The sequence below is a fragment of the Ictidomys tridecemlineatus genome, chromosome 11 (genome assembly GCF_052094955.1).
Source record: "Ictidomys tridecemlineatus isolate mIctTri1 chromosome 11, mIctTri1.hap1, whole genome shotgun sequence".
NCBI lineage: Eukaryota > Metazoa > Chordata > Mammalia > Rodentia > Sciuridae > Ictidomys > Ictidomys tridecemlineatus.
Genome location: NC_135487.1, coordinates 2,724,052 through 2,794,014, shown reverse-complemented (window position 1 = coordinate 2,794,014; position 69,963 = coordinate 2,724,052). Strand labels below are relative to the sequence as shown.

Below are 69,963 nucleotides of genomic sequence, written 5' to 3'. Positions count from 1 at the left end.
TGGTGGAAGGACGCTGTCCCTGGTGGAAGGACGCGGTCCCTTGTGGAAGGACGCTGTCTCTGGTGGAAGGACGCTGTCCCTGGTGGAAGGACACGGTCCCTGGTGGAAGGACGCTGTCCCTGGTGGAAGGACACGGTCCCTGGTGGAAGGACGCTGTCCCTGGTGGAAGGACGCTGTCCCTGGTGGAAGGACGCTGTCCCTGGTGGAAGGACACGGTCCCTGGTGGAAGGACACGGTCCCTGGTGGAAGGACACGGTCCCTGGTGGAAGGATGCTGTCCCTGGTGGAAGGATGCTGTCCCTGGTGGAAGGACGTGGTCTCTGGTGGCTGTGACTGGTTCCTGGGGCCCATATTCTGCCACTTACCTCTGATGGGGCAGGGCGGTCAGCGGCCCCTTGACCCAGCTCTCCCTGTAAAGGCTCCGTGCCGCTGCCGGCTCCCCCTGGCTCTGCCCACAGCCCTCAGTGGTGGTCGGGACACGAGGTTTCCCGCAGCGCTGGAGGCCTGAGTTCAACTCTAGACGTCAGCCTCCTCTGAGGCTCAAGTGGCGGTTGGCATCCGGACTGCTCCGTGGGGTGGCTGCATGGCCCATCTCTGCGTCGTCCCCACATGGCCTCCTCCCTGGGGTGTCTGTGTCTCTCCTGTAAGGACGCCAGACGTGCTGATCACAGGCCCTGACACACGCCTGCATCTGTCTCCGCCCCTTATCGGTGGCTGTAGCAGAGCCACACGCTGGGTGGTCCCTAGGCAACGCAGGCCACTCAGTCCTGGCTCTGGGGGCGGAAGTCCAGCAGTGAGGTGCTGGGCCTAGGGCCCTCTTGCCGGCCATCATGGGGGGTCGCGCACCACAGGGGGAGGACCAAGCATCCGGCTTAGGCCTCTCTTCCTCGTCTATGGAGCCACCAATGTCATCGGGGGGCCTCGCCCTCAGGTCCCATCTAACCCTGGTGGCCTCCCAAGGCCCCCTCCACACACCATCAGCCTAGGAATCTGGAGCCCGAGTTTCCAACCCGTGGACGTTGGGGACAAGCTCCAGCCACAGCGTCGTCTTGGCGAATGACATCTCCGATGGCCTCTTCCAGGCAGAGTCACAGTGCGAGGTTCCAGGGACACTGTGGAAGGTGAGTGGACGCTGCTCAGCCCAGAGCACACACTCCTCTCTGTGGTCCACAGGCCCCGAGAGCCCCGAGGGGCGGCCATGTCTGCCGCAGTCTGGCTGGGCACAATTCAGGAGCCACTTGTCAAGCAGAACGAACTTTATTTTGGAACACACATGCTGCCCCTCACAAGCTCTTCAGGAACTCCCTCAGAGCCCAACTGCCACCACCCGCTTCCCACCAGCCTCTCAACCCCCACTCCTCCCGCTCTTGAGGCCGATTGGCTGGGTCGCGTGGGCGGAGCCAAAGAGTCCCCCAATGAGCAGCTCCGTGGTCTGAAGGGCGGGGAAACAGCCCAATGAGCATCACAGCAGAGGAGCCAATCAGCTGGCAGCTGGAAGTTTGCTGGGGCCGCTGTGAACCAATCAGCTGGAAGTTTGCCGGGGGGGGGGGGGGGGGGGGGGGGGGGGGGGGGCCACTTCGGCTGTGGCTCTCAACACATGTCCGTCACTGTCACCCAGCTGCACAGACGGCGAGTGTTAATGGAAAGGGTCTATCTGGGCTCGTGGCTCTGGATGTTCATGCCCAGGGGCTGCGGCTGGGGGGCCTTCATGCTGGCAGCATCCTGAGGCTGCTGAGGGCGTCACGTGGGCAGGGACGTGGATGTGTGTGTGACACGCACACAATGTCCCCCACCAGCTCTTTGCACCAACAATGAGTGTGTCTGTGCCTGGTCTCTCCTCCTTCTAAAGCCACCAGCATTCAGCCAGGGCTGCTCGCCGTGACCCCCCTCTGAGCACATAGTGTGACTGTTCCCACCCTCTGTAGCATACAGCGGGGTGGCATTATGGCACAGGGACCCTTGGGGACATACTTGGGAACACTTGCACACTATTGCACACCTAACTTCCAAGTCCACCTGCTGGCACACCAGGACACCCCAGGGCCTGGTCCAGCCTGTCTTTGGTGGGGCACGAGGACCCCAGGAAGCGGGGTCTGTGGGGAGCTCTTCAGAGCCCCAGCCAGCCAGCCCGCAGGGAGGGGCGGTCTCATTCGACTCGTCCTGTGGGTTCTTGTTTTCTTATTTTAGTTACGTACACACACACCCAGAGTGTTCTCCACCAGCTCGTGGCACCAACAAATGAGCCTCCTCCTTTTTCTGTGCCTCGCCCCGAGGATGGACGTTTCTGCCTTTGTCCGGATGCAGCTCAATGAGGCTTGTTTCTGCCCCCACTTTGTTGTCTCATCTGCATCACTATCGTCCCGGTAATCGTCACAATATCACATCAGGCCGGGGTCCTGTGATTTATTTAACCCTGGGGCCGGCCGTGCTCGGCGGCTGTTTCACTATTTAAATAGCATGATTATGAACATCTATGGAATCTGGCTGTTTGATTCTTATTTAATTCTTTGAAGGATTACATTTGAAATTAAATATTGTGTTTCCACTTTCTTTAAACAAACGGCCTCTCCAACAGCCTGACATTTTCCTAAGAATTTAGAGCTGAAGATCGGCCCTGAGGTAGGACCTCTGTGTTTGCCTGCCCAACTTTCCCCGGCCTTTTCCTGTGACAATAAAATCCCTGTCCTGGGGCTGGCCTCCCTGCAGGACACATGGAGCCCTTGGGCTGAGTCGATCTCAGTTCAGTTCTGGGGCTGACATGTGACCGACCCTAACCAATTCGCTTGCCCTATTCCCTTGGCCACATGACGAGTGGCCCCAGCTGTGTCCCCCGAGGCTGGGCACAGGTTCCTGCAGGAATGACTTGCACAAAGTAACTTCTCTTTCTGGAGAGTGGAAGCCCGGGGTTGCTGGCAGCCATTCTAGCACTAGGAGTCAGGTGTTCCTGAAGCCAGGACAGGGCCGGGAGAAGGAAGAGGAGAGAGAGGGGAGACCCTGGGCACAGGCTGTGAGCAGTTCCTCATGCAAGCCACCCACACTCCCTGCTGAAGCCGGTTCGAGTTGGTGACTTTCCTTGTGGCCCATGCAGGGCAGTCGGGTAGACCACATGGGCACCTGCACGTCCGCTTAGCTCAGAAGGAGGCAGGTGCGTTGGTGAAGCCCTCGGAGGGGTCCAAGGCGTGCCGGGACTGCTAGGCCCTGGTGAGTGGGCTCCAGAAGACCCAGCGCTCTGCCTGCTGCTCCCCTCGCACACAGTGGGAGGGCTGGAAGGACGGCACCAGGCACTAGCAAGGTGCTGGGCTTTTGTCTCTTAGTTCCCAGCAAGATTTGAGCCGGGGGTGAAGGAGCACCGAGTGGGCTGAGAAACCAGTGGGCAGTGGCTGAGCCGGGTGGTCTCCCCGGCTCCTGGGCTCTGAAGCTCGTGGCCCGGGGCTGTTGGCCCCCTCCCAGCCCTGCCTGGGTACCTCACTGCATGGTGGGTGGGCAGGAGCGTCAGGTGACGTGGAGGCAGCTGGTGGAGGGCTTCCCCATGGTGCAGTGGCCTCCTGAGCTGGGCATGGTGTGCCAGCTTCCCAGACGGTGCCAGGCTGGAGTCCGGGAGTGCCCCAGCTGTGCACCTGCTCCCCTCCCACTCCGGCACCTTGACAGTCCCTGCTTGTGGCTCTTCCATCTGGGGAGCTGTGGCGTCGGGGACAACGTTCGATCACGCTGGCCTGGAGGGCTTTCCTTTTAAAACCTAGTCACTGCGCTGAGGTCACCCAGCACGGGCCTGCGCTTTCCCACGCGGGGCACGGCCCTGGAGAATTTTCTGGTCCTTGACGATGAGGAACACTTTGAAGGTCATGTTGAAGACACAAAGAACTGTGTTTGGCGGTCCTCAGAGTTGGCCCAAGCGACTGTGGCCTGGTTTGGTGCGGGTGCCCTTGATGTGCAGCTAATGAGTCCCAGGGAGACCTTGGCTGGCTGCAGTCCCGCTGGGGAGAGCGCCTTATCTTTCTCCGAGTGGCTTTACATTAATTTCCTCACCGCCTTCTCCCAACAACTCTGGGAATTAAGTAGAGGGCAGGTGGCGCGATCCCTATTTCACGGAGGAGGGAGTGAAATGGGAGACAGGTGACAAGACTCCCCCAAGGTCACCTGGCCCCTGAAGGGCACTGTGAACCTGGCCAGGGAAGGGCTCTTGGCTTCTGACCTTTGCTCCTTTCATTCAAGCTGCTCAGTTTGGGCTGAGCAGCTTAGAGAAATCCGAAGCACAGGGTTTTACCCAGAGGTCCTTTCGTTCAACATTAAGAACCAGAGAATTTGCTGCTTGATTTACCGACTAAAAGCAGAATAGTTAATTAAGCACAAAGACAGCAAGCTTTGGTAGGAAAGAAAAGAATCCTGGGCCTATTGTTCTTTTGCTGAATGATGGGGAAACGCTGAGCCATCTGTCCGCCAGAGTAACCTCAAGTGAAAATTTATTGTGCTTTGGTTATTGTTTCCAAAGCACAAAACCTGGCGGGTTCTGGCTACAGGTGTAGCAGGAATACATAATGAGAGACAAACGGACGGAGATGTGTATACGAGTTAATTTCCTTGGTCCTTGGGAAAAACAAAACCACACAGAACTCAGAGAATGTTCCCCATGAATACCAAAATGAGATTAAATCCAACATCTAAAGACTTTCAATGAGGAAGCGCCAGCGGATAGAGGCACTGGGGAACAGCTGACCAAGAGCATTAGGAAGCTGTAAACCAGAATGAGATCCAGGAGCCAGGGACAGCCACCCAGGGGAGCGGGGCTGGAAGAGCTTTGATGGCAGCAGGTTCTTCCTGTTTTCAAGGGAACAAGACCAAGTGGTTACCTCCCGCTGAGATCACGTGGCCACTCATGACCTCACTCCACACAGGAGAACCTGAGGCCCAGAGCGGGCATGCGAGTCTCCTGGGCCGCGCGGCGAGTCAGAGCTGGACTTGGGATCCAGACAGGCCTTGTGGGCCCTGAAGCCCTACTCCCTCTGCTACCTGCTGCCAGGGTGGAGCAGCTCTGTGTGGAAGGAGGTGCCCCTGGTCCTTCAAGGGAGGCCAGCAGAGTGCGTTGGACCTCGGGGCATCTCCTGCCTGCCCCTGTTTGTGGTGTAAGTTGGGTTTGCGGTCTGCCTGGCTTTCTGCCAAACCCCTACCCCTCACCTGCCCACCAGGGAGAGGGAGGGGCCCGGGAAGCTCAGCAGGGCCCTCGCTTCCCCACACACTAGGAACACCCCTGACCTGACCTGCTGACCCTGTGGAGGCCATTGGCCTCTCCCTCTCCCCTGGGCAGTGGACTCCCAGACACGTGCCTGCCTGTACTGAAGGAGCTGGCCTGGAGCAGTTACGTGCCAGAGGACATGACCGGGGCAGCTCCTGGGAGAGAGCAGTGGGAAGGGGGCCTGGCCACCCACCTTGGCCTCTGCCGGGGGGGACCATCCACTTCCCGTTCCTGTGAGCTGCCCTGGGCTCCCGCACCCCCTGGCCCTGCTGCCTTCATGCTGGACACACCTCCAGCTGGGTGGGGTGGGCAGTTCCATGTTGCCCAGGAAGCTTCTGCTAGGAATGCAGCAAGGACAGGAAGAGACCAGGGCTGCCCTTGCCCACTGGCCATCCCTGGGGCACAAGGGGTGTGCTCCTCCTCCTGAGCTCGGAAGCGTCCCAGCAGCACCCACACCACCCACACCACCCCGACTTGGGTGTCCGTCCCTCTGTCTGCTCCCTGCTTCCTTTTTGGGGTCTCCTCCCAAACGAAACACGTGCACCAAGGCCCACTCTGAGGCTCAGCTTTTGGGGTGAACCCAAGCTGTAAGACCCCCTCAGCCAAAAGGTTCTCCTGGCCCCCCCCCCCGGGATCTGGGTGCCAGCCCTACAGCTTGACTCCTCAGGCCCCTGGGTGGGGTGCCTGGCCCCGTGGAGCGGAATCTGCAGCTGAGATCGGGAGGGGAGCTGCAGGGTGGGCTCGGAGGCCTGCGTGTGAGGCTCGCCCGGGCACGGAGCGCGGGGGGCCTCGGTGCTCCTGACACAGCACCTGCACCGGCGGCTCTCACTTGTCAATACTGGATTGGTGAACAGACATCATGAGTGGCTCCCAGAGGCCAGACTCAGAGGAGCAGGAGGCCGGCTTTGGATGCAGGTCTCAGGGCTTCAGAGAGGTGGAAGCTGACCTCAGGGGACACCGGCTCTTGAAGAATCTTCCCTAAGGGGCGAGTCCCTAAGCAGTGGGTTGCACAGTGTCCCTGGACAGCGAGAGAGGGACTGACCAAAGTGTCTTGCGGGGAGGCAGGACGGTGTGGGTAGTGCCCCATGGCCTTCGCACACAGCTTGATTCTCGATTAGGTTTCACATGAGAACCCTCTGAAGTAGGAGGGCTGTGGGTCCCTCCAGCCCCCAAGGACAGGGGTTGGGAGAGGGGCTGCTGGAGCCCTGATCTTGGCCTTCCAGAAGAGCTTGTGGCTTGCACCACCCTGAGCTGCCATGTACCGTGGCTCCAGGGACTGACAAAGATGCTGGGACCCAGGGAGATAACACACTACCTGGGCCACAGCTGGTCTGTGGGGAGAGGAACCACAGCCAAGGACACGTGAGCGTGGGTGGGGCGTGTGAGCGGAGCTGCCGACTCCATTCAAATGGGGAGTCCAGTCCAGAGTCCCGGCTGACCTGGGCAGAGCCCTCGAAAACAGCAGAGCAGTTACCAGGAGGTGCAAACCGAAAGCAAACTGCAGCAGAGAGGATGGGGAAAAGCGTCCACAAGACAAACCCGATTAGTCATCAGCAGGAGAGAGCAGAGCCCATTAATACCAAACGGCGATTCCCCTTGACAGCCCAAACCACCAGCGACCAAGCAGATTTTCCATTTTGGAACAATCTGGAAAGTTCTCCTTTCCTCTCCCTCCCTCCGTCAACCTCCTTTCTTTTCCTGATTCCTTGGCTTATGACTCGCTCTCGGCGGGGCATCTCTCTGACTCTGGCTCTTGGGTTTGGAGGGACGTTTCTGTTATTTGTTCACATACATTTGTCTTCCTCTTTGTTGAAGAAGAGAACTTGCACCCAACTCCAAAAATCATAAGGAACGAGTGAGAGTTTTCTGTGGAGAAAAAGTAGCCATAAAACAGCTCTTGCTGTCACCGTTCCTGAACCCGAGATTTTAACTCAAGTCCTGAAGTGACGGCATGCGCCAGGGCTTGGGAGAAGGTCAGTGTGCAGGGGATCCCAGGGGTTCTGGAGTTTTCTTACAGCATTTGGGGCTCTGGATAAGGCCGGCAGAGGTCTCTGAGAGGGCCAGAGGGGGCTGTGGAGGGGTCCTTTCTTGGGGTCAGCTGTTGGTGTCCTGAGGATGGTGCCCCTGACTCTCCCTGGGCCTTATTAACAGGCCCCTTTAAGAACCCAGGGCTCCTCTGCAGCTCATCCCTCTGAGATAAAGTCTGCTTCTTACAGGGATTTTGTAAAGCAGAACATGTGTTGGTTCTCCTTCCCCAAGAGCTCACGGGGCACAAACGAGCCCTCTCATGCACCACTGAGCCCAGACGTGGAGACCGTCTCCTAACGGACCAGAGGAAATTACGGCGAAGCAGAGTTTCCTCAGGCTCCCGTCTCCTCGAATTCTCTCCACCAGAAAGCTCACCGAGATCCTGACATGGGACGTGTCAGAGAAGGAGCACACAGTCCACCCTCGTCCGCTCCCTGGACGTGACCAGAGAGAAGTGGTGTGGCTCCCATATCCCCCACCCCGGGGGCGCCTATCTCACTCCTGACCCTCTGCTAATAATCACCCCAATAGGAGAGGGTAAACGCATTATTTTGCATGAAATTATGTTTCTTAATGAATTAATAATAGGGTTGCGTTTCTCAACAAGCAGAGAAATACAGAGAATAAAACAAGGGCAAGAGACTGCATTCTAATTAGCCGGTCCTCGTGGCTCGGCCTGGAAGCCCGTTATCTCTGATTGCGGGAAGGAAGGGCAAACCAGCGGCCAGAGGCTCCCGTCTGTGGGAGGAGAGAGGCTCCGAGTCACGGTGCCAAACAAAGACCTCGGGACCCACACCTCTTTGTCTTCCTGTCACCACCCCTCAGTTGCCCTCAGGCCCTGGAATCTGCGTGGCCACCTTGGTCCTAAGTGGAGAGACTTGCCCCACGGGCTCATGACCCTGAGCCGGGGGCTTCTCACACCACCCCACACCGGGGTCCGCTTTCCCATCTCTGCACCCTGTGCCAGAAAGGGCTGGCCTTCCCAGAGCGAGTCTTGTCTTAGCCTGTGATTCTGGGAGGTGACGTGCGTCACTCCTGAGAGGACGCTGGCCACATGGGATCCTAGGGTGGAAGCCAGCCATACCAGAAAGACCAACCATGTGCTTTAGGGGACGATGCTTCATGGCAGGAGCTGACCTAGAGAGGTCCGTCAGCCCAGTGGTCACCCGCTCATTCACCCAAGTCCACATAAGGAAGCCCCAGTGGAAACCCTGGACAGGGACGCTCACGGGCACCGCACCTCCACGCCCAGGAGCAGCGCGGCTGACTCCAGGGGCCAGGACGGCAGGAGCTTCGCCCTGGGAAGCCCCCAGACCGCGGGGCTCCTCTTCCTCTGGCTGATTTAAATGGCACCCTCTCCTGGAACGGGCTCCACTGCTTCCCACGTGATGGGCGTCCTGGGTCGTCTTGGGGAAGAGGAAGAGGAGGAGGGGCAGGGGGCAGGAAAGCAGAAGGGAAGAGAATCATTGGCAAGAACGTCTCCCGGGCAGCCACAGCCGGGCGTCTGAAGGGGTCGGCGCTGCTCCCCTGCTGGATGGGATTTGGATAGATTCTCACGGTCGTCATGGCCCCAGGGCACACAGACACCTCATGGGATCCTGCCACCCCACCCTGGGCTCAGAGAAGCCCTGCTGGGGGGGATTCTCCCAACCACACTACGGCATCCACACTAGGGCCTGCCTGAGTGAGGCTGAGCCCACTCACGTGATGAAGCCCCCGTCGGTAGGTGTGTGTTTCTGGGTCTTCCTGTGGAAGGCGCCTGTCCAGGGACTCCCGGGCCCCCGCAGATTCAGTAGTGGCAGAGACGGCGGAGGCCAGAGGCTCCTTCCAGCGCCGATGGACTGAGTCGAACCCTGTGCTGGCCCCTTGGCTGCTCTTCCTGGGCTCGTGCCCTCGGCTCCCTGGGCCTCAGGTGTGGGTCTGTTTATCTCACATGGGGGTGACTCACCTGGTGATGACCTAGATGTGAGCCGTCCCCCCAAATCCGTGTGTGAGGCGGTGAGCACCCGTCCCCTGATAGGGATTAGCTGGTGGTCACAGGAGGGGTGTGACTGGGGGAGGGGGTCCCTGGGGGAGGGCCTTTGGGTTTTCATTCTGTCCCTGATGAGTGAAGGCCTCTCTGCTTCCTGTTGCCCTGTCCTGAGCTGCTTCTCCTGGTCCACGCGTCCTCCATGATGTCCCACCTCCCCCTGGGCCGGAGCTGTGGATTCGGCCGACCGTGGATTGAAGCTCTGAAACCTTGAGCTGAAATCCACGGTTCCTCTGCCACAACCGCTCTCGTCTTCTGGTCACAGCCCCAAACCCACCTGCCTCTCGCATGAAGCCACCTGCTACAGGAGAAGGCTGAGCTGCCCCCGCTCAGGATGGTTTCTAGCTGGAAACCAAAGCCGAGACCCCACCCCTAGAGGCCAGGCACCCCCAGGACCCGGAAGGCTGACACCACCAGGCGTCAGAACCGGTGCAGATGGGTGGAAAGCACCAGCTGGTGAACCGGCTCCTCCGGGCGGGCACAGGAGCTCTGCTTCCTTGGTGTGGACTGGTGGTCATCTTGCCTTTTATTTGCTATTAACCTAAGCAGAAGAATTCAAATAAAGTTGCTGTCAGGAGCATATTTCTTTCCAAATCCAGGGTGTAATAAAAACCAATGAGTGATCTGGGTGTCAAAGGAGTAATCGAAAATCCTACTTGCAGCAAATACAAATAGCACTTGCTGTTAAAAGGACAATATATTCCAGAAGGAAAATCGCCTGCTGACCAGCCCATAACTTGCGGTTGACTTTCGGTTGGGTTTTGCGACTTGAGTGAGAGAGAAATTCAACCCTGATGCTTTCCTCCCAGAAATGTTTCCAAAAAAGATCCTCTTTCAAGAAGATAAAAGCAATTTAGTCACTTGATACAAAAACAGTTTTGGTTTCCAAGGATTGGATTATGCATTGCTCTATGGTGGTCAGACTCGCTGCAAGAGATGAACGGCCAACTCGGGCTGACTTAGGCTGGCCGGCGGCTTCAGATGCCACAGTGGACAAGCTTCAGGGGACTCAGGCTGCAGAGAAGCAGCCAGTGCGTGACTGCGCCCCTCACCCTCAGCCCCACCCGCCTTTGCCTGGTCAGATTCCCCGGCAGCTCTCTGCACGCAGTAGGGGAGCAGGTAGTCAAGACGAGGCCTGTGCAGCCTGGTGGCAGGTCCTCATTAAGATGCTCCATAGCTCACGGCGGGTGAGGGGACGAGGACAAACATCTTCAGATTGAGCTTCCAGAAATGGCAGATGTCCATGGAAACCCCAGCCCAGCTCTGGGCCTCTGGTGTCTTAGGCCCCTTGCTCCCGCTCCTAACCCTGCGGAGGAGGAGGAGGGTGCGCTCCCGCGTCTCAGCCCTGCTGAGGTCCTGCTGAGGTCCTGCTGAGGTCCTGCGGCTGCTCTTTGACCAACCTCTGTAGCCAGGGAGGGAAGTATTGTCATTGGCCAGCTTAGATCACGGGCCTTGCCTGGGGCAGAGGCAGGTGACCGACTCTGTGACTGACACAGGGAGCAGGGAGGAGTCTCAGGGGAACAAAAGCAGGTGGTGGGAAATTACTGGGAGGAAAGGACACCATCGTCACCCGCTGCTCCCTCCAGGACTGGGTTCCTGGCCCAGAGACTGTGGAGCGTGTGGCGGGAGCGTGGGCAGGGCTGAGCCGCCACGGGGAGGAGGTGGCCCTGTGACTAGGGCAGCGGACTGGGGAGTCTGTTCTGGCACCTTTGCTGGAACTTCTGAAACAAACAAACAAAAAACCAAAAATGAAAATAAACGAGCCCTCTTTAGGCCGATCCCCCCCACCCCCCCACCCCCCTGGGACCTGAGGACTAAGCCACGAGTGCCCTTGACCCTGGACTGCTTGGCAGGATCCTATCCTGAATCTAAGGCTTTGAAACATCCTGGAAACCGTGGGCAGTTTGGAAGCCAGGGAGACCTGCGTCCACTGGTGTGTCCCAGAGCCTCCCGTGACAGCCCCCATTCAATGCCACTGTTCAGAAAGATGAATGTGAAATCAGGCATTGTCCACAAGCTGCCTCCCTATCTTCCAGGACGCAGTCTGATTTGGGGATTGATGAATCGACTCGCCAAGCCACGGACACCCTCTCCAAGTGCAGCATCTGGTGCAAGGCAGAAGACACCCTTCCTCCTGGTGGATGAGCAGACAGTAGAAGGATCTTCACATTTCATATGCAGAGTCTGTTCCCCATCTTCCTTCTGATAAATTGGTGTAACATCTTGCACGGCTAAATCATGGAGGGGGCCTGAGCTCCAGAGGCCAGTTATAAATGCACAAAAATAATATAGAACTAGGTGCATAAAATACAAGCCAATTTCTCCATCTCTGCTAATGGGTTTTAAACAGGAAAAATAACTGAGAATAAGCACCAGGCACATTAGAAATTAAAATTAGGTTGCAAAGCTCCTCAATCCCTACAAGAAGGTCGGTGCACAATCAATGATTCAAGGGAACAGTTCTGAGGAATGAAATCTCACATGCGTTTGCATTAACCGACGGGCGCCCGTCTTCCGGGGACACCCCAGTGTTGTCTGCTGCCCCACCCCCACCTCCCTGCATGGACTTGAACTTCGAGTTCATTTTCAAGCCCTAAGGCACTGGACATTCTCACTCCGGCACTACTGTTCCCGACGATTTCTGAAGGGTCTCTTTCATGGCCGTAGATGACTCATTTTATCAACTATCTGCCATGAATTGTTCCCCATCTGTACTTAAATAACATTTCTCCTCTGATTATAAAAAAGCCATGACAGTCATGGTTCAAAATAAAATACCACAGGCACAAAGAACAAAATGAAATGTCCTACAGTCAACCCCTCAGGGTTAAGTCCACCTGTTTCTTTTCATTCTGTGCTCCATGTTCTTATATCTGCATCACAAATCTGAACGATACTGAACTAAAATCCTGTATCCCTGTGGCTTTTTCTTCCCCAACATTGCACTGTGAGGACTTTTGCCCTGTCTTTAGCTATTCTTTTGAACATCATTTTAAGAGCTGCGTAATATTCCACCACAGGGATTGCTGACTCCAGCCTGAGCCATCGCCCTTCCGCCAGATCCCCCCCGGGCCATGGCTGTCCTCACAGAGCAGTGGCCCTGGGAAGAGCATCTTCCTGTTGGTTTGAACTGCTCTTTGGCTGGTTTGTGACGTGTGTGTGGCCCCCGTGGTCTTCCCCTGGGATTGAGGCTGACCCAGTCCACCCCACCACGGACGGCACCCACTTGCCTGCTGTGCACCAGGGCAGCAGAACTTGATTTCAGTTTGGACAGAGCGGTGGTGGGGTGACAGCGTGTGGGGCTCCAAATGAAAGCCAGACTTGAAGGTGTGCAGAAGGCACGTTGAGACACGCAGCACCATCCAGGGCCTCAGCTGAAGCTTTTCTGTGGGCCCTTCCCTCTGAGAGCGTGAATTTACTAGGTTTCCCCAGGTTCCTCCGTGCTCCTAGGGCCGGGGCAGAGGGCCAAGTCTGGAGCTCCCCAGCCCGCGAGCCCCCATCTCTGTCTTCCCCCCCCCCAGGGCCCCTCGAGGCTCTTCCCAGTGGCCCGCCAGTCCCTGCACTCTGTGCCAGGGGGTGTGCGTTCCTGGTCCCTGCTCGCCACCCAGCCCTGCTCCTCTTCCCCCGACCTCTGCTGGGTGGTGGCTCCTGCCGCTGTCCCTGTATTAACACCCAAGTGTCTCCCACCTTGAAAAACTGTCCTTCCTCACAACCTTGAGATGACCGTTGCTCACCCTCGTCCACTCAAACATCTGAAAAGAACGTGGCCTCCACTGCTCCCCCTTCCTGGCCCCCACCTCCTGGTGCTCCACCCTGCTCCTGGGCAGGGGGCAGGGGGCTTCCTGAGCCACCCATGGGGTCCTGGGGGCTCTTCCCTCTCCTCGTTCCTGGAATCCTCTCCCGGTCACCAGATCCCCTGCCCCTCTTTTGTTGGTAGGCCCTCGGGCCCATCATCTCTGAGTTTCCCGCCTGCTGCTCACACCTGGGGCTCAGTCCTTGACTGGCCACACCCTCCTCAGTCGGCGTCTCCCTGGGGGATGCTCGCCCCCACCTGGACCACGGGCCTCCAAGTGCTGATGGCTCTGGGTGGGCAGCCTGCGGGGCTCTGGTCTGAGTATCAGATCTCAAGTTCTCATAACCGCCCGATGAAGAGCTTCCTTCCCCGGTGTCCTTGTCCCCCGCAGACACCAACCTCCCTGGGTAACAGGAGAAGCCCAAGGTCATCCAATCGAGAACTCTCTTCTCACACAGGGGTTTGGTGTCATGAATCTCCCCTTGACCACCACTGTAACAAACTCTCACAAAATCTGATGAGTTCCTTTGATTCAAACCTTTTCCAACCGCCCTCTACTTCTTCTCCACGCAGGGTGTTATGTGGAACGTGCTCTTCAGTTTGCACACACGGGGCGGGGGGGGGGGCGGGTTCCAGGGATATTTCTGTTGTGTGTTTATAATTTAACTCTACCTTCATCCGAGAACGTCACATCTCCTTGGCCTTTTGAAGGTACCCCGTCTTATTTGATGGCCGGAGCATTGTTTATCTGGACACATGCCCCTTGTATACCCGCAAAGCTCAAGGTCAACTAAGTTGCTTGATTGCTGTGCAAATCCAGATCCCTACTGTTTCCTGGATTCTATTTCTATCAATCATGGACAGAAGGGATAGATAGTTCTGATTATAAATCTAGATTTGTGTTTTTCTCCCTGGGGTTCTGTCAGTTTCTGCTTCTTGTGTTTAGAAGCTGTTATTGGGTGCATAAGCGTTTAGACCGTGTCCCTTGATGAGTTCACCCCCTATCACTTGAATGGCCGTCTTAATGTTGGGGAACATGTTTACTCTGAAGTCAGCTTTGCCTGATGTTTAGGGGCCACTCTGCCTTTAAGCCCTAGTGAGAGCCTGGAGCTCACATGTGCGTGGGTTTCTGTCCTCAGCCTCTGTGTGAAAGTCCACTGCTCAAAGGCAGCGAGGAGTGAGGCCAGCTCCCTAACCCACTCGGACAGCTGCACCTTTCCTGCAGTCGCCTGGTTAGGTTTAGGCTGTCCCTGTGCCTCTTTGCCCTCTGTTCCTATTCCACCTTATCTGCCTTTTCATGAATAAATAAAATCTTTCTTTCGGTTCCTTTCCATCTGCTTCTTGGACTTCCTGGCTCTAACTTTTGGTTTTGCTGTTGTGACGGTTGCTTTGGTGTTCACGGTGCCAACCTGCAGCCTGTCGCCACCTGCCTACAAGCCCCACGGTGGCTCTGGGTCTGTGACCCTGCAGTGCAGTCCTGTGTGGCATGATGGCCTTGGGACAGCTCTCCGTGTTCCTGCTGCACCACGTCATCCGCCTCGTCCCCTCCTGACTTTATGCTACTGTCTCACACGTGCCAGAAAGCACGTGATAAACCGCCATGCTGACTTAAAATATGTTACATTGCGAAATAAATCGTAAGAAGCACTGACCCACATGGTTACCTTTTCAGCACCTCTGATTCCTGTGTGGAGCTCTACATTTCCACCCATCACCACCCTTTCTTTTCCCTGAAGGACGTCCTTGAACATTTCTTACAGTGAAGGTCTGCCAAGGATGGATCCTTTCAGCTTTTCTTTTATGTCTGTGAATAGTTTTATTTTGCTTTTGTTTACAAAAAAAATGTTTTTCCATGCGTAGGATTCTAGGTTGACAGTATTTTTGTTTCCGTTCTTTAAAGAGGGCTGCTCCATTATCTATTCACCTGCATTGTTTCCAAAGAAAGTCTGTAGTCATCCGTGTCTTTTTTGCTGTGCATAAAATATTCTTTTTTTTTCTTGCTGCTTTTAAGATTTTTCTGTTTGTTGCTAATTTTGAGCAATTCAGTTATAATTTGCTTTGCTGTAGTTCTGTTTTGTGTACTTTGGGTCTGATGAGTTTCTTGCATTTCAGTGTTTCCAGTTTGCATTAAAACTAGAAAACTGGAAAGTCGCTAGTCATTATTTTTTTTTCAACTCTTTTTTCTTTGTTCCCCCTTCCCAAATACAGTTATAGTAACTTAAAATATCTGTGTCTACCACTTTGGACATCTGTGTCAGCTCTGGTATGGTTTTGATTGAGTCCCTCATTATGGTTGAATTTTCCTCATCTGCTTTGATTGGACACCAGACACTGTGAGCCTTAACCTTGTTGATGATTTGATATTTTTGTATTTCTGCACATAGTTATTGAGCTTTGTTCTGGGAAACAGTTGATTTCCTTGGAAACAGTTTGCTCATGTAAAGTAAGATCTTTCTGCTAAGATTTGTTTGATGGAAATAGAACAGTGCCCAGAGCTAAGTTGTCCCCCACTGTGAGGACAAGGCATTCCTTCTCAGTGCCCCGTGACCTTTGCAGCCATCCTGGCTACCTGGAGCAGGCACTCACTATTCAGGGCCCCTGTGAGCAGTGGCACGACTAGATCCAACTCTTCAGGGTTGTTTTACACCTAGCCTCGGGCATGCTCCTCATATGTGCAGGTAGCTCCCTCATACCTGGGTGCTGGTTGATACCCAGATGGATGCTCAGGGGCCTCTTCAGACTGTGGGTCCTCTGCTGCTCTTGCCTCCCTGATGCCCTGGGTTTCTAATGGAGTCCTTCATGGTCTCCCTGGACTTGAGCCCCTTCTCTTTACCTGGTGAGTCCACTGAGCTCTGTGCTGCCTAGAGCTGGGGTGAGTGGAGGGCTCACCTGTTCGCCTCTCTTCTCTGGGGATCAGCACCCTTCATGGCTCAATGTCCTCATGTGGAAGACCCCTGATCTTTTGCCCACCTTGTGGTTCTTGCAACAGGAAGCTCAGTCTTGTTTCTTTTTTACCTTCCAGGATGATTCTCATCCTAACGGTGTTACTAGGACACGTGTGGCTTGAAGATGGGGTCCTTGTCTTGTTCATCAGAATATGGTCGGCAGTGACCCAAGTCCTCATTTTGAATCTGCCACTCACCAATGATGACTTGGGACAAGTTACTTAATTTTCATGACCCTCCGTTTCTTTACCAATAAAATAAGAATAGTAATAGTACCTCTGTTTGGAGTAACTTTGATGATTGAAAGATGCATGCAAAAAAGATACATGACTGAAAGAACAGTGGGGGCCTAGTTTTTGAGTAAAAGCAACTATTGATCTAATAACAATGCTCATTGTTAGTTGAATTTTGTACTCCGTTCCTCACAGGCAGTGAGCAATAGATTTAACCAAGAAATATTAGGATAAGTGAATGAGGCTTGGTGCTTATCAGCTGTTAGCTGTCAAGATAGCCACACGCACCGTTCCTAAGTGGGATCCTTCGTCTCTGTGCCAGGTGTTTCCTACCATACCCAGAGTTGCAGTCCACCCTCCACCCAGGGAGTTGGAAAAGTGCAGATCCTGTCCACTTCACACACTGTTTGGGCAGCAGAAATTCAACTGTCGCTTGATTCCAAAGGCATAAAGTTGTCTGCGGGCAGTGTGGATCCAGCCATGGCCTGGAGGGAGCTCTAAGTGGACAACGTAATGTGTCCACTGTGTCTTGACTGAGGTGGTGGCTTAAGATTGGCCTCCGACCACTGAGTCTTGGGTGATTCTTCCATGCTCCTCCAAGGGCTGCAGCAGCAGGCAGATCCCAATGAGTAGGAGATGCCGGGGCTCAGGAATGGTGTGTTCCGAGGGAGACTTACTTGACAGGTTGTGTTGACAACGCCACCTGCATCACAGACTGCAGTGCCTTAGCCCAGTGAGAGCTCTGCTCTTTCAAAATCCCCGTCAGCTCCCATTCAGAGCTGGTGCCGATTGGTACTGCCCTGAAAGGACCGAATGCAAACAGTCTTCTTTCTGGTACGTCTCATCACACAATTTTTGATCCTCAAGCACAAGTTTCTACGTGACCGGTTTCCATTTAAGAATCCGTTTGGTTTCCCGTACCGGTGGATGATCTCCTCTTCAGTCGTATTAGATTTTCTCTTTGGTGAGGGTTGAACGAGTCCCCAGGCCATTAGGAGAGGAGCTCACGTAGCCTGAGTTAATGTGAATGTGGAAAATGCATCCAACAGGGCTTCTGGCTCCCGGATCCACAGGTCATTTGTTGGAGGAGAGGAAAAGTGGCAGCCCCCACCAGGGTGGGCGTTGGATTGATATCCCCATCCGGATGAGCATCCGAGATCTTTCTTTCAGACCATTGGGCCATGACTTCTATGGGTTTTTAAAGTGAGGCAGAGACGGGAGAACATGAACGGCACCGACTCTGCATCGGCACGTTTGCCGAGACCGACTGGGGGCACCCACAGCCCACCACGCACATAAAATGGGTCATTGAGCGAGAGAATGGGCACTTCTTGCATCTTAAGTACAAATTGTAAGTAATTAGCTTAATGCTCAAAAATGCTTCCATGTCGAGTTGATGCCTCTGCTCACATGATCTTACGTCTGGAAGTAAAGAAACCAAAGAGAAATCGCCTGCCACAGTAGGCACAGTGGTGACCTTGGTCCCAGTTCCAGAGTCAAATGCATTCTCAGGTGGAGTATGGAATGCTTTTTATTTATTTATTTATTTTGTACTCCTAAACCTTGTGTAGTGCACAGAATTCATAGCGGATGACATTGTCATTACATTTTTGTTATTTACATATTTGATATTTTGCCTTCAAAGAGCTCTGGGATGGGTACAAGTGCTAATATGCCCTGAGTGTTGTTGCTCCACAAACAGCTTAGAAAGTGAGGTTGTTAAACTGGGTGCAGTGGCGCACACCCGTGATCCTCGCGGCTCGGGAGGCTGAGGCAGGAGGATTACAAATTCAAAGCCAGCCTCAGCAACTTAGTGAGGTGCTAAGCAACTCAGCAAGATGCTGTGTCTAAATAAAATACAAAATAGGGCTGGGGGTGGGGCTCAGTGGTTGGTGCCCCTGAGTTTAATCCCTAAAACCTTCCCCCCCACACCAAAAAAAGAAAGAAAGTTAGATTGTCGCCACTGTGTCAACTTCTGTAGTTTTCTTTAGCTTATACCAAGTGACGACTCTTTCCCTGGGTGGTGGCCCAGGTTCTCGTAGAGGACAGTGGGTCAGTGAAAGGCTGGCTGATGCTCCAGGTGGCAGCACATCAGGAAGGGCCTTCAGAGGCGGACGGTGACCCAGGCACTGCTCTCTCGGACGGTGCACTCCTTGGCCAGGGAGGTGGTCTCCCCTTCTCCACCCCAGTGCCCCGTGGGGACTCCAGAGCCAGAGCTGCTTTGTGAACCAACAGATCAATCTGTGTGGACATTGTCCTTCTATTTGCTCATGTGAAAACGGGTGTGTCTAAGGGTCACCTCTGAGGAGCTGGTGCGGGGGAGAAAGCCCCTGCCTCTGACCGCCGTCTGTCCAGCTCCCTGCGGTGGCTTTCCCTCGACCCCTCTGACACAGCGCCCTCTGCTCTTTGGCTCCCTGGCGTGTGGCTGCTGGAACTTGCTCCTTTCTCGGCAGCCGCTCTGCCTGGGCGGGTGCTGGGGTCGGCCAGGGCAGGGCTCTCTCTCCTAGACGGGGGCAAAGAGCACGGCACAGGCCAGTCCTCGGCCATCTCAGGGGGTTCCCTTTCGATGTCTCCCGTCTCCTGGTCTTTGACTCTCTCTCTCGTCTCCCATGTCTTCTTATGTACTCTGGGAAGGTTCTGGAATTCCCACACTTTTAAAGTATCCCATCTCCCACGGGGATTGGGACTGCATCCGAACCAGAAGGGAGTTTCTGGTCAAGATGCGTTCAGCAAGAGTTCCCTGAGCACTCGCGGGCGGCAGGCCGTGTTTCAGGAACAGGGGACAGAGCCGGGAACAGGGAGAGGCTCCCTGTGCCCTGGATCCTACATTCTGGCTGGGGAGACCCACAGCGCCCAAGGCTCCCCAGCAGAAAAAGGAAAGTACCAGACGCCTGGTTAGCAGGGGCCGCAGTGTTTGCCTGGCTTGTGCAGATACGATGGTGGTGGGACAGGTGGACTTGCAAGGGACCTGTACGCGGTCAGTCCAACTTTGTTAGTGGGGTCTTCACAGAGTCCTACCACCCCTGGAGTCCGCACGGTCTCACATCCAAACCTCAGTATGAAAACGCGTTCTGTAGGTTAAATTCCTACTTAATCCTTTGAACTCTGGGCCCTGACCTGCTGTCTTTGAGGGCTTGGCTGGAGCTCCCTGGTCAACAGGTGCTCACGCAGCCCTTCAAGAGCTCACCATGTTGAAGGCAGATGGGGCGGAGGCAGCCATCTGTCGATGGGAACTGGGAACCGACACCGGCCCTGGGTCTGTTGAGACGGTGGCCCAGCGTGTCGAGGCTCCAGGGTCTCTGCTGGAGATGGCGTCCTCTTACCTTCTGTGCAGCACCTAGCAGAGCATCAGTGAGCCAGCGAGGGGAGGGACCCTGCAGCGTGGGACGCAGAGGCCACGTCTCGTTCCCAGACCTGTGAGCAGACTCCTCATGTGGCCAAGGGGACTCCACAGGTGTGAGCCAGCTAAGGAACCCCACACTGTCCCACAGAGGCCCCCTGTGATGGTGGTGTGTTTGCTGGAGTGGTTTCCGAGTCCAGGGATGTGGCAGCTGGAGAAGCTACAGAAGGAAGGGCGGTGGGTGGTGTCCCAGGGTGCAGGAGGGAGCAGAGCCCACCACACCTTGACTCCACAGCAGGGGGACCACTCTGGACAGCTGACTTCAGGAACGGGAAGACAGCAGAGGTGTGTCACTGTGTCACCAAGAGTCACAGCAGCTGCAGGAGGCTCCCACAAGAGCCCGCGGGCTGACCCAGCTTGGGCTGGTCCTGCGCTGTCCGCCCACTGGGAAGGCTCTTCTGGAAGAAGAGGAGCAAAGAAAGAGCAGCTCACTGGGCTCCGCGGAAGCGCGGCACTTCGCTGGACCGGCAACGCCCTGCTCACCCCAGGCACCTGCACTTTTAAAAAGGGCTCGATTCCCATGATGTCCCCATAAGAGGTGACGGAATCAGAGGTAAAGAGCTCGGGTGTGGCAGGCCAAGGGGCCCACTGGAGAAGGTGACATATGTAGACGGCCACAGACAGGGTCTCCTCTCTCACTTCCCTCCAGCAGGTCAGGGTGGGCTTCCGCCACGACATCAGATAGGACTGGAGATGATCCCTCCACCTGTGACTGGCCAGTCCCAGGGCAGCGGCCACCCCAGGCACCTGTGGAGGTCAGTCAGCCTGCTGGTGGGGACCCCTGACCTCCGGGTCACTGTCCCTGGGAGGAGAGAGGACGGCCAGCAGCCTGGGGCACACGAGCCCTCGCCCTCCAAGCCACAGCTCCCTGCCCCCTGGGGCTCCGGAGCCGCGCCCGGTCTGCCCAGGAGCTGCGGGGTGCTGCCGATGCTCCTTGGGTGCAGAATGATTGGAGGCACTTACTTCCCACTTCAACATGGAAGTACTTAGAGAGCTGGACGAGGCTTTTGCCCAGGGCAAGGAGGGCGGTGGTGCTCACGGGTGGCCACCTGCCCCTGCAGCTGTGTGCCCGGTTTCTCCATCCCCAGAGTGAGGCTGACGGTAGCCCTCTCTGTTCTCTATGAGGCTCGGTGGAGTCAGGGAGGGGAGGTGCGGGGCCGCGCGGGCGCACAGCAGTATGCCGGAGGGCTGGTCCTGGCGCGGCACTGACACAGGTGGACGTCTTTGCCTGGACATTGTGTGTCCTGTTGGTTCCCGCACACCTGCCCTTGCACCGGGAAAGGACGGGGGTGCGTCAAGAGCCCAGTGTCCTGGGTGTCCTTGGAGGACACTGCTCCAGGCCGGGGGGAGAGCTGGTTTCTATGGTGATTCTTTGTGGACAGGAATGAGGGAGGGTTGAGTCAGCAGGAGCAGCAGGTGCCAAGGCGTGGAGGGGACCAGGGAGCCTGGCCCTGGAGGATCTAAACCACCCTCCTGAGCCCAGAGAGGGCCTGCGGGAGGGCGCGGGGTGGACATGGGGGCCGAGTGGGAACAGGAACGCTGGCTTCCTCTTGATTCCTGAGAAGGAGGGTAGGGGTCGAGGAGGGGCTGCAGAGAAACTTTCACAGAAGAAGGGCGGTCGGCAGGATGCCGGTGTGGGGAGGCTCCCTGGGGTCCCGCAGATGGCCGTCCATGCCTAATGAGGTCAGAAAGGCAACAGCCACAAAGCCCCTAAGTGGCCGTCCTGCTGAGAGCAGCCCACCCGACCTGCTGGAGGGAAGCGACAGAGGAGGCCCTGTCTTGGTCGCCAGGCGGGTGGGCCGCAGCGGGCACCCTCCTGTCTGTCCCTCCGCCTTGGCCCCCTCTGCATGCCCACCCCAGTCCCCTGCAGAGGCTCCTCCTTGGTGGCCTCTCCCCAGGTCCCCTGGGCTCTGGGCTCACGTGGGATGGTAATTCCACTCCTCCAGCGCTGCCCCTCTTGCCGCCTGCTCTTCCTGCCCCCTGGATGGTGCAGAGGTCAGCTGGTCCTGGCTAGTTAACCAGAGCAGCAGCGAGCAGCGGCCGGGCTGGGAGGCCGCTCAGCAGGCGGCTGCCGCGGGAATCTCACTGGCCTCAGCACCTTCCTCCCCAGCGGCTGCGTGCACCTGGATTCCTCTGTGAAGGGCTTTGAGGTGGGCTGTGTTTAATGAGCAGATGCCTGAGTCCTGGCCAGTCTGCTGCCCGGCTCCGCTGACAACACCAACCGCACTGCTCAGAGGACTCCGCGTCGCTCCCTGTCCTTGGTCCCAGCTGGGATGGTGGCCTCTGCAGCCTTGTCCCCACAGCTTGCACGAGCGTGGGCCGCCACGTTCACCTCCTGGCCCCTGCCCCAGGAGCCTCTGGACCTCTCGAGGTGTCCCTCCCGGCTGGGGACTACCAGGTCCTCCCCGCTCTCAAGACCCAGCACCCGGGAAGCGATGATGGTTTCAGATCATCCCTTCACGCCAGGTCATGGTCACTTCTCACAGGTCAGAGGTTGCGACCCAGGTCACCTGGACACCCATGAAGGCTGTGGGGGTTGACTGTGTCCCCAAGGTTCCAGCTGGAGCCAGTCCCCAGGGCAGCAGTGCTGAGGGGCGGGGCCTCCAAGAAGGGCTTGGTCTCGGGGCAGCTGGCCGTCCTGGGGCAGCTGGTTATCCCTGGAGTAGGTTAGTTACTGTGGGAGTGGGTCAGTTACCCTGAGAGAGGGCTGGTTACTGTGGGAGTGGGTTAGTTATCCTGAGAGTGGGCTGGTTACTGTGGGAGTGGGTTAGTTATCCTGAGAGTGGGCTGGTTACTGTGGGAGTGGGTTAGTTATCCTGAGAGAGGGCTGGCTACAATGGGAGTGGGCTAGTTATCCTGAGAGAGGGCTGGTTACTATGGGAGTGGGTTAGTTATCCCGAGAGAGGATTGGTGATTGTGGGAGTGGGTTAGTGATCATGAGAGAGGGCTGGTTACTGTGGGAGTGGGTTAGTTATCCTGAGAGTGGGCTGGTTACTGTAGGAGTGGGTGAGTTATCATGAGAGTGGGCTGGTTACTGTAGGAGTGGGTGAGTTATCCTGAGAGTGGGCTGGTTACTGTAGGAGTGGGTGAGTTATCATGAGAGAGAGCTGGTGATTGTGGGAGTGGGTGAGTTATCATGAGAGAGGGCTGGTTACTGTGGGAGTGGGTCAGTTATCCTGAGAGTGGGCTGGTTACTGTGGGAGTGGGTTAGTGATCCTGAGAGAGGGCTGGTTACTGTGGGAGTGGGTTAGTGATCCTGAGAGAGGGCTGGTTACTGTGGGAGTGGGTCAGTTACCCTGAGAGAGGGCTGGTTACTGTGGGAGTGGGTCAGTTACCCTGAGAGTGGGCTGGTTATCGTGGGAGTGGGTTAGTTATCCTGAGAGTGGGCTGGTTATTGTGGGAGTGGGTTAATTATCCTGAGAGAGGGCTGGTGATTGTAGTAGTGGGTCAGTTATCCTGAGAGTGGGCTGGTGATTATGGGAGTGGGTTAGTTATCCTGAGAGAGGGCTGGTTATTGTGGGAGTGTGTTAGTTATCCCGAGAGAGAGCTGGTGATTGTGGGAGTGAGTTAGTTATCCTGAGAGTGGGCTGGTTATTGTCAGAGTGGGTTAGTTATCCTGAGAGAGGGCTGGTGATTGTGGGAGTGGGTTAGTGATCATGAGAGAGGGCTGGTTACTGTGGGAGTGGGTTAGTTATCCTGAGAGAGGGCTGGTGATTGTGGGAGTGGGTCAGTTATCCTGAGAGTGGGCTGGTTATTGTGGGAGTGGGTCAGTTACCCTGAGAGAGGGCTGGTTACTGTGGGAGTGGGTCAGTTACCCTGAGAGAGGGCTGATTACTGTGGGAGTGGGTTAGTTATCCTGAGAGTGGGCTGGTTACTGTGGGAGTGGGATAGTTATCCTGAGAGTGGGCTGGTTACTGTGGGAGTGGGTTAGTTATCCTGAGAGAGGGCTGGCTACAATGGGAGTGGGCTAGTTATCCTGAGAGAGGGCTGGTTACTATGGGAGTGGGTTAGTTATCCCGAGAGAGGGCTGGTGATTGTGGGAGTGGGTTAGTGATCATGAGAGTGGGCTGGTTATTGTCAGAGTGGGTTAGTAATCCTGAGAGAGGGCTGGTTATTGTGGGAGTGAGTTAGTTATCCTGAGAGAGAGAGCTGGTGATTGTGGGAGTGGGTGAATTATCCTGAGAAAGGGCTGGTGATTGTGGGAGTGGGTTAGTGATCATGAGAGAGGGCTGGTTACTGTGGGAGTGGGTTAGTTATCCTGAGAGAGGGCTGGTGATTGTGGGAGTGGGTCAGTTACCCTGAGAGAGGGCTGGTTATTGTGGGAGTGGGTCAGTTACCCTGAGAGAGGGCTGGTTACTGTGGGAGTGGGTTAGTGATCCTGAGAGAGGGCTGGTTACTGTGGGAGTGGGTCAGTTACCCTGAGAGAGGGCTGGTTACTGTGGGAGTGGGTTAGTTATCCTGAGAGTGGGCTGGTTATTGTGGGAGTGGGTTAGTTATCCTGAGAGAGGGATGGTTACTGTGGGAGTGGGTTAGTTATCCTGAGAGTGGGCTGGTTATCATGGGAGTGGGTTAGTTATTGGGGAATGGGATGGTTATATGGCGTGGGTTCCTGATGAGCTGAGCTCTGCTTCCTTTCCTCTGTCCCTCTGTCCCTGTGTCTCTCCGTCCCTCCCCTTTGCCCTTGCACCTTTTGTCTGTGGATAGTGCAGCCCCAGGAGCCTAGTCAGGTGCCAGCACCTTGATCCTGGACCTCCCAGCCTCTGAAACTGAGCCTAGGACATTTCTGTTGATCATAAGCCAGAGGATTGTGTTTTCCCAACAGGAAATGGCTCAGCTGGATGGCCACAGGCCAGCTCCCTCCAGGAAGCCACTGCAGGGTTGGAGGACATGGCAGCCCTGTGGCTGCTGCCCTTCCCCTGGGGCCAGGGGTGAGGAGTTTTCCATGCCGGGGCTGTGAGTGGGGTGGGCACACGACATCTCCTGTCCACCCTGAAGACCTCCTACGGGGCAAAGGTAGACGATATATGGAGTTCAGTCATTAACCAGCACCTGTGTGCAGTGTGGGCTGCAGCCAGGGCCAAGCCACAGCTCGGAAGCAGGACTCCTTATCAGAGGATCAGCAGAGGCAGACACTGGCCGTGAGGTCAGCTTCCCCAGAGGACGTGGCCTCCTCCACTGTGTGACCCTCCACGGAGTCTGGGGAGTTCCCTGTCCATGCTGCCTCTCAGGAGCCAGGTGGTGTTAGAGTGTGGGGGCCCCAGGACGCTCTCCCTCCAGGGTCCGGCAAACCTGGGGTGATCTTGGCATGAGGCCTGCCCACGTGGAGCTCACCTCTGCAGCAGGGAGCCTCCGCCATCCTGTTGGCCTTTGCTGAACACCTGGGCTTCCATGCTCAGAGGGCCCCCAGCAGGAAAGGGATGGGCCTTGCTTTCTGTGGTAGCCAGAGGAACGCTGGGTGAGGGGCGGAGAGAAGCCCTCTGTCTCCCTCGTGGGAGCACAGACCTGCCCAGGTTCGTCCCACGTGAGGGTCATTGTCGTCTCTTATTTTAAGTGATACTTCCTGGAGTCATGGCCTGGTCACCAGCTACTCTTAGAAACTACTTTTTTTTTTTTTTTTTAACCAAACCCAGTTACACTAAGGACACACAATTAGAGAAATCTAAAACACTCAGCGAAGCTTGTAAGACTTCCAGTGCTGTGAGCTGGGCTCAGGCCAGTCCTACCAGGCGTCTGGCCCCTCCCTCATGCTGCCCACCCGGCCCTGGTGCCCTCTCTTCTGACCGCTCAGTAAAGACCCTGTGGGCTGCCTTCCTTCTCTCAGCGCCCTTCCTGGTGCGGATTCTCCTTTGTGGATTATGAAAGTGTAATGAAGGGAGGGAAAGGCGGGGCGCAAAGGAGTGCTGTGGTCCTTGGCTGGGGATCCAGGCAGTGGGAATGGGGCTTCCCAGGAGGCGGTGACCAAGGAACACCCTGAGATTTGACATCAGAACCACAGAGGCCGACGTTGGGAGCTAGGTCATAGGGCAGGAGAGAACCCCCGGAGCCCAGCCAGCAATGCCAGCGACTGCTTCCCACTCAGCACGAGTGTGAGCATGTGTGTGAGTGTGTGTGTGAGCGTGTGAGCGTGTGTGTGCATGTGTGTGTGCGTGTGAGTGCATGTGAGTGTGTGTGCGTGTGAGTGTGTGTGTGTGAGTGTGTGTGTGCATGTGAGCATGTGTGTGCGAGTGTGTGTGTGCATGTGAGCATGTGTGTGAGAGTGTGTGTGTGTGTGTGAGCGCATGTGTGCATGTGTGTGTGCGTGTGAGTGTGTGTGCATGTGAGCATGTGTGTGCATGTGAGCATGTGTGTGAGAGTGTGTGTGTGAGCGTGTGAGCGCATGTGTGCATGTGTGTGCATGTGAGCATGTGTGTGAGAGTGTGTGTGTGAGCGTGTGAGCATGTGAGCACATGTGTGCATGTGTGTGTGTGAGTGCATGTGAGTGTGTGTGCGTGTGAATGTGTGCGCATGTGAGCATGTGTGTGCATGTGAGCATGTGTGTAAGAGCGTGTGTGTGTGGGAGTGTGTGTGTGAGCATGTGTGTGCATGTGAGCATGTAAGGGTGTGTGTGAGCATGTGAGAGCATGTGTGTGTGTGCATGTGAGAGTGTGTGCATGTGAGAGTGTGTGTGAGCATGTGTGTGCATGTGAGCATGTGTGTGAGCGTGTGAGTGTGTGTGTGAGCATGTGTGTGAGTGTGTGTGTGAGCGTGTGTGCATGTGAGAGTGTGTGTGAGTGAGCGTGTGTGAGTGTGTGTGTGAGCGTGTATGTGAGCATGTGTGTGCATGTGAGCATGTGAGCGTGGGAGTGTGTGTGAGCGTGTGTGTGAGTGTGAGTGTGTGAGCATGTGTGAGCATGTGTGAGCATGTGTGTTTGTGTGTGTGTGTGAGCGTGTGTGTGTGTGTTCTAGCTGTGCTGCTTGGCTCTTGGGTACGTATTCAGGTTTTTCCCGTCACTCACTCACTCCTTGTTTTGTCTGTTCTGACTGTAGAGGGCGAGTGTGTGTTCAGGTGTTTTGTCTGTTCTGACTGTAGAGGGTGAGCGTGTGTTCAGGTGTTTTGTCTGTTCTGACTGTAGAGGGTGAGCGTGTGTTCAGGTGTTTTGTCTGTTCTGACTGTAGAGGGTGAGTATGTGTTCAGGTGTTTTGTCTGTTCTGACTGTAGAGGGTGAGTGTGTTGTGTTCAGGTGTTTTGTCTGTTCTGACTGTAGAGGGTGAGTGTGTGTTCAGGTGTTGTCTGTTCTGACTGTAGAGGGTGAGCATGTGTTCAGGTGTTTTGTCTGTTCTGACTGTAGAGGGCGAGTATGTGTTCAGGTGTTTTGTCTGTTCTGACTGTGGAGGGCGAGCGTGTGTTCAGGTGTTTTGTCTGTTCTGACTGTGGAGGGCGAGCGTGTGTTCAGGTGTTTTGTCTGTTCTGACTGTAGAGGGCGAGCGTGTGTTCAGGTGTTTTGTCTGTTCTGACTGTAGAGGGCGAGCGTGTGTTCAGGTGTTTTGTCTGTTCTGACTGTGGAGGACGAGCGAGTGTTCAGGTGTTTTGTCTGTTCTGACTGTAGAGGGTGAGTGTGTTGTGTTCAGGTGTTTTGTCTGTTCTGACTGTAGAGGGTGAGGGTGTGTTCAGGTGTTTTGTCTGTTCTGACTGTAGAGGGCGAGTATGTGTTCAGGTGTTGTCTGTTCTGACTGTAGAGGGTGAGCGTGTGTTCAGGTGTTTTGTCTGTTCTGACTGTAGAGGGTGAGCGTGTGTTCAGGTGTTTTGTCTGTTCTGACTGTAGAGGGCGAGCGTGTGTTCAGGTGTTTTGTCTGTTCTGACTGTGGAGGGCGAGCGTGTGTTCAGGTGTTTTGTCTGTTCTGACTGTGGAGGGCGAGCGTGTGTTCAGGTGTTTTGTCTGTTCTGACTGTGGAGGGCGAGCGTGTGTTCAGGTGTTTGGTTTGACTGTATTTGTTCTGCCTCTTGGTTTTTTTTCTCTTATCACTTCTTCTCTCCCTTCCCTCCAATCACAGACTCACTGTCCTCTCCTCTTCATTCTCTATTTCTTTTTGTCATTCTTACTCCTTCTTTACAGCCATCACTTTCTACCTCTCCATTGCTTTAATCTCTGCCCACTTTTTGAATATTTCATAATTTCTTTGGCTTTCCTACCCCATTTCCTCTCCTCTTAATGAACTACAATTTTAGTTCCTTCAAGTAAAGTTTAGTTTCCCTAATTCCTGCCCCACCACTCATTTGCTTCCATTGTCAGTGCCCTGGAAGACAGAACGGAGGACACAGAGCAAACCCACCTAAACACGGTCACGTCACACTAGGCAAAGGTGCCCAAAACACTCGCTGGAGAAAAGATGGACTATTCAACAAATGGTGCTGGCAAAACTGGAAATCCATATGTACAAAATGAAATTAAGCCTCTGTCTCTCACCCTGGCCCCAGTGGTCCACTCAAAGTGGACCCAGACCTAGGCACAGAGACCCTTGCCTAACAGAAGAAAAACAGGCCAAATCTTCACCTCGTCGGCTTAGTACCTGAGCTCCTGACCAAGACTCCTAAACTCAAGAAGTAAAATCAAGAATTAATAAATGGGATGGATGCAAATTAAAGAGCTTTTTCTTGGCAAAGGAAGCAACTAGTAAAGTGAGGAGAGGGCCTGCCGACGGGGAGGACACCTTACCAGGTGGACCTGCGTGGACTCAGTGCAGGTCCAGTTCCTGGTCACTTACTGAGGTGGTAGTTCTCCATGCTCACCTGCTGCTCCCCTTGTGGGTGGTTAATGGTGTCCACATCACATGGACACTGGACTCTTCTTCCCCTGTGGCCTGTTTCCCGTTTTCTGAAAGGGGCTAGGAAGCAACTGAACACCCCAACTTCACAGGAGGAGACTCACAGAGGGACTCACCCTTTCTGCACACACAGACTCAGCCAAGCTTCAACAGGACCTTAACCCACAGAGCAGGGGAGACGGGACCCCGAGACAAAGCCTAGGCCCTGAGCAGTAGAGAGCAGAGGAGGGATCAGGCCCCACCCTGGGACATCTGCTCCTAAAAATCAGAGCAAGATTTCAAAAAGATGGCTCAGAAGAACACAGTGTCAGAGCCGCCTTAAGGGGGAGAACGGAATCAGGGGTTCTGCAGTGGAAAAGTGAGGTGAGGCGTGAGCCCTTGAAACTAACCCCGGATCCCACGCAGCCCACATGTGGAAGGTAGGAGACGCCGACGGCAGGGGACTGATTACAGAATATATGACTATATTCCAAAGGGCATGCTCACCAAGGGAGAGGAGGCTGCTTCCACAGATGAGCAAGCCCAAGACTTCTGAAAACCCGAGGAATCAGCAAAGAAGCCTCCTTCCAAAATTATAATCCCCCAACCAAGAACTCACACAGGGAAGGAAAGAAACTCCAGAGAAAGAGTTTTAAATATTGATTATTAAAATGATTAATGAACTAAAAAAAAGTCTCAAGGACAAATCAAGAGAGCAAAGACCACTTCAGTAGGATTGTGGAGAGGAACTGCTCAGAACCCTGAACACAAAAGACACGGCGAACCAAATGGAAAGTGACCTGAAAATGTCACCAATAGACAAGGAAGAAAACAGGGCTTGTGGCCTCGGAGACCGGGAGAAAGTAAAGAAAAAAACGATCATGATCAGAATGTGCAAGAACTTTGGGACAACATTAAGAGAGAAAAGGTAAAAATCACTGGGATAAAACATGGCAAAAAAAATTACAGGCTAATGACCTTGAGAAACCTTTCAGTGAAATAGTAGAAAGATTTTCCAACCTGAAGAATGAGAAGGACAGCCACCTGCAGGATGGGTGTGGAGCCCTAAATAGACAAGACTGAAAAAGAGAACCTTTCCAAGACACATTACGATCAACTGCCTAACAGAGAATAAGGATACTGGGGTCTCTTGTAAGGAAACATCAGGTCACACTTAAAAGTCGATCAGTGAGACTCACTGCAGACTCCTCAGCTCAGGACCTGAAACCCTGATGGACGTGGAATGAGAAGATCCAAGCTCTGAAGGAAAGTGATTGCCAGTCAGCATTGCCATGTCCAGCAAAACCATCCCTCAGAATCAGGAGAAATGGAAACTGCCCACGATAAGGATGAACTCAGAGAATCCATGACCACTAAACCAGCACTGCAGAAAATATCTCAAGAAATGCTACACAAAGAGGAATTCAAATACAAACCCCAGTGTTCTCAAATGGATGAAGCTCCCCAGAAGAGCAATTAAACAAATGAGAATTCAGAATAAATAAATCCATGAACTAAACCAAAAGACTAGAATAGTAATTAACATTTTTCCATAAGAAGTCTTTTTTTTTGTACTAGGAATTGAATCCATGGATGCATAATGACTGAACCACATCCCCTCTTCCCTTTTTATTTTATTTATTTTTTAAATTTTTTAGGCAGGGTCTCACTAGGCAGTTTACAGCCTTGCTAGGTTGTAGGGGCTGGCTTTGAACCTGCGGTCCTCTGCCTCAGCCTCCTGAGTCACTGGGATCACAGGCGTGCACTAACATGCCCAGAAATAAGTATATACACAGTCTTAACTCTCCAATTAAAAGATAGACTGGCATAATATATTTAAAAACTGCTAGGAGCCACAGCAAAAGTATTATGATACATGGCACCTTTGTTTTAGGTGACTGCCAGCTAGCCATTGAGATGATATGATTATGTTAAGATTTACATTCATATGGAAATTGGACTCCTGCTGTTCACCTCGGCCTGTTACGGGACTCATGTTACGGGACTCATGTTATGGGACTCATGTTACGGGACTCCCGGAGAGTTCCCATTGGTTGGGGAAGGATAGTAGGAGGGAATTTCCCGTGGAGGTCCGGGGGGGCCCCGGTTCCGGTGGACGGACACACGTGTGTGGACCGGCTTGCTAGTGGGGCGCACACGGATCACTGGCGGCCTTTTTAAAATAAAACTTTGTTTCTGCTCGAGCAGCTTGTGATTCTGTGCCCAGCCGGGGTTGCGGCAAAAAACTAGGCCTAACTATGTGCTGTTTGCATGAGACTCATAAGCAAAGAGGCTAAAAATAAAAGGATAGAAAAGATATGTCATCAAGTAAAATACAAAACTAAGCAGAAGAGCTATTCTTATATCTGACAAAGCAAATTTTAAGCGAAATTAATAAGGTACAAGTGATGTCATTACATATTGTTCAAGGGACTAATCAAACAAGAAGCTGAAATAATAGTAAATATCGATGCCCTAAATATTGGTACAAAGAAATACAGGCTAAGGGCATATAATTCCATAAATCAAACACTTTCTGATCCCAGATAGATCTCAATACAATAATGCTGGGTGAGTTCCATCACTCTTCTCAATAAGAGAGAGGTCATCCAGACAAAATTAATGAAGACACTTGTAACCTAATTACACTATAAATCAAATGGACCCAATAGACATTTACAGGTGATTTCACCCAACAACATATACTTTCTTCTCAGCAGCTCAAGATACCACTTCCAATGAGGACCACATTTCAGGACACAAAGCAATTCTTGGCAAATATGAAAATATCAATATTATTCCATACATCTTATCAGTTCAAACTGAGTTGAAATTAGAAACCAGCAGCAAAGCCTTAGAGAAACCACAAACAAAACAAAACAAAACCCGGGGAGATTGAACAACACTGTTTGTTAAATGAGGTATGGATCCTAGAAGAAATTGGATGGGAAATTCAAAAATTCCTAGAATTAAACAGGAACAGTGATACAACATACCCCACTCTCTGGAACACTGAGGGCACCTTGTGCCATTGGAACCTTCCAGCCCAAAAGAACATGAGGGCTATTGTTTCTCCAGCATCTGACAGAAATCAGATGAACCCTGGGGTGGTCCACACCAATGTCAGCCCCTTTGCCAAGGGAAAGTTGATACATGAAGTGCCCACATTAAAAAACGGAAAGATACCAGACGGATAATTTAATGCTATGTCTCTTGGCCCTAGGAAATCAGGAACTCAATACTTCCAAAACCAGTAAAGAGAGAAAATAATTAATATCAGAGCCAACACTAGTGAAATAGAGGACAAATGAAGCAGAGTTTGTTCTTTGGAAAAATGAACAAGATTGATAAACTTCTAACCAAAAATGACCCAAAGAATAAGAGATTAGAGCCAAGTCAACAAAGTGAGAGAGGAAAGAGGAGACATTGCCATAGACAGTTCTGGAATCCAGAGGATCATGAGGGACTATTTGAAAACTTACATTCTGATGAATTGGAAAATATAGAAGATATTGACTAATTTCTAGATATATATATATCACTAGCCAAATTGAACAAAGAGGAAGTAAGAGTCTAAATAGATCGATATCAGGCAATAAGATTGAAGCGGTGAGAAAAAGTCTTTCAACAAAGAAAGTCCAGGACCCGGTGGACGCTCATGTGAGTTCCACCAGACCCTTAAAGAAGAATTGGTGCCATCCTCCTCAAGTTATTCCATGAAATGGAAAGGGAGGGGGCACTCAAACCCATTCTAGGAAGCTAGTATCACCTTGATACCAAAACCAGATAAAGACCCAGCAAGGAAAGAAAACGACCTACCAATATTCCTGATGAACATTGATGCAAAGATCCTTAATAGAATATTAGCAAAACACATTAAGAAGACAGTACACCATGATCAAGTTGGATTCATCACAGGGAGGCAAATATGATTCAATATATGTAAATCAATAAATTGATTCATTGCATAAGTATAATCAAGGAAAAATCACAATTATATCAATAGATGCAGAAAAAGCATTTGAGAAAATTCAGCACCCATTCATGTTAAAACACTGAAGAAACTAGAGACAGAAGAAACCTACCTCCAGGTCACCAAGACAACATATGTTAAGCCCAAAGCTAATGCCATACCAAATGGAGAAAAGCTAAAACTCAGGAAAAAGACAAGGAAGTCCATTCTCAACACTCTTATTCATTTTTTTTTCAAATCTAGCCAAAGCAATTAGGCAAAAGAATTAAATAAAGGGATACAACAGGAAAAGAAGTCAAATTATCTCTGTTTACTGATGACAGGAGCCTATACCAATGAGACCCCAAAACTCTCCACTGGAAGACCCCTAGAGTAGATGAACAAATTCAGCAATGTAAGGATACTGGCCTTGGAAATAAGGGGCCAGTCTCCATTCCTCCAGGGTTGAAAATCAAACGTTTGAGAAATGCCGAGGCAGGCGTAGGAAACAAGTTTTATTTAAGGGATGGGCCTCTCTGGGAGAAGGGGACCGGAACTGGTATTTGTGGGAGTAGGATATCTGGTTCCTTTATGGGTCTCAGGTTTCCTTCTCTCTCACCCCCTTCCTCTGTCTTGCCTAGGTGACCAAAAGGACAATTCCCTGGAAGTGTAGGTGAACTTGGTAACGGGGAGAGGAGTGGGGCGTGCTCCTTTTAGTTGAATGGTCCCCCATCTTCCTGACCTGACCTCTTATCACCTGTGCTGACTGCCCGCCCTGGGTCACTATCTCAGTCGCAGGATACAGGATCAACATACAAAAATCAATAACTGTTTTAGCACTCCAAGAATGAATTATGCTGAGAAAGAAATCAAGATAGCCTCAAAAAAGATTTAAAAAATAATCCTGAGGAATAAGACTAACTAAAGAGTTGAAAGCATTTCTGCAATGAAAATTATAAAACACGGAATAACGAAACTGAAGACCTTAGAAGGTGGAAAGACGGACCGTGTCCATGGATAGACTGGGACCCAGGCAAGTGCACACGACTCCACATTCCTCTCTCAGAGGAATCACAGGTCTTTCCCTGGGTCACTACAAAGTCAGTGCCTTGAAGTCCAGCTACTCTGACGTGAGCAATAAAATGAGTATCCTGGGGGTCCAGTGTTGGGTTCAGAATCCTTCTCAGTCGGAATCAGACTCACACCCCCAGAAGGTGGGCCTGGCAGAGGCAGAGAAGAGAAGGTCCTGTTCAATACAGAGAGATGAAGGACAGATGCACTAGGAGGGTTGATGGAGAGACGTCTCTCTCTGCCCCAGGATGTCTGCTAACAGCCTGGACCTTAGCTTCCTCCTTGCAGAGATATCTGGTCTGGCCCATGGGTTGCACCCCCGCCCCACCCACACGCCCTCATCAGCGGCTCCTTCCCAAATTGCTCCACCTCCCCTGTGGACTCCTGCCTTTGAGGTCATGGGTCATGCACCCTGGTCTCTCGTGGCCCTGTTTACTGACCCGATGCTCTTTAGACCGTGGATGGAGGGCCTCGGTTGACTGTGAAGCCAGCCACTCCGCACGATGCAGCCCTCAGCTCCTCACCTGCCAAACAGCACTCTGATTTCCCACGTGGACCCGGGTCTCTCCTGAGAGGACACCAGTGCCCTCGCCCGCAGGCGGCTCTCCCCCGCCAGGCAGTAACAGCAACGCACTCTTGCTGGGTGTCCTAGGATCATAAAGCAGAACCCAAGGGGCGTCTCCCACGTGTGACTCTGACTCAGCCAATCGCCTTCCAGACATGGCTGAGCCCCACCCCCAGCAGCACAGGGGACTGACAAGGTCTCCCTCTGCTCAGCTGGAGGCGGGAGGAGAATGGAGGAGAAGGGGTCAGGGAGGATGTCGGGCACAAAGGGAAGGTGACTTTACTCTGGAAAGTCTGACCTGGCTCTTGGGGGCAACGCTCCCCAGCAGTGATCTCTCATTGCCCATGCTGGGTCACCCCTGTACACTGTGACATCCAGGCACCGGGGGCCCCCTCCTTATTCCGAGTGGGGTCACGGCCTCCTGTTACCAGGCAGCTGGAGATGAAGACTCCTCACAGCCCTCAACAAATCAGAGGCATTTCCAAGTCAAACAGAAGGGACCACATTCCTGAGTATGACCCTCTGCTCCCATGAGCAGGTGAGCACGGACCTTACGCAGGGCTGGCTGGAAGCAGCTCTCCCTCACAGCAGGCTCGGGCTCCACCCTGAGGTGTGTCACAGGCCTTGTCCCACCTCCAACTGAGAACCTGGATCTTGTTTCACAGATCCCAACCCCCCCCCCCCCCCCCCCCCCCCCCCCGCTTGCCGGAGTTACCTTCTGGGTACAGACCCTTAACCGCTCAGAAATCCATGTGAAACGCCTGTTGTGCGAGATGGTGGGGATCTATTTGAAGTTTACAGGCTTCAGAAGAACAGGCGTGGGACCTGGAGGAAAAGAAAGCCGTAGGTTCATGTACAGCGGTTTGTACTCTGTGGGAGTCCAGAACTGATGTACTTGGCGGGGCTTGTGCCGTCACGGTAATCTGAGAGTGATAGCATTGCTAGCGGTGTGTCATGAGCACTAGTAATACCAGAGTAACAGCACCGTAATAACAGAAGAAGAACTTCAGCAAGAGCGCCACAGTAACGTTTGGACCAGGGCAAGGTAATGTATAAATATTACTCTGTAGAGCATTTTCTTGGTCCAAATTCTTGTCTTCTCCAGGTTCTGGCCACGTGACCTTGAAGGAGTGATTCAACCTCCTGATGCCTTTCTGCCCTCACCTGGGAAGACCACACACCTGGCCCAGGTGGACGTGAGCACCGTTACACATCCAGCGTGGAGCCTGCCGTGCACGGGGCATTGGAGGCTTGGTAACAATGTGGTGACCCCAAGACCTCGGGCAGGCAGAGATACGCGTGCCGTGGACTGCCTCCGGGCGGTTCAGGGGTGCACTGGTGAATTTTGAATGTTCCCTTGAGTGGGCTTCGGAGGCCCAGACGTCTGGCTGAGCATCATTGGTGGGTGTGTCTGTGAGGTGTTTCTCAAGACACCAGCATTTCAACCAGTGTCCTGAGTGAGGCTCTGCACCCTCACCAGTGCGGGCTTCATGCCGTCCACTGAGGGCCTGAGTGGAGAAAAGTCCCACAGAAGGGCACCCTCTCTGCCTGACTGCTGGCCTGGACACCCCTCTTCTGCTGTGGGACGTGGGCGCACACCACCGTTCTCTGGTCCTGAGGCCTCTGAGCTGGACTGGAGCGCCCACCTGCCCTCCTGGGGGTCCTGCTTGTGTGTGGCTGTCGGAGAGAGAGACTTCTCAGCCCCGTAATCGTGTGGGCCAGTGGCTCTTCTACCTGTGGCTTCTATGAGTTGTGTATCCCATGAGTCTGGGCTGGGCTGGCCTTGCTCTTGTCTGCGGGGGCTCTGAACTGTGTTGTCCTTGGCTGGGGCACGGTGGCTGGGCTGGTCCCCAACCTTCCTGTCTTCTTGGGCATGGCAGGAGGGCCTGGGAGGGACTGAAAGCCAGTCAGTGCCAACCAGTCCAGTGCTTCCCTGATGGACTGACGCCCCATTGGTCCAGGCGTGTCTCCAGCCTAGGCCAGGGCGGGCAGTCATACCCCCGCCCCCCACGTCCCCCTGTAGAGGGGCACTGCTGTTATGGCCAAGGGTGCGGACCTGCGTGGATGCAGTCTTCGGGAACGGTGCCAGCGTTCGCTCCAAAGTCTGCCAGAATTCTCAGCTGTTCTCAGGTGGGCTGTGGCCAGGAGTGGACTTATCTGAGCACGTACAGAGAGCGCCAGACACCGTGGTAAGGTGACCCTTTGTCACATGGCCAAACTCTCCTTTGTGGGGTTGCAAATTTGAATACCCCAAACGAGTTTGCATCTGATGCGCTGTTGTTCTTCCCTTCCCAGGGGGACGAGGAGGAGGTGGCGGTGTGTGGGTTGTGACATCATCCTGAGACATCTTATCTAAATCCTCCTAGCAGATGTTTGGTGAAAGGTGAAGCTGGGACATAAGCCTCTTAGAGGTATTGTCGAGACTCACAATCGCCTGCCACACAGGGTAGCAGCGCCCGTCCACCCAGGTGGCCCGCACGGCACACCTTATCAATACTCCCCAGACTCGGCTCTGCGCTGCCAAAGCACAGGTGACTTTGAAGCGGAGAAAGGACTCCTTTGTGCATAGGAGAATGGGGCGGCACAGACCACCGAGTGTTTGGAAGGAAGTCGCTATCGTTTGGACAAATCTTATCTTGCTTATTTTTTAGGAGAAGAATGTCAAGGATCGCCCAATCGTCTGTCCGGAAGGAATCTTGGGCCTCACGGAGTTGTCGTCTCTGCCTTCCTCGAGCCTGTGTGGAGAGTGCGCCCACCCTTCCCTGCGCCCAGGAGGGCAAGCCAGTGTCTCCTGAAGCCCTGCCTGTCACTCCCCTGGGTGGCTCTGGCCACCAGCCGAGCCGAGCTCATGACTGATCTGCCTTTAACAGCCCCAAATGGGAACCTGGGGAGGTTCCGGAGGGTGGGGTGGAGGGCAGGGTCTGCAGCCCAGGGACAGCCAGGGGGCTGGACGCTGCCCACCCTGGCAGGAGCTGCCCGCCCCCGATTAGCGTGCCTGTGGTTCTGTCAGTACTGGGCACCTGATCCTCGTCCCCCCGTCCCCCAGCACCCTCTCAGCTGCTATGAGCTCCCAGGGCTGAGGACACAGTGCTTTGTACTAATCCTCATTTTCATGTCTCTGTCTGAGAAAGATCCTCAGAAGATGGGGGGGTGGTGTTGAGGGGACAGGGCAGGGAGGAGGCGGGCACAGGGCCTCGCAGAGTTCAGAGACCGACTCGCCTCCACCACCCAGGCTAAGGTGTCCGAGCATCTGAGTTCTCACTCAGCAAAAATGTTTAAAAAGGATTTGGAGGAGAATTTGTTTTAACCTTAAGCAGTACGATCACTATTTTGGTTAAATAAAACAAGATTTGTCTATTTATTTATTGTGAAACCACTGTATTGACACGAGAGTGGCGTACACAAGCTGTGTGATGAGCCAGCTCCTTACGTTGGAGGCTGGGTGCACCTGGGAAGCGCTTAGTGGGTGCACGTGCCGGTCCTGCTGCCTGCCTCCTCCCACCTTCTTCTCTTACCTTCGTGGTGAGAACTCCTAACAGGAGCACAATCCCCTGGGCCAGTTGTCAGCTGTGGGTGACATGTGCATCGGCTCCTGGGATTCACTGCCCCTGCGTGGAACTCTGGATCCTGTGACTGCCCCTCCCTGGGTCCCCCCCTTGGTCCCTCCCTTGGTCCCCCTCTTGGTCACCACTGTGCTGCTGTCTGGGTTGGCCACGCTGGGCTCCTCCTGTAGTAATCTCGCAGGGTCTGCCCTCCTGGGTCTGCCTCCTGCAGGTTCATCCAGCTGGTTGTGAATGGGGGGGTCTCCCTCCTGTTTAGGTCTGAGTGATGTCCCGTGCCCGGGCATGGGACACTTCTGGATCCGTCACCCATCCGCAGGCTCGAGGCTCCCCATCTCTCTGCTGCCACAATCAAAGCTGGGAGGACATGTGAGGGCAGATGTGGCCAAGAGAGCCTTTGGCTGCACACCCAGAACTGGGATTGCTGCATCCCGGGGCAGAGCTCTTTGTGGCTCACAAGGACCCTCTGGATTGTCCCCGAGTGGTGTACCATCAACGTCCTGGCAACAGTGGGCAAGGCTCCCTTCCCGCCTCAGCCACACAGCACCGCCTGTCTCTGGGGTGACGGCCACTCTGGCCATCCCCGCAGGTGGGAGCTGCGACCTGCTGGGGTCCTGATTTGCATTTCCCTGACAATGAGCTTCACTTCACGGAGCAGCTTTCAGACACCTGTTGGCCATTTCCGTTTCTTCTCTGGACCAATGTCTCTTTAGTTCCTTTGCTTATTTTTAGTTAGGTTGTTTGGTTTTCTGCTACGACATCATAGGAGTCCTTTGCGTATTTTGGATCAGCGATACCATTGTGTCTCGGGTCACGTGTTCTAATCACATATTATTTTCCTAGTACATTTTGAAATAAATGCCTTCCTGTGAACGCAAAAGGTCTTGCCACCCCGGGAACCCTCCTCCCACTGACCTGCAGCATCCAGGGTGGCCTCTGCTACCCAGCCCTGGATGCCCAGGCTTCTTCCAGGCCAGTTCAAGTCCATGTGCTCCAGAAAGACCCCCAGGGCCTGGGCTGTGTGGAGTGGAAGGAGGTTGGGCCCCAGGCAGGCGCTGGCTCTCGGTCAGCACAGGGGAGAGAGGTGCCCAGGGGGCCGCTTTGGGTCCAGGTCCCTGTGACATGAGTGGACTCCCCTTCCTCCCTCTCTCTGCTTTCCTCCTCCTCCTCTGCAGCTATGTGAAGCCCCCAAAGAAATAGCAGGCCGCACTCGAGCAGAGGCGAAGACGGGATCTTTCACCCCCCAAGAAGCCAGGGCTCCCCGGAAGAGCAGCTCGGCCTCTGAGCTCATTCCAACAGGGAGCTGGTCTCCAAAGGGGCCAGGGTGAGCACGTGCGAGCCCCCGTCCCCGAGCCAGAGCTCACTAGGAGGGTTGGGGAAATAGGCCTTCGTCTCCCTCAGGCTTTGCTGAGCCGAGCTGGGCGTCTTCTGTACCAGGAAGGCAGGGGACCATGGCTGTCACACGAGGTGAGTCGGGGGACTGGGGGAGAGCCAGGGCCGGTGGTGGGGTTGGGGGGACATCTGCCTTCAGGTGCAGGGGCTGGTGGGGTCCTCTGGCGGTCCTGCTTGCTGAAGCATGCTGCAGGTTGACATGTATGACATCCATACTGCCTGTGACACCACGGATGTTAGAGAGGGATCGGGGGCATGGCCCGTGGGTGGTGACTCTCCTGTCCCAGGCTGAGACCCGGGTGTCTTGACGCTGCGCCCAGTAGTTAGCAGGCCCTGCTTACCTACCGCACTCTCAGGTGCGTGGGAGTCCAAGGGACAGAGCGGCAGGCCAGGGCTCCCGTCGGCCCTCTTCCTTGTGGCCAGTGTGACAGTACGCTTGTCACTGGTGGACACAGTCCACATGGTGCCACAGTGAAGCATGTGATAAAATGATGGGGTAAAGTTAGGTAATAATTAAGACGAGTCAATTATACATTTCTTGAAACTCTAATTAAGACTCCTTTAATGGATGTCTCATTTCCATCATTCTCAGGGCATTGATACCCACGGAAACCGTTTTGTGAAAGCTCAGTGATGCGTCAGCAATGATATTTAATTCTCAGCCGAGTGAACTTTAATCAGCAGTGTTATTACAGGACCACAGAGCAGAGCGCCAACCTCGCTGCCAGGGGACCACACTTTATTTATGGGGTCTGGGGACCTCATCGCCCAGGAGTTCAGACAAGCAAAGGAATTTTTAAAACTCCGCCCTTGAAGAGGAAGCGGAGCCCTGGAGAAGGGAATCCAGCTGAAGAGACGCCCGCAGGCTGGGGGACGGGGCGGCCTCCCAGTCCAGCCGACGGGACGCAGGGGCCGCTGCACGGAGGATGTGGGAGCCTTTCCCGCGAGCTCTCCACAGGAGAAACACGGCGAGCGCAGTCAGGGGCGCAAACCGTACGACTTGATGGAGTTCTGTGCACTGAGCGCCCCTGTGTGAGCACCCAAGGTCCCCGGCCGGCTCCAGGACACGGCCAGCACCTGTGCCCCTCGGCCGTTCCCACCCGGCTCCCCACCGTCTTCTGGTTTCCGGGGGGACCCGCTGTTTGGCTTTTATTTCACGGTGACCAGGGGACACGCCCTTTCTGTCTGGCGTTTTGCCTGACGTCACGTGGAGGGACGGCCTCCTGGCCCTGGGGGCAGCAGGTCCCCCTTCCCACCACAGCGTAAGCACCACGCTCTGCCCATCCACCCTGTGTGGATGGACATGGGGTCCTTCCCCACCTGGGGCCATGTGCTGTGCCCACCCTGGGTCCGCGCTAGGTACTGGGCACCCGCAGCTCGGCCTCTCTCTGGGTGACCCCTCCACATTCCAGGCTTCAGGTGCTCACGCCCTGAGGACCGCCTGTGACCGTGGGAACTGAGTTCTGAATCGCAAGCTCCTCCGCGGAGCGTTCCCGGGACTCCCACCTGGGTCGGTCACTCCCACCTAGCACGGGCCCCACGGCGCCCGCCCCCTCACGGCCCCCTCACTGCCCTCCTTACCGCCTCCTCCCACCTTCCTGCTTCCGCGGCTTCACCTTTGTCCGGTGGCTACTGCTGCCTCATAGAGCAAATCTGTGGCCTTAGAAGGACGATTCCAAATGTCCCTGGACCCCGTGGGTCAGGAATTCAGAGCACCAGGGACGGCCTGTCTCCACTCCACGGTATCTGGGGCCACCAACGGGAAGATTCACAGCCGGAAGTGGTTGGCACTGGGACAAGAGTGGCATCTCCACTCTGCTGTCTGGGGTCCAGCCAGGAGGACCCAGAGACCAGGGTGGATGGCCAGAGCCCATCTGTGGCCTCTCTGCATGGCGGGCCAGCCACGAGCCACCCGTTGAGTGCTCCAGGGAGCAGAGACAGGGTGCATGGCTCTGTAGGAGCGGCCTGGCTGCCGGCTGCCCGGTGACGCACTGCAGCCACCAGCCTGCTCTCCCTGCTCTCGTTCCAGGGGGGAAAGCTGGACTCGCCCCCTAAAGAGGAGGTCACCCTAAGGATGGGGGCCACTTCTGTGGGCTGCGTCTTTGGGAAACAGTCCGCCGTCCTGCAACATCAGAAGTGCACCGTGCTGCCCTGCCGCCATCTTCCTCGGGGCTCCAGGACGCCATGTCCCTCTTTATCACGGGTGCTGCTGGTGGTCATCTCTGTAGGCCAGGATGGCACTGGCCGCACAGGTGCTGGTGCACCACAGGAGAAGCAGGTACTTAAGTTAGCTCATGTCAAGGGATTAGAACCCAGGCCACGGGCAGGACCTTGGAGGCAGCACCCCCTGTATGGGAGCCAGTGGCCAGTCCAGGCCCCAGGGCTCGGTGCTCTCGCCGACCATGGTGCACTGCGTCTGGGTGCTGTCGTAAGGGATCCTTTGAAGGCCAGGTGCATGGACCCACTTGGCCCATCTTGAGTTTCGGGGAAGGTGTTGCCCATGCACTGGTCAGCTGCCAGGGTGTGGCTGGGACAGCTGGGGCGAGGAACCAGGATGCCCAGGCTGGCTCTGCCCTGCAGAGGTGTCCATCCGTGCACATCACCTGCCATGAGTCTGGGTGGCTCTTCACTCAGACCCCTTCGTCTCTGGTGGGGATGCAGCTGGAGGATGCCTCACTGGGCAGTGACTGGGGCTCCCACAGCACTTACGTGCTCTGCCCAGCCGTGGCAGGGATGTCCCCTACCCCTTGGCCAGAACCAGTAGCACAGTAGCCCCACCTGACTGCAGGGGCACAGTAGGGCATGGTCCCCTCATGTATCCAGAAGGAGGTCAAAGCTGGAGGGTGAGGGTAGAGTCTGTCCATCCCACACTCGGGAACAGGAGATGCTCACGACGTTCTGTGTCCAGTCTTCCTGTCTCTGTCTCCTGTGTTCCCCGGGGCTGCTGGCTTCCTGCCATCTGTCTTGGGCGTTTGCCTCCTCTTTCAACTCCACCAATCACCTCTAACTGGTGAGTCTTAGAGGTCTCAATGCCAAAATTCTGGAGAGAGGACACAGGTAGGTCCTGCTTCACTTTTCTTGCCAGGTCATGGTCACCTTTGGCCCCAAGTCCAGTTGGACCTGGTTGGGGGATAGGGAGTCTCCAGGGAGCAGGGAACAGGGATCTCAGAGGAGGTCCCAGGGATTCACACTGTGGATGCTCACTTCCCCCAATACCTATCAGTCTCCATTACCCATCAGCGGGAAGAGGGGGGCAGGCTCAGCCTTGGTTCAGAAAGCTCCAAGAGCCACACATGGAAGAACGGATCAGAGGAGGGTTTGGAGCCGTCAGGACCTGTAGTGGCCTGCAGAAGGCGGTCTTTGTTTCTGGGCAGACCCCAGGCCCAGGGCGCGGCACCGCGGAAGGCCGCGTGAGCCAGCGGCTGTGCTGTTTGTGTCTCTGCTGATTGCTTCATTTTGCCGGGCCCCACGCTGCCAGAACCCAGAGTGCTGTGTGCGGCCCCCGCGCCCCATCAATCACTTATTCATACAGTTTGAAGATTATAGCTGCTCATTTGGTACTTCCAGTCCAACTCGTCATGGCGCGTCTCGCGGGAGACATCGGCGCAGCTGTATGAACACCACCGGCTCCTTCTCCATGGCAACAGACTGGGAAGACGGAAACCCCACAGGCTGCCGCTCATGAGTGGGATGCGCACTCCCACCCGAGCCCGCCACCCACAGGAGCAGGGGGCGTGGGGGGTCTTCATTAGTGCCTCTGCCTTCCAGCCAAAGCTCGTCAGCATGGCTGACGGGTGGCCAGCCATTTGTCATTGGCAGGGCAGAGGCGCTCGGCTGTCGTTTCTAACAAGGCCCTCTCACCCTCCCTGGGTGATAAGATTCAATCGAGGGACTGTCTGTTGGGAGCCTGTTAGCGTCAACCTCGGGTCTGGTGGCAAATTTTATTAATCATACTGTGTTTCCAGCCAACTCCGGCTCTCCGAAGAAGATGGGCCATTATGGAGGGCCAGTTGGCAGGGGAAGGAGTGTGTGGGAGAGGTCTCCCCGCGGTGCTCTGATGGGCTCAGAGTCTGCAGGGAGGTGGGAGGGGCCCCGCTACACAGAGTCCCTGGCACGGCAGGGGCGTGGCTGAGCTACCCACCATTCACCTTCAGGTGGAGACGATGCACCTGGGTAAGGTCTCGAGATGTCCCTGAAGAGGCATTTTGGACGCAGAGTGGATAAAAGAGGACACATCCATGGGCAGTGCCTCATAATCTTCTTTGTCTCCCTGAAGCCGCCTCTATCCCTTTCTGTGGTCATCTGCTCTGGGGGTCTCAGGGAGCCCCTGCCGGTGCCGAGCCCCCGGATGCCTCCTGGTGCGAGCCCCGTTAGCCAGTCAGTGCGGATGGCAGATAAGGTATTCCGCTGCTTCCTGGGGTTTCCTTTCACTCCAGTGGGAAAGCTTCACTCCTTGGGCAGAAGGCTCCTGGTGTCCCCCAAGTCGATGTTCTATTCTGACTCAGCCCAGTGCAGAAGTTGCCAGGGAGGCCGGCGGCTCCTTGAGGCCCGTCCACCAGCTCCGATCCATTATTAATCACTGTAAATCTGGAATAATCTCTACAAACATATTTTGTTCCCTACAAATATATTTGTGCCAACCTTCCCTAATAAATCTTGTGTCAGGGAGGCTATTGTCTCTTCGCATAGCGTCTCCCAGCTGAAATATTTAAACAACACATGAGCAATAATAAAAGCCTCTTGCTGCAGCCACTTGGCTGTAGGAGAAGAGGCTATGGTAGCGGTGGATTCATCACACACAGAGGGCTCCGTCGGAGGCTGTATTTTTCCTCCTGGTGGATTTTTTTTTTAAGCTCGCCTTAAAAAATCGTTGAAGAAATCCATGTTTGCCCCTGACTTTCTGCAGAAAGGGCATGACATTATTCTTTCTAATGAGAAAGGATATAAAGCAACCTCGGAAAGAAAAAGGAGCCCTTTTTAGCCCCACGGCCCCTGGCCCTAGCCTCTGGCAGGATTGGAGGAGCTGGGTTCCCGGGGGCTTCTCTCCCAGCCTCTGACCTCATGCAATCCACCGGCACAATGGCCCCAAATCTGCTCCCTGCTCTGTGATGAGGCGGGGGCTTGAGAAGGGGTAATCAGGACGAGAAGAAAGGGGACTTTGATGGCGTGTTCTCGGTACAAAAGGGGATGCCCGGAGCCAGATTCTAAAGCTCTTTTGCCTGGGCTTCTGAGAGATGCAGCTCAGAACTTTCCTTTCCCTAGATGATTGTCTCCGAATTGCCCAAAGAAAACAGGCATCACACTAGACTGCCCCGTCTCTGCCGAGCAGGAGGCCACAGAGAGTGCCCGGCGAGTCCCGGTGGAGGAGACGGGACCGCAGGGCAGTGGGAAGGCCAGAGGAGACAAGGAGCCAGTCACAGCGCACAGGGACGGGAGGTGGGGAGGGTGTGGACCCGTGAGGGGCTGGAATCTGCGGGACTTTGCAGCAGGTAGGGGCTGCTGTCCAGGGGAAGTGCTTCTCAGCCGTTAGAGGTCATAGCACCTGAGTTGACAGGGGACCCTGGGACAGTGGCCGCGAGCTGCGAGGCCCGAGCTGGAACCTGTGGGAAGGTTGAGTGCCGGCTCCTGGTCCACACGTTCTCCTGTGGGTGACAACGTCTGAGCTGCCCCCGCGAGTCACACACACGAAACTTAACGGAACGGGGAGCAGCCGCAGAGAGAGCTCCTGGGTCCCTGAGGAGCCTCTGGCCAGGACGGGAGCCGTGGTTCTGCGAACCGCAGTCAGCACTGAGGACCGTCCAGGTGACTGGGTCCCTCTCAGCAAAATTCAGCCACGTCAGAAAGTGAGTCCACTGGGCCAGGCTCCACGCACAAGCGCTTCTCACAGAAGCTGGTTTCCAGAAAGTCAGAGGTCAGCCAGGCAGGCGGGCGGGTGCTCTGGGAGACGGGCCTCTCGCTGGGTGAGTCGCGGCTGTTTGCGGAGCCGCTGGCGGAGTTCAGCCTCCCTGAGTGGCCGCGGCTTTGTCCAGATACCTCCTGCTCCCAAGGCGAGAGAAAGGGAAGCAAGCTAGCGCCTCACCCCGAGGTCTAGCAGGGGACACCGGGGGGCCCTGGCACCTCCCAGCTGTCCAGCCCAGGTGGTGCCCACAGGAGGAGCAGGGCAGGTCTGGGTCAGAGACCTGGAGGGGAAACCGAGGCAGGGAGCCAGGCAGGGTCTCCGAGCAGAGCGGGAGGCAGGACCTCGGGAAACACGGCCCTGCCTGGGGCTCCGTGCTCAGCTGCCCCACTGAGGGGGCACGTTTGACTTTGGCTCGGAGACAGGGCAACTGGCCCCTGAGGGCCCTGGAGAGCTGATGCCCAGCTGAAGAGGACCCTGGAGCTCAGAACCGGTGTTCTGCAGAAGAGGGGTGAGAGCCGAGTCTCACGAGCCTGCCTGGTGCCCGGCCCCCAGGGAGCTGAGCCTGGGCAGGGTCCTACGGGTCAGGGGAGGCCTGCTGGGAACAGCTTCACTATTTTGTCCACCAGGCACCGTGCAGAGCCGCGTCTCAGGAGAAGGCCTGCTACCAGCAGCTCCAGCAAGCCCTGGGCGGCTTTGGACTCTGAGGGTGGCCTCTGTGGCCAGGTCTCAGCCCGGACCCTGCGTCCTTCCTTCTTCTTGGTCCCTGGAATGTCAGGAGCTCTCACGGTGGAAGTGGGTAGGGGGACAGCTCCCCCAAGGACACAGACGCTGGAGACTCACCGAAGCCTTCCCATGTGGGGGTCCCTCCAGTCTGTGGGAGGGTGGCATGGAGCTGGGCCCCGGGAGGACCTTGCCGGAAGAGAGTTGGACGTCCCTCTCTCTTCTACAATCACAGGTCTGGGGATTCTTACATATCTGTGATGAACTATGTTCCCCTGGGGCAGTGCCTCCTCCTGCCCTGTGACATGCCACCAGCCCAGGGACACCAAATGCAGAGTCATTGTCTTTGCTTCTCCACCATCACCCAGGATGGAACCCAGCTGATCACGGACTTCAACACGGAGGGACAGAGGCCACTTGAGAATGGAGTGGCACCTTCAGGAGGAAGCCCCGGGTCCCCCATGGCCACCTGGTGTCTGTGTGCTGTTTCAGATCCGCCTGGGCAGGGCCGGGGCTCCCTGGCTCTGACGCCTCACGGCAGGGTTCACTCTGCAGAGCTCCCCGCCCGCTCTCTGCAGATCCCGCCCCATGTCGGCCTGTGCAGGTTGGGTTCCAGCGCAGATTAATGGCCCGCGGTTGCCAGCATGATTATTTCTAATAGGCTGATTTGAGAAAAAAGCGATTAATCGCTGTCACCTACAGGGTAACATCATCTCTCTGCAGCAGGAGCCGAGCATCACCACCTGCCCGGCGCTCTCTGGATCACGCCCCGGGAAGGCTCAGCACCCAGCTGCTTCTGAGCATGTGGCTCTGGGGCTCCCACCAAAGGGGGTGAGGACACTCAGGCAACCGCCCTGGGCTGTCCTCTCCTTGTGCCTCCTCCTCCTTTCTGCCACTCCCCTGTTTACTTCCTCTAAGTATCTCCGGAGACACAGCCCAGGGTTTGGGGTCACCGAGACCGAGGTTCATCTTGGATTCTGGATCCACCCCTTTGTTAGGTGGCATTCTGCAGTCGCCCCTCCCGGTGCCTCTGCCTTCTGCCTGTGAATGGGGTTATCATACCCTACTCCAGAGTGGCTGGGTCTACGGCACTCAGCGCCTGCCGGTGTCCTTTACCCCATCCTCCCTGACCTCTCCTGGCCACATCACACATCTCGGAGGGGCCCGCCACTTCCAGCCCTCACCCTGAATCACGGTGTGGCTTGGCTTCCAGACAGTGGGTGGCTCACAGGGGACACTGTGGTCTCTTCTTGGTCACCCTTTTCTTTCTCGTTTTCCTCTTCCCTTAACTGCGTCTTTGTCCTCGGAAAATCTGCCAACACCCAGGCAGACCAGGGTGTTCTGTTCAGAGCTGAAACCTGAGACCAGCTCACTCTGAGCTGGGGTACCTGGACAGCGCTGGCCATCCAAAGGCGCCTCAGCCAAGTGTCCATCTGAGCAGGAGAGCCACAGAGACGCCCAAGGTCCGTGATAGAGAAACATGGACCAGAACTGAGGGGAGTGGCTGCCGTGACGTGGCAGGGAGGACAGACTGCCTGGGACAGACAGGCCTGGGCCCGTCACCTCTGTGGTCAGTTTGAGGGGCTCCACTTCACATGAGTCTGTTCAAGTTCTTTCCTGTCTCTTATTGACTTAGTAAGAGTGAATGACAAAGATTGGCTCACCTCTCTGTCCACTGTCCATCTGCTCATCAACCTGTCCTTTGTCCACTCATTAGTCCATCCATCCATCCAAGCCACCAGTTTATCCTCCAGCCCAACAACCACCCGTCCATTCAGGTGTCCATGTATCCACACGTCCATCCACCCGTTCATTCAGCTATTTGTTGGGGAAGAAAAGTTTTCTTCACCCCTCCTAAGTTTGTATCTGAACCTCTGTGGCAAAAAAAACCAACAACAACAGCTTATCAAGAGGAAAACGACAGGAAATGTGTTCTCATGTGAATTTCATGTCCACATATATATGAAAGACACCCAGAGAATGGATGGATCTTTAAGAGGGGGTGCTGGGTTCCAGGTCATGCGTCTCCAGGGGCAGCAACGTGGGCGATGCTCCCTGGAAAGCTTGTTAACCTGGATCCCTCTGGTGCGTCTCCAGGCCTAGGGCTTAAAGTCGTCTTAGTGTTAACCTGTGTTCCCCCTGGAGGAGGCTGGACAGGATCCTTTCTGTCTTTGTAGATCTGTGTTCTGCTTTTCTGACAATGGAGTGAAGAGAGCTTTCATGTACCTGCTCTTCTTAATCGGATCAGCTCAACAGCCCTTCGTATCCTGGGATGGTGTGCTCGCCTCTCCCCCACATCCGTCCACCCATCCCTGTGTCCTCCCACTAACTACCATCCACTCATCCATCCATCCATCCATCATCCCCTCCATCCACCCTTCCTTCCATCCGTCCATCTGTCCGTCCATTCATCTGTCCATCCATCCATCCACCCACCCATCAGTGCAGGCATAACAGGCATCCTTAGGGCCCATGCTGGGCCATGCGCTTGGTATGGTGCGGATGCAGAGATGGCACAGAATCCTCGCGTCTCTGTCCTGCAGAGGGAAGCCTCAGCAGTCAACAGGGACTGGCTCTGAGCTCACAGGGGCGGGAACAACAGTTCCTCCAGAGGGACTGGGGCACCCATGGAAGCTGATCCAGAAGAGCAATGCAGGCAAGCACCGTGGACAAGGCAAAACAGGAGTCCTGGTGGCCTGGGCAGGGGCTGATCCCTGTGGGGAGGCATCTGCATGGGGACAGGGGTGTCCACAGGACCCTGAAGCTTCTGGACAAGGTGAGGCCCGAGGTGAGTCCAGGAAGAGGAGGTAGGGCAGGTGCCAGGAGCCCTGCACACACCCAGCTGAGTTGGTGCACTCCAGGCACATCAGGGAGGCAGAGCGCATGCGTGAGGCACGGGGTTGACCTCGTACCCAGGACCCTGGCTCGTCACTCATGAGGGAGCCCTGGTGAGAGGTGCCTTAGTCATGTGGCTGGGCAGGGACAGCCTCTCACAGATGGAAGGCATTGGGGAAAGGTTTCAGTCCCTTCAGGGCTGGTGTTTCAGCAGCTCAACCAACACCAAAGCATGGCACAGGCTGGCTGGGAGCGAGAGGGTGTGCCCAGGGCGCAGGCTGCCAACTCAGCCCTCAGTGTTGCTCTTGGCTCGTGGGCAGATGCAGCAGGCAGCTTTGGGGCGAGTGGGTGGATTGGCAATGCAGCCAGAGTACACTGGCTGAACGGTGTCACACAGATGCTTGGGTGACACCACGAGTCAGGTGCTTTCATAACCCCCTGTTTACAAGGGAGACACAGAGAGGTCAGGCAAGCTTGCTACTGTCACACAGAGGGCAAGAGCTGTACCCGAAGCCCAGGGAGCGGCTCTGGAGTCCACGTCAGGCCTGCTGTGCCGCTCGGACCCTGAACACCCTTAACTGCAGCAGATGGGCCTGGACGCCAGGCTCTTGGCTCCTGTGCTCTGTCTGCAGCATGGACACGGCAGAGGCCCACTGTGGTGGACAGCTCTTCTCGCTTCCTCCTTCCTTTCCACCTTGCAGACACACGTCCCTCTAAGTGGAAATCACAATTTACGTGTATCTGTCGCTCAGCAGCAGGGTTTGCAGCTTATACAGGTAACTGAGTAACAGAAGGAGAAACGAAGAGAGGCCAGCCTGGCTAAGTGGCAGTGGACCCCCGGCTGGGGCCAGCGACAGAGGCAGAGCAGCTGCAGCCCAGAGGCTGTTCCCTGCCTCACGCGGGGCCTCACACAGTGGCAGGGAGCTGCTATCCATCCTGGACGGCCATTTGTTATCAGAAAATGAAGGTGCCGGCAACTAGCGGGATGCGTGCTATGAGTTTATTCCATTCAGAAAACTCACATGCACACACACACACACACACGCACACGCACGCACACACACACAGGCACGCACATCCACACATTCATGCACACACATGCACACACACGCGCACACACACGCACACACATGCACACGCACGCACACACACACAGGCACGCACATCCACACATTCATGCACACACATGCACACACACGCGCACACACACGCACACACATGCACACGCACGCACACACACGCGCACACACACACGCACACACACGCACACGCACGCACACACACAGGCACGCACATCCACACATTCATGCACACACATGCACACACACACACACATGCACACACACGCACACACACACACACGCACACACACACATGCACACACACACACACACGCACACACACACACATGCACACACGCGCACACACACACAGGCACGCACATGCACACACATGCACACACATGCACACACGCGCACACACACACAGGCACGCACATGCACACACATGCACACACATGCACACACACACACATTCATGCACACACATGCACACACATTCATGCACACACATGCACACACATGCACACACACACACACACACACACACACACACGCCTGCGCACGCCTGGCTCAGGACGCCTGTCCTGCTGGTCCTCCTCGTGCTTTCCTCAGTGATGAAGATGCTGCCTGTGCCCAGATGCTCCCGGGGCCTGGGTCATGCTTGGCTGAGGGTGGCCTCTGAGGGGCAAAGGCTGATGACCGGGGGAGGCCTGGTCCCAGTGACGGAGTCACTCTAGCGGATGAGGCTGCCCCCAGGGTGGGATGATGTCAGGGCCAAGGGAGGGAAGGGAAGGCGCGGGCGTGTGCTGCGCCTCCTCCCTGTGGGCAGCCCCTCCTGGCCAGGGCTCCCTCCCGCTCCCTTCCAGGCTGTGTTCCTCCCTCTCTGCCTCCCCCCTGAGGTCCCTGGCCTGCACTTAGCAGTCAGGGAGCTCCGCCAAGCTCTCCTGGCCGTGGCTCCAGGCCCTTCCACCTGCTCTGTGCCTGTCGGGCACCAGCTCCCAGAGCCCTGGCCCTCGGCCTAGAGGAGACCCAGAGGAGGGGTCAGGCTACAGCCATCATCGCCCAATGCCAGCGAGAGCAGGACCTGGCGGGGAGGGCCGGACTCTGAGGAGCGCCAGTGTCTGTGCCCTGAAGGAGAGTCACATGGCACAGTGGACTTCACAAGGACAGGCCATCTGGGGGGCCGCTCAGGTGACCTGGAAAGGAGCAGAGCACCAGAAGGGCAGGGCATGACGGGCTCCACGGCTGGCTTTGAAGATGGAGTGACCACAGGAGGGGGCACGCAGAGGGGCACATGGAGGGGTTGGTCCTCTAGGACCTGAGTGACAGCCCGGGAGAAGACGGGGACCTCAGTCCTACCCCCACGGGACAGGGTCCTGCCAACATCGAGAGGGGTTTGCGGGTGCAGTCTCCGCAGCCTCGCTGAGACCGCAGCAGGCCCACCAGCAGGCCGGACCCAGTGGAGGGCCTCTGACCACAGGGCTGGGAGCCGTCACAGGGCCGCGAGAAGCCACGAAGCAGCGGTGACTCGTGGAGAGAGACGACAGACAGAGGGGAGCCCCTGCACCTCCCCCGTGGCCTGGGGCGTCCTGTGGGAGGTCCAGCGGGTGCTGCCCTCGGCTGAGCCAGCCCGGCCTGTGTGCACCTTAGAGTGGAGCCAGCGGGGACCGGCCTCTCACGCTCTGAGTGAGCTGGCCATTTGGGGGCCCGACCTCTCCAGGCTCCTCTCCCCTGGCCCCTGGCTCCCCTGCCCAGGCCCCGCTGGCCCTCATCTCAGGCCCGAGCTCTCCCCGCCTTGGCCCCAGCTCGCTGCCCCCCTGGACCTCGACCCCACCTCCGCCCGCTCTCTCCTCCGTCCTCCTGCTCACGTGCCTCCTGTGCCCTCCAGGGAGCGGGTGAGTTTCCCGCGCTGCTGAAACAAGGGGCCACAAACTGGGGACCCAAAGGACATCCGTCTATTGTCACACAGACTGGGGCTTAGAAGCGGGGGTCACCTGCGGGCAGGGCTGGCTCCCGAGGGCGCCCAGCTCAGGCCTCTCCCTGGCCTCGTGGTTTGGTGGTGGCCCTGCCTGTCCTGGGTTCTGGAGGTGCCACTCTGGCCTCCACCTCTGGCATCATGAGGTCCCCCCTCCAGCAGGTCTGTGTCCCCCTCTGTAAGGACTTCAGTCAGATTGGACCCATCCCCAAACCTGTTCCCTGCTGACCTGACGGTGGCTTCTCATGACATCTGCAAAGACCCCGGGTCCATGTGAGGTCACGTCCAGAGGCAAGGGGGTGAGGACTTCGACGTGGTTGAGGGTGGGAACGGTGTCCCTTGTCTCCGTTGGCGGCCGTGCAGATGATTCACTGTGTGATGAGATTGGGGCTCTCTTGGGGTCTCAGGCTCAGTGCTCCCTGTCACTGGGCCTCTTGGCTGCAGGACCCCCTCTCCGGGCTGGGCTGGCAGTGCAGTGCCTCTCCCGACTCCCACTCGGCTGTTCCTTCCTGAAATCACAAGCGCCCGACGCTCCCCAGCACAGTCAGCCCCCACCGCAGAGCTCCCTGGCCTTGGCTCCATTTGCACAGGAAAACATGGGAAAGTTATTCTGCTCTAATTAATTTCCCTTGGCTGCGTTTCCACCCTGTCTCGCCCTCGGAATGCAAACCTAAAACGGGCCCGGTGTGTCCATTGGGCGGCTTGCCCTGGCCACTGGTCCTTCTCCAAGTCGTCGGCCTGTCCCATCCAGATGGAGGCCTGTTTCTGCTCACTCCCCCTCCTCTCCTGCTCTCAACCCTGGGTCCAGAGTCCCCAGGCTGGGGATGACGGGTCTTTCTAGAGATGCACAGCAGGCCCATGCCGGAGGTGGGCTCTCCTGCCTCCAGGTGGCCGGCAGCTCGCCCTCCCCTGGTTCCCAGCACTAGCTCCTGCTCCTGCTGGGGTGGCTGACCTGGCTAGGGGACGCAAGGCAGGTACCCAAGTGTGTCAGTGAAAGCTCTCGCCAGGTCACTTGTGAGACAAGGGGTGGCGACAGTGAAGGTCCTGCAAGCCAAGGGCTCCAGTGGCCCCTTGCACAGGACAGCCAGACCCGAGGAGTGGGTTAGCCAAAGCCCAGCCGCAGCTCTGCCACCCGGCCTGGGATTTAGAGCCTGCACACTGGGAGGTCCCCTGGGGTTCCCAGTTAAGCATCTCTCAGACACCCTCCTGCCTCCCACAGCAGCCCTGGGAGACAGCTCTTTCCCTTCTCCAGAAGGGGGATGGCCTGCCCATGACAGCTCAGGCAGGGAGGGGGAGGCAGGATTCAAACCCAGCACCATCTGACCCCAAGGTCCCCAGGAGCTGCCATCCAGGTACCCAGGGAGCTCACGAGAGACGCAGAGTTGGTGGGAGTCAGGCTAGTGTGCAGCTGCGAGGGACGGGGTGTGTTCCGGCAATTTCCCAGAAGCCCTGGGTCAGGAAGCTCAGTGGAGAACATGACCCTGGCTGTGCTCCCCGATAGATCCCACCCCTCCCCCCTGAGAGCAGGTGGGACAGCAACGGGATCCTGTGGGCCAGCGCTGGACGAAGTCACCGCGAGAAGCTTCTGGACTCAAATGAAAACCCCCTCCTCTCCCATGGGCCTGGTCAGTGGGCACTGTCCTCTGCTAGGGCTCTTGAAGCTGGGCCTCCTGTGTGGGAACCCCTCTTTGCCCATTTCCTGGGCTCTCCTCTCCCATTCATCTGAGTCCTTGGCACGCACCCCGGCTGCACATGTGGGAGTGGGACCGTCTACAACTCTCCGCCAAGAGGGCCTGACCCGTTTTCCCCCTGGAGAAGAGAGGGACGCTCAGAAAACCTGGAGGAAAATCTGTTCCTGAGCTCCGGGTTGTGCTGCCCAGGGAGATGAATAGCTGTGACTCTGTGACTCTAAGTCACGGACACACACACAGACACACACACACACACAGACACACACACACACACACGGACACACACACACACACGGACACACACACACACACACACACACACACACACCTGGGGATAACTGCAGTCTCCCGGAAACCAGAAACCCGAGGATTCCTGCTTCATTTCAGAGTGTCAGGTATTCCCAAGGGGGCCATGACCCCGATGGGGGGAGACAGTGGTCCCCAGGCTCCGGGAGGAGGGAGTCTTGTATCTGTAACACCCAAAAGGTAAAGACTCAAGCACAAGATGGGCTTGAGGCTCTGACGCCCCCTTGGGAGGATCAGGGACCACCACCTTCTCCCTTCAAGGACCCATTCTCTGGAAGTCTAGGGGACCCGCCCCCCTCCCCGCCCCGGATCCACCCCTTCCAGGGCCCCTCAGGGATCCTTGAGCACCACTCTTCCCTTGCGTTGATAAACAGGCCATAAAACCCGCAGAGATTGGCACAGACTGGGCGGATCCCTCCACTCCCCTGTCTCCCCACAGCCAGTGGGAGTGGGGAGGACTGTGAGTCCCACAGTGCTGTTCCCAGGGCCGGGAGTGGTCTGCCGCTGGGTGTAAATCATCCTCGAATGTCACCTGGTAAGGAGGCTGCTGTCAGTCATCCATCTCCTTTCTCACCCAGCCAACACTGCAAGCTGGCAATCAAGCCAGGCTCCATCACGACACAACTTTTACGGATATGAAAAACGGTCCTGAGAATTTATGTGGTGCCAAAGCCTGGGTGAGGGCCTCTACTTGCAGCGTCTTGGGATTTCAGACTGGGAAAAGTGGAAAGCAGAGAGAGAAGGAGCCTGAGGGTCCGGGTCAGGAAGCAAGGACGGTCCTGGGCTCCCGTTTCCCTCCACCATGCCCCAGGGCTGTGGCCACAGCAGGGGGGGGGGTCTCAGCAGCTGGACAGGAAGGTAGGGCCTGGCCTTCCACCCCAGGTCTCCTGCAGGTGGCCTTCCTAAGGAAATGCCTTCAGACACCAGGGACCTGAGGGATGTGGCTCCTGACTCCTGGGGACACTCCCGCTCGGGCCCCTCCTCTCGAGGTCTGGGCGGGTCTCCCCCACCTTCTCTGGGCCTGGTTTCTTTCCTGGGGGGCCATTTAGACCACGCCCCGCCCCAGCTGCTGTCCTCTGGTTGCAGTAGCTCCAGCTTTTCCCGGAAGGCACCGGCATGACTTGGCTCTCCCCAAACCCAGGACGGTGGCTTCTGGAAGGTTCTGCCCCCACTGGGACAGCAGGAGTTTTACCCTGAATTCTTGAGGCCCGCCTCCTGACTCAGAGGAGGAACATCAGCTCTCGCCCATCAGGACTGCCCAGAACTCGCTGTGTCTCTTGAGCAGGGGCATTAATTCCAACACAAATTGAAATCACCGCTCGCGTCCCTCGGTGGGAATTCAGCCAGCAGAAGGCGTCTGGAAGTGAATTAGCTGTCCACCGAGAAATCAAAACCTCCCTCTTGGCAAAGCGAGAGGAAACGTCTGACCTTTCAGGACAATTTCCCTCCTTAGCCTTCTGGAGCCTCCCCCTTCCCAGCGCGGTCTGAGAGCCGAGTGGTCCTCCCGGGCCCCCGGATGTGAGTGAAACCCCGGGGCCTGTCCGTGTTGGGTCTGCGATGTCTTCATCTCCGGGGACGCTCCTGCTCTTCCCTTTCGTCCAGGCTTGTGCTGGTGGGCTCCCTGCATGGTCTCAGGACAGGAGTGGACAGGGCTCTCTCCTCAGGGTCAGGACCGGGCACCCCAGAGGTCACGGCAGAGGAGACCGGGCTGCCCCACACTCCGTCTGCCTTTGCCTCCCCGACCCCAGCCCCGGCCTGGCTCAGGGAGCACACAGGAGGAGGTGCCGAGGGCTGGCCCTGCGTTCATCCACTTCTTCAACAGGGGTCGGTTGAGCACCTACTGTGCGCCATGCCCTGGGCTGAGCAGAGCAGGCCTGGGGCTATGTGGGGTGTTCATGGTCCAGCAGGAGCAGGGCAGCAAGCCAGTCAGTGGAAAGGGCTGCAGGAATTGCTGCCAGGAGTGGCCGTGGGCCCCAGGGAGAACTTACCAGTGGAGGTGAAGGGAGGGACAGAGGGGGGGAGGGCCTCAGAGCAGGGACCCTCCCCCCAGAGCCCCCAAGCCCCGGCAGCACCTGGGAGCTGTGGCTGTGAAGGTGGCGCTCACTCCTGGCCCCCTCTGGGTGGAGCGGAACTGTCTGTGTTGGACACGAGCAGGAGGGCACGCCGGCCACCCTGGCCTCCTCTGGGGGCTGCCCTGTGCCGTGGATGAGACCCCCATTGCTGCTCTAACAAAACGCCTCCCGCCAGGACCCCCACCTCACCATCCTTCCCCAGCCCAGGAGGAGGCGGGAGCCACTGGGCTCTAGCCCATGACGATACTTGTGCACCCTCGAAGTCCCTTGGTCACTGTGAGGGACAGTGTCTTCCGTTCACACTGGGACAGCCATCCCGAGGTGCGTCCAGAGCCCTCCCAGGTGTGGACTCTGTTGGTCCCAGAGCGTGACCTCACCTGCTCCCCAGGTGGCTTCCCTGAGTGTGGCCAGTGTCATTCCCATTTTTCAGCTGAACACCAGGGTTAGCAAGCCCCCGAGAGGAGCCGGGCGAGGTGGACTCCTGGCCTGGGGGTCACCCCCTCCTGGCTTGTTGGAATAAGGGACCCTGCGACCAGCTCAGGGTTTCCTGGTGGTGCTTTTGGCCCAAGTAGAATTTGATGGGGGAACAGACAGGGATTTCATGGGCAGTGGGGGGGGGGGGACGGTCCCCTTGGTCTCCTTGGCTTGGGGATGCTTCCCCTTGGGGACCAGCTCTGTGGATTCCTGTTCCACACCAAGACGTTGTTAACAAGTTGATCTCTTTCTTTGAAAGGAGAGGTCTGCCTCTGCATTTGCTGTGCAACCCGAGGGCGCCTCAGGCTTGGGGCCTGGCCCTGGACGGGGTCTTTCTGGCTGACTCGGGTGGTAGGCGGCCACAGGTGTGGGTCTTCACCCGGCAGCCCTCTCTGTGGCTGCACATACACAGCCCACCTTCCCCCCACCGGGCTCTCATCCAGCTCTTGGGAACTCATCAAGGTGCTCCGGTGACAGTGGCCAGTGGCCTTCTGGATTCTTTGAGTGCAGCCCTTGCTGCTCTGCCACTGCGACTTGTCTTTAAAGTGCTTTCTCTTCCTCTCCCCTCCCTCCCTAACCCCTCCTCTCCCTAATCTCTCCCAGCCCAGCCTCAGGGAAACAGGATTAGCTTCTTCCCTGTCCTGGGCAGAGCTCTCTGTCCTGGAGACACACACCACAGGACAAAGTCCTCCACTTGGAGATGGCACCGGGAATCTCAGGAATGACTGTCTCCGGAGTTAACAAGGGGATTCCGCCTCGGACAGAGACAGCTCTTAAAACCCCCTGTTCCCCCATGTGCAGCCACAGGCTCTGGGACCGGAGTTCCCGGGCTTCTCCTTGTTGGCGAAGCCATAAGCCTTCTTTTCCCTCCTGGGCTCTGGACTCCGCCCACTGGGTCCTTCAGGACACACCTCAGGAACACGCTGTGATGGCCGCCCGTCAGTGCTGCCGCTCTGCACTCACCGGAGACTTCCAGTGCGGTGGCTTTGGGCTTTGTCACTCTGTGGATTTGATTTGCCACTTTCAAAGCTGATGGACACCTAGGCTGGCAAATGCAGAGATGATGGATGGAAAGACGCGTTATCCAGGGTCGAGATTCCGGCACGTTGTGCTTGGCCACTGGCCTGGTGACACATTCCCAGCCACCCCTGTATCACGTCAGACTGGACCCTGGCTTCCCCTTGAGCCTCGTGCCAGTACGGTCTCCCTGATGGGGGGAGGAGTAGGTTTTATACATTTTTGGTCCTTGGGATTGAACCCAGGGGCACTTTGTCACTTGACCACATCCCCGACCCTTTTTATTTGTTTTTATTTTGAGACAGGGTCTTGCCCAGTTGCTTAGGGCAGCTCTATGTGGCTGAGGCTGGCCTTGAACTTGCGACCCTCTTGTCTCAGCCTCCTGAGTGGTGGGATTTCAGGCGTGCACCTCTGTGCCTGGCCAGGATTGGTTTATATTTCCAGTTCATCCTCACATCAGGCTGAAAGGCACAGCCCCAAGCTTTCAGGGAGATGCTTCAAGACAACATCTTTGTAGCAATCTGCTGTCCCTTGGGATGCTTCTCCAGACAAAATAACAGCAGTGTGCTGAGAGCAGTTGTCATAACCATAATGACAGAAGCGTAACGGGACCCTGGAAACCATGTCTGGGCGCTCAGACTCGACTCAGGATCCTGGAGCTCTGACCCACGTGGCTCTCATCTGGGCCGTGGCTGTGAAATGTCTCATCATCAAAGGCTTTTTATTTTGCTCTCTGCTTTTGTTCTGTTGTTCACTCATGAAGACAGACCAAATCACTGCCTACAGGGTGTGTGCAAGGGTCCCAACAGAGCCCGGGGGTCAGCCTGCTCCTCCCGAGTCTCCAGTGTGCCGAGCGGGTTTAACTGGGTGATAACTGGCATCGTTGGTGCACCTGTGTTCACAGACACGTACACACATGCACACACAGGTGCACACGCATGCACACACACACACACACACACACACACACGTGTTTGGAGCCCACTCCAGAAGGGTGGTCTTTCGGAGGACCTTGGAAATCCTGTGAGCAGCGCAGACCCAAGCAGGCAGGGCGGGGCCGCGAGCCAGCCCCGAGACTGGCTGGTTGGTGGAGGCTCCTGGCCTCCAATCTCAGAGCATGTGGGAGGCTTCTGATGGGCAGGGTGGTCTTGCAGCAGCATCCATCCCTGGAGGGAAAGATGGGGGTCTCTACAGGCAAGATTTGGATCTTCTAAGAAGGTGCAGCCTGGAAAGGCAAGTGCAGGAGAAAGAACCCTCGATTTTGAAGTCGGGAGAAGTGGGAGGAGGACCAGGAAGCCCCTGCCCTGTTGAAGACCCGAGGCCCCCTGTCCCCGAGTGACTCACAGGACGTCTAAACGCCATCCTGCTATGCTTCGCGGGAGTGTGCATCCAGTTTTGCCTTCTGGTTTGGCTTTGAGTCCCTGAAACTAACGACACTAAATTACTCTGTCAGCAAGAGCAGAGGCCTTCGCCAGTTGGGATCTGCTTAGTGGGTGCTGACGGAGGTGCGTCCTCCTGCGTGAACCAAGCCCCGGGCTGTGGACAGCAGACCATGATCTCAGAGCTGTAGAGTCTCGGAAAACACCACTTTGAAGACATCTAAATGGCTGGGAATTTTCTGACAAGACGGTTGTTGCTCCTCGGATGTGGACATCCCCCGCACACAGATCAGTCCCATCCCTGCCGCGAAGCCCTGAGTCTGGGTCTTGCACAGGCCCTGGGTCCACAGCAGCTGGCCGCACACGAGCTTGGTGCCTCGGGCCAGAGGCCGAGATGGGGAGGGCCATGGGCCCCCAGGCTCCACAGAACTCCTTCCCCTTCCCCCTTCTACACCACTGGACAGACGCTAGGAAAGCACGTGCTGCCGAGAGGTGGCAGTTTAGGACTCAGAGGGCAAGGCCTGGGTCACCGCCCATGCTCAAGTCCAGGACCCACCTCAGCTCGTGGTGCTGGGTGGGCTGAGTGGTCTCTCTGCCTCAGCAACTTCGCCTGCGGGTGGTCTCAGCAGCAGAGCGGGGGAGAGAGGGGGCAGGTAAGACCCCAGGGGTTAAGGCAGAGCGGCTCAGGTGGGCGGGGGGAGCACCAGTCATTTCAATCTGGGGCCACCTGGGGATTGAAGCTGCAGAGAGGCCTCTCCCCCCCACAGCGAGACCCACACGGACTCTTTGGGGAGGGGTGTCCCCTCAGTTCCAGGGCAGGGGCGCAGCTCCATCCCAGAGCCTGGGGATGGGGTTGGGGTGAACCTCCGTAAGGAGTCTTAGGGGCTCACCCTCCTCTTCCCTCCCCCACGCAGCTGAGGGACACCCTAAACTCACCACCTGGTCCATCCGTCGGCCCCTTCGCCATCATCGCTCTTTGTCTAGAACCTGCAAAGGCATCGTCACTGCCTCCTACGTCGCTTGGTGCGGAGAGGCCCACCTCCACCTCCGTGAAGGCAACTGCCCTCCTCCTGCCAATCAGCCTCGACGTGGATTTGGGTCCTAGATCCAAAGAGCCGAGTGAGAACTCCAGGTGGGAGGAGGGGTACGCCCTGCAGACCTGGCGCGTGTCTGCTAGCTCCCCTCCATGGCAGACGCAGAAATCCGGAAGGACAGCCATTCCTGCCCAGCCCTGAGGCCAGGCGGACGCATGGCTCTTCTTGACCCACAGGCAAGCTGAGGGCACAGGGAAATGGCTGCCTTGAATCCCAGGCCAACAGGCCCCATGAGGCCCAGGGCACGCAGCCAGAGCCAGCCCGTGGTGGAGTTCTGGAGGAATAGGGGACTGCCGTAGACATGGACGTGGGAGGGGCAAGCTGGAAGCCCAGAGTGGGCCAGCACAGCAGCACAGCCCTGGGACCGCAGCATGAGCCCTCTGGTCAGAGGCCGCCAGGCCAGGTGTCCCAGGGAGGAGGGAGGGACCCTGTGCTGGGGAAGAACAGGGAAGGGCAGGGGGAGGGGGGAGGCCTAAACCCAGGTCCACTGCAGTAGCCTCAGGGGCCGCAGGTCCTGGGGCAGCAGGAGGAGTGAGCTCTTGGTGCAGAGAGGCCCACCTCCACCTCTCTGGCAGGAGAGGGGGATGGCTGAGAAGACCCCCCAGAGGTGCAGGCACACAGGGCCGGACCCACGGGGAGGCTATAACGGAGGTTGAGCAGCCCCCGCCCCTGCCCCTGCCTCCTCCCACCAGCCTCGCAAGAGCAGCGTGGCCAGGAGGGAGGCCCCTCTGAAGCGTGGACATCAAAGGTGAGGATAGAGCACAGACTGTGAAAGTAACCCTGGTATCCTGCTCACCTGCTAAACGTGAGGCCCTGAGGATTTCCAAGGCTGGACACAGTCAAGCTGACCCCAGACGATACGCAGACCAAGTTGATCCAAACCCCCAACAACTGGCAGAGAAGAGATGCGTCATTTCTAGGCAAGAACGTGGGACCGCAGCCCCTCCTGTTACTTAATATGCTTGGTGCTTGTACAGACTGAACTGCGTCCCAGAAAAAGATGTTGAATTCCAGGAATTGATCTTTACGACCTGCAAATGTGACCTCATTGGGACACAGTGAGGTCTCAAGGTCCCCGCTCTGTCTTCAGCTTTCAGCATTTGAACTTTGAGTTCTGTTGGGTCACGCCTGGTGTCTACTTTTTTCTCCTTGACCTTTAACACAGTGATCACAGTGACTTTATGGGCCTTGACTGATAGTTCCAATATCTGGTCATCTCTGGGTCTTGTTCTGTTAGCTGTTTCTCCTCTTGACGATGACTTCTGCTTTTTTCTTTGTTTTTCATGTTTCATAACATTTGATTGACACCTTATTAGTCCCCTAGGTGTGCCATAGTGGAATCCCACATTACCTGGCCCTGGAGTGACCAGGGCAGGGGAATATCCACCCAGAGTGAAAGAGCTTCATAAAGGAGGTGGCTGTGCAGACGGCTCCGGATTAGCTGGTCAGCATGTGAGTTGATTCCTATCTCTAGGCAGTGGCCATCCTAGGAGGGACAGTACCCTCAGGGTCAGCAAGACCCTAAGATGTCAAAGGATCAGAAATACAGAAAGTAAAAAGACATGGTTAATACAACCTGAAAAAGGATATCTAAGAAAAACATAGAGATAAGCTTCCCTTTAACATCCAAGACCAGGACATCCTTTCTTGCCAGTTAAGTTTGACACACCTTTGCCATTGCAATAAGGTATGAAAAAAAAAGGAACTCAGGTTATAAAAACAGGAGCAAGTCTGTTTTTGCTCACAGACAACATGCAGAAAAATTCAACAAAACCTACAAAAAGCTACTAGAATTAATAAGTTAATTTAGTGAGATTATAGAAAATCAGGTCAAAAATTAATTGTGTTGTGCTAGTAACAAGCAACTGGAAACTGAAAATACCACAAAAGTGTCATTGAGAGCCTCCAGTTCCATTTATTTACTGGCAAATGCCATAATTGCATTTTTCTTTATGGCGGAGTAATATTCCCTTGTGTTGATGTACCACATTTCCTTTATCTATTCATCTATTGAAAGGCATGTAGGTTGGTTCCATAGCTTAGCTACTGTTAATTGAGCTGCTGTGAACATTGATGTGGCCCCGTCACTATAGAATGCTGATTTTAAGTCCTTTGGGTATAGTTATGGCATTTGCTGTAAATGGGTGGTACTGGAGGCTATCATGCTAAGTGAAATAAGCCAATCCCAAGAACCCAAAGGCCCAGTGTGACTTCTGATCTGCAGATGCTGACTCCCAGTCGGTGGGGGTCAGGGAGAGGGAGGAGGGGAGGTTCATGGGATTAGACAGAGGGGAATGAGGGAAGGGGATGGGGACGGGGAGGGGAAAGACAGTGGAATGACTGGACATCACTCTCCCCCTATGTTCATAGATGAATACACAACCAGGGTAACTCCACGTCACATCCACCCACAAGAATGGGGAGTTACACTCCATGTGTGTATGATATGTCACAATGTATCTACTGTCACTTATAACTAAAAGTAACAAAAAAGAAAAAAGGACATAAGTTAAAATGATGTCTTCAATAAATGCATCAAAATATGAATTCCTAGGAATAAATCTATCAAAGGATTTTTAAGACATGTGCCCTGGAAACCACAAAACATTCCCGAGGGAAATTTAAAAAGATGTAGATATGCAGAGAGATACTAAGTCCATGATGACAAGACTTGGCATCTCCAAGACACAGGTTCTCTGCAGATGGATCTGTGGATTCGGGGGAGTGCCGAGCAGAGGGTCTTTCATAGAAATCGACAAACTGATGCTGAAATTCACATGAAAATACAAAGGCCATGGAGCAGTCGAAGCCGCTCGAGGGGAATAGAATGACCCCCGACACTGCCTGGTTCCAGACCTGGTGAAGCTCATGCCTGGAACCGAGGCCAGGGGTGTGGGCATCAAGTGGTACAACGAGGTCAGCGGCAGGGAGCAGGCCAGGAACAACCTGCACAGCTGGGAACCTGATGTCTGACAAAGGGCAGTCCTCCGTTTCTTTTTCCTATTCACATGTGTATCCACAATGATTACATATTCGTGTGAAATAAAACGGACTTGGATTTGTACCTTGCACTGAATGTAAAAATTAACCAAAAATCGATCATAGACCAAATTTAAAACTGTAAACCTTCTGTTAAAAACATGGAAGATCTTGGATTGCGACCTTGGATTAGACAAAGACCTTTTAGGTTCAACATCCTAAGTTCTCCTATAACAAAACACGTTGAAGAATCTGTCTCCATGACAATCTACAGTACCACTCTCTATAAGATATGCTAAAAGAAAGTTGGATCATAGACTTGCAGAAAGCATTTGGGAATCACATATTTTAGGGTGGACTGCTTTCCAGAATGTAAAGAAAACTTTCAGACCTCGGCCCGGGGCGGGAGCTCAGTGGTAGAGTGCTCACCTACCACGTGTGAGGCCAGCGCTCGGTCCCCAGCACCACAACAAAACAAAACAATCAAAATTCAGTACATAAAACGACCCAGTAAAAAAAAATGGCAAAGATTGAACTTAGGTTCAGGAAAAGTTATTCGATGATGTGTGGTGAGGCAGACTTTATTCAGGACCATGGATAGAGGTGCAGCGACCCTGGCAGAGTCTCACTGCCTGCCGTGGGGAGGAGAGGCCGGGCTGGGCTTTGAACATGATATGGGCAAGTGGGGACTTCAGCCCAGGATGGAGCAGGGCCAGTGTCTGGAAAATGACTAAGAAGAAACATCAGGGCGGGGGCTCCTGGCTAACTGACGGAAGGACTCTTACTGAAGATGATCCGGGGACCACTCTTGGTATGGGGAGGAGGAGGAACCCAATCACCATGGAAGGTGGTCAGTATTCAGGAGGGCGTTTGGCTAAGTGGACAGGGGAGATGGGCTGGGGGAGGGTTCAAAAGCCTGCTTCAGGTTTGGACAAGCTCAGAATCTGTCACATACCCTTCACCAAATGACACACAGAGGAAAAGCAGGCACCTAAGTAGATGCTCCTCATCATCAGCCGCTAAAGAAATGCAAAATAAAATCAAAAGGACATGTCACCAATTAGGTGTGAAATCAGAGAAATTTAAGAGATGGACTCTATCAGGTGTGGGTGGGCATGCAGAGGGCCAGGACCCCCCTCCCTGCTTGTCGGGTCTGGATGTGAAGTGCCCCCAAGCTCCTGGCTGATGCAGGGGTGTCGAGGTGAAGGGGCTGACCTGAGAGCTCTGACCCCATCAGTCTGTCCTAGTAGAGTGGACGTCCTGGTGGTAACTGCAGCCAGGTGGGGTGTGGCTGGAGGAGGGGACATGTCTTCCCTACGTCCCCTTCCCCTTTCTCTCTCTGGCTCTGGCTGCCACAAACAGAACAGAGCTTCTCCATCTCACCTCTCTGCCACGAGGCTCCACATCACCTCTGGCCCAGAGCCATGGAGTGGGCCGGCCATGGACGGTACCACGGAAACTGTGAGCCCCAAATAAGTCTTTCCTCCTCTCGGTTGTTCTTGCCTGGTATCTTGGCCACAGGGACGAGAAGCCAACTAACACTGTGCCGCTGGAGAGGTGACGTGGTGCCACCATTTTGGGACACCAGTTTGGCCATTTCCTGAAGAGTCACACATGGGTCTGTCATAGGACGTGGCCACTGTGCTCTCAGGCGCTTCCCAAGAGAACTGAAAGCAGACGGCCTTACAGAGGCGTGTGCACCGATGTCCATAGCAGCTGCATTTGCAACAGCTGAAAACCAGAAGTGGCCCGAATGTCCCTCAATGGACCCATAAGCAAACCGCCCAACTTGGGGTGTTGATGAGGAGGCTGGGGAGGAGCACATGGTCACTTTGAGAGTGGTCTGTTTTGAGTGTCTTTCTTTTTCCTGACTGAGTAGTACTCGTGTCTGCAGAGCCCTATCTTCCCACTTGCTGATACAATCGACTTCTCTGTCCCTTCTTCCCCGTCCTCCAACAGAGAGGTTCACCCAGGAGGGGTGCTCCGTCTTGCTCCCCAACATGCCCCAGGGCCTGGTGCAGACCAGGCACCACTGAGGGGTGTGTTGCTTGTGGAAGGAAGGACTGCAAGCTAGTGCTGGGGAGGGCCGGTTCCTGAGGCCTCACCACGGGGACCCACAGGACCGTGCAGGACGTGTGGACCCAGCTCCTGAGACAGATGGGGGCAGTGACTGCAGCTGGCTGGCCACATGAGGGCTCTGAATGACAGCCAGCTTAGGGACCCTGGAGCCCAGGCAACGAGAGGGAAGACCCAGTGTGGTCACCCAGTGGCCCAGACGGAGCCTGCCACTGACCCTCTGGGGCCCAAGTTTGGCAGTTCGTGGCCACCTGCTTCTTTTCTTGATGATTTAAAAAAAAAATGTTCAAGACCCTGATAAGACACTAGCCACAGGTGTGGCTTTAGAGGAGGAGGACAGTCCCAGTGGGCTGTCCCATTGCTGTCACCAGAGCCCAGCATCCTCATAGGACTTCTGCAGAGGACAGAGGCCTCCGCCTGCGGCTCCCTGGCACCCGTCAGGTTCATTGGCAGCCCCGTGGGGGGGGCCACCCACAGACCTGCAGGAAAGGACGTGGGAGGACCCCAGCCCCTGCCCTGGGAGTGGGCTTCTGCAGACGGGGCAGCGCGCCACCTGTGCTCTCTCGGCTGCCACCCTCGTCCTCAGGCTGGGACCACGCTCCTTGGAGTGCCTGGTGAGTCTCCCTGGACACGGTCCCTGGGTCTGGCGTGAGCGTGGCGTGGTCAGAGGAGCTTGGGAGGACGCCTGTTTGTCCTGGAGAACGGGCTGCCCAGAGACATGGGCTTCTTAAGCCCCAGGCACAGCCTCAAGTCGCAGACGCACGCCTCCCAGGGCCGCTGCTCCTGCTCCCTAGTGAGCAGCTCTGGTTGTCATCTGCCCAGACCGGCCACGGCGGGGCTCACTGGGGTGTCCACTCTCCACTGTGGACCCTCCAGGGTGCTTCTGGAAGCTTCCACTCTCTGCTTGTTAAGCCCTCCCTCCTGTCTCTGGCCCCCGATCGCCCATCCATTTTCTCCCAGGCGAGACCATCTTTCCAGAGCCTCGTGCGCCGTTCTGCGTCCCATTAGCCTCCTGTCTCAGCGGGCGGCTTGCAATCCTATCAAGTGTGCTCGGCACCCCAGCCATTAGGGCGCTGCTGTCTGGTGGCGAACGGAGAGGAAAGGGTCTCAGTGTGATGACTCCAGCGATCTTGGCTGGATGTGGGCCACTCGGAGCCGCAGCTTCTTGAGGCATTAAGCTAACGCCAGCCATTTGTGCTGCCTCAGCTGCAGGGGTGTGGGGGCCTGGAGCGCTCAGGGGACCCTTCAGCCCTTTCCTGTGCACAGAGAGCCAGCCGGCCCCTTAACCCCTTCCTCACCAGGGCAGGGCTGAGGCTGGCCCAGGCGCTGAGCCGGGCAGAGCCTGCTGGGGCTGTGGAGGGTGGAAGGGGCGTGGGGTCCAACTCTGCTCAGCCCGGCCTTGCTCTTGTTTTGAGCAGGCTGGAGAGGGAGCCGTCTCTGAAAACCCGGAATGGCACATTTTTTTTTTCTTGTTTGTTTAGGATTTTTTCCCTGCTCAAAACTGTTGAAAAGAGGTTACGACATTGTTGGCTTAATAATTAGCGGAACTTTCATTTTTTATCCCTGTATTAAGACATCCCGTTCCCTAGCGGGGCCGGAGCCAGCCAGCCGGCCAGCCCTGAGGGACGCAGCCCGTGCCCGAGTGGGGGGGCAGCTCTTGGATCCTCTCCTGCTTCCCTCTAATACTGACCCTGGGCAGCACTTTTTTTTTATTAAATTAAATTACCCCTGAAGGGAAGTCTTTATCCAACACTCAGCTTTTGCAGTAAAATCACAATCATTGTACAGACACAGAAATAAAAGCCCAGGGTAAAGCCTGTAATCGGAAGTGGTTCTGCTGTGCGGCCGCACTCACCCTCCTCCGCCCCCCACAACCTGCCCCTCCACCAGGGCAGCCCCCTCCAGCTTCCTAGTTGGTCTACGATCCCCAGAATGCACTGCAATAAAACTCCTGATCTGTGATATTAAATAGGTCATAAAAATGTCAGCAAGAATAACTTATTTTTTAAACTGTCATTAAAAATGATATACAATTAAGGTAGACCATAAAAGATGATTAAAACTACCGCCCTCTGTAAATTCCACGGGGCTTGTGTTTTCTGCTATTGTGTGCAAAATGGTAATCACCGGACATACATTTCAGGGGCAGGTGTTTCGGAGGGGACAAGCCGGGAACACGGTACGGGATTTTACGTGAGCCGTACTTGTCTTTCACAAGATAACAAAGACCGAGCGGAGCCACTGGGTGGATGTGTTCCTGGAAATCAGCTGTAAGCTCTCCTAGAGGATCTGGGGTTCTTTCTCCCACTCATTCCTGGGTGGTGCCGACACTTGACTCGGGAATCGTTTTAAACATGAGAAGGGGTGGGTCGTGTCTCTGTCCGCAAACCTGCAGGCTGGGCCATTTATTTTACAAAAAGGCTTTGATTTGGCTCGTGGTCCTGGAGGCTGAGAGTGGACGAAGGTGGCGCTGGCGTCTGGTGGGGGTCTCTGCATCGCAACATGGTGGAGGGACATGTGTTGGCTGGGGCCTCTCTTCCTGTAAAGCCACTGGTGCCCCGGCTTTGGGACACGCCCCACCTCAGCAGGATGGGGCAGGACATGTCCTTTCTGGGTGTGGAAGACCCAGGGTCCAGTGCAGGCCCTGCTGAGCCCCCGGACAGCTCCCCTCTGCTCCTCCGGGGACAGGAGAGCAGACAGTTTCCTGTAGGGCGACTGAGGGGTGGAGCAAACCCTTCACTCCGGTGACGATTCACTTGGAGTCCTGTGGGGTCCTGGGCCTGTTGGCCCTTGGACTTGACCCCACAGCTGGCCTTCCAGCTTCTGTGTTTGTAGCTGGTCTGTAACTGGGTCTGGCAGGAAGAGAGCCTCTGTGGCTGCACTGGGCTGCCTCACCTCGTGCCCAGCCTCCCCCGACCCCCGGCACCACAGGGGCTGAGTGGTCTCGCTCCTGAGCTCTCCGTCGCCTGTACCCCCAACTCCCTGCTTTAAGTCCTGCAGGGCAGATTCTTGGGTGGCTGCTGTGCCCCGACACAGAGCTGACTGTCACAAACTCAGGGCAAAGAGAACGTGAGCACGGTGACCAGCTGGCGCGGGGGGAGCCTGGCGCCCCTCCACCTTGGCCCCTGCCAACTCCCCTCCTCCTCCACAGGGCGACCGTCGGCCTGATGGACGCGAGTCCGTGGGGCGGGATTGGGAACCTCAGGCAGGGCTTCTGCGGTCTAGGGAGCCTTGGTGGCTTCGCCTGCACGGCACAGTGCGCTCTGGAGAATGTGGGGACGTGCCACGTCCAACTCCATCCATGGGACGTGGGCCTGGCTGTGCTGCAAAAATACAGAGAACTCCCCAGGCCGGCCGTGTCCAGCTGCTGCAGGGACAGGCCACTGCAGGCATTGCTCATGGTCCTGGAGGGAGGGAGGGCGGGCCCCGGGGAAGGGTGGGAGGAGGTGGGGTGGAGGAGGGTCCGCCGGCCTGAGGGAGAGGGCCCTCAGTGGCCCCTCCAGGAGTAGGGAGGACTCAGGGTCCAGGCTCAGGCACATTTGAACCCCTTTGCTTTGTTTCTGGAGAGGGGCCATGCTGACCGACTTAATTTTTATTTTTTAACTCTTTTGGTTTTCAGGCATCCTCTGTCTCACCTCTGACTCTTCCCTGTCCCTTCCCCAAAACATCCGCTCCTCCTTCCCCCGCCTCCGGCATCTCTGTGCTCCCAGCTGTTCCCACCCTCACTGACCACGCGCCTTCTCCGTGGATCGGTCAGTTGTTCACCTGACAATGGGGGTGTACGTTTCTGTGTCCCGTCCAGCAGGTCGTGTCCCTGAACCCAATCCCAGGTCTGGCTGCACTTCAGAGGGACAGTGTCTGGAGTCACCTCTCCAGGCGGTCGGGGGCCTGTCCCCAGCTGCAGCGTGGTGGCACTGGTGGCCCTGCGCGGCTCCCCGCCTGACCTGTTGGCGTTTCTCAGTTGAACGGGGCGGCCCTGGCCCACAGCTCAGCTCTGGTAACTGTGCCTTTCCTGCTCTGGGGACGCCAGCTTCCTGGCTTCTTTAATCGGTGGCTTTGTGCATCTACAGGGAAACGGCCAATGGATTCAGAACTTCAGGGCATCAGAGGAAAATGCTAACTTTAAATGCAAAGCCTTCCCTCTGCCTGGTGCCGGGCCCAGGGAGGGAGGCCACGCTGACCAGCCTCCAGCCTGAGGAGGGAGCAGAGGGGGACATATGGGAGGTGGCTTCCTGGGGGACCATGTTCCGGGATGACTGGCAGGCGCTGATGGCCAGGTAGCAGGTTCCGTGTCCCTCTTCCCAGTGAGAGGAAAGAAGCAGAGCTTGTGGAGCCGTGGCATCCTGGATCCTGGTCCCAGCTGGGGGCTCCTGTGGGACTGTCCCTCTCTCTGGCTTCCCATCCTCCCTCTGCTCATCACAGAAGGTAAGGCCAGGCAGCTCGGAGCACGCCCCTGCTCTGGACTGGCCGTTGGTCGACCACCTTTGGCCTGCAGAAGTGGCCACATCCCGCGGTTGGACCTAGGAACCAGCCGGGGACACAGAGCAGGCTCCTCCACCCTCGGGCTTTCTCAGCTGCTGGGAGAGGGGAGCGAAGTCCCGTCTCACCCCAGAACAAAGGGTCATGTGGCCCTCGTCTGGACCGCTGCCTCGTCTACTTCTGACAACTGGACTGTCTGGAGGTCTGGAGAGCCCTGAACACCCGAGGCCACATCAGCGGCCGCCGTTCCCTGAGGTCTGCCTGCTGGACTCGGGGCTGGGGCTTGGGGGAGTCGTCCATACCCCACTTCTCTCCTGCACCCCCACCCAACCCCACCCCGCCAAAGCCAGACGGACCTCAGAGCACAAGATCAGAGGGGCTCCAGGGGCAAGAGGGTGTCTCCACAGGGGACGCAGGTGCCCAGGTGAGGACTTGGGCGTGGCAGGGCTGGGCCCGGAGCTCCTGGCTGCCTTGAAGCCTCACCTGCAAGTCCATCTGCCAGTGGGAGGGAGCAGGATGGGGAGCCTGCCACCCCACCCACCCCATGTGTTTCCCCTGGGAGGAGGCAGGGGTCCCCTGAGTGTATGGGAAGGACCTGGCCGTGGAGCCGTCGGGAAGGGCAGACGCCCCGCCTGCAGGGGAGGGAGGCCCGTCGTGCTGGGCAGGCCCAGGAGCCAGCGGGCTGGGCTCTCAGGCCCACGTCCATGGTGGAGCTGAGCCCAGTTCGGCTCTTGAGTCCACCTGGGAAACAGCAGCTATAGCTGGGGTCACCAGACTTGTCCCCATGAAGTGGCACAGGAGAGGCAGAGGGGACGCCAGAGTTCTTGATTTTCTACATCAGAAGCCAAGCACGGGGTCCCTCTCCCTAGATGTCACAGTTTGGATCTTAAGTGTCCCCAAAGCCCCATGTGTCGGAGGCTGGGTTCCC

General features: G+C 56.0%; 3 long non-coding RNA genes across 4 annotated transcripts; 2 read left to right on the top strand and 1 right to left on the bottom strand.

The window, feature by feature from the left end:
- The first annotated feature begins 4,824 nt into the window (after positions 1-4,824).
- Positions 4,825-7,803, top strand: LOC144367840 (uncharacterized). Its single transcript, XR_013427348.1, has 3 exons — positions 4,825-5,119; positions 7,045-7,202; positions 7,446-7,803. It is a non-coding gene; the product is annotated as an uncharacterized LOC144367840 (long non-coding RNA).
- Positions 7,804-9,787: 1,984 nt separating this feature from the next.
- Positions 9,788-52,207, bottom strand: LOC110599056 (uncharacterized). Of its 2 annotated transcripts, none has more exons than XR_013427346.1 (4): positions 51,698-52,202; positions 34,742-34,851; positions 33,986-34,109; positions 9,788-11,007 (listed from the first exon to the last, which is right to left on the bottom strand). It is a non-coding gene; the product is annotated as an uncharacterized LOC110599056 (long non-coding RNA). The 2 variants fall into 2 exon arrangements; XR_013427347.1 differs by lacking the exon at positions 9,788-11,007 and adding an exon at positions 17,771-25,088 and having other exon boundaries at positions 51,698-52,207.
- Positions 34,795-43,691, top strand: LOC120890599 (uncharacterized). The gene is made up of 3 exons (XR_013427345.1): positions 34,795-36,557; positions 36,678-39,053; positions 39,571-43,691. It is a non-coding gene; the product is annotated as an uncharacterized LOC120890599 (long non-coding RNA).
- Positions 52,208-69,963: the final 17,756 nt, after the last annotated feature.